Source organism: Hyalella azteca, unplaced genomic scaffold, assembly GCF_000764305.2.
Source record: "Hyalella azteca isolate HAZT.00-mixed unplaced genomic scaffold, Hazt_2.0.2 contig15116, whole genome shotgun sequence".
Taxonomy (NCBI): domain Eukaryota; kingdom Metazoa; phylum Arthropoda; class Malacostraca; order Amphipoda; family Hyalellidae; genus Hyalella; species Hyalella azteca.
In genome coordinates this window covers 148,502-220,590 of record NW_025944978.1, presented here as the reverse complement: position 1 = coordinate 220,590, position 72,089 = coordinate 148,502, and the positions used below count along the sequence as shown (strand labels likewise).

Genomic DNA, 72,089 nt, shown 5'->3' with positions numbered 1-72,089 from the left:
GAATCCACCTCGTTGCCAGGCTCTCTATCTCTGTCGAATGGCGAGAGCGACTGGGCGGCCAATGTGTCTTCCGGGGCCACGGGGTCTGCAGATCAAGATGAGAATGCGCCTCTGCCTTGAGGGGGTAACAAAAAACCCCAGTTGAACGTGCTATGGAAAGGCGCACTTTTTACTTGAAAATTTTCATATCTGTAATTGATTTTAATATTTTTAAAACGTCTTGTTGCAATTTTTTTGTTGAAATGAGTAAAAAATAAGTATTATGAGTTTTATGGTGGAAAACGTTCTCCTCCGTGGTTCCATTTAAATTTCGATTGAGCCTGTGTTCTCCCCGAGGTAATCAAAATATCTCTTGTTTTCATAGTATTAACGTTTTGGTTAGTCACTGCAAGTTCACCACCTTACATTAATTCTTGAAATTTCTTTCCATTTGGAGCATTAAAAAAAAAGACTAACGATTTGTTTTAACTGAAGTATCTGCAAAGTATTTGCATTACTTTTCTATTGTGATTCCGGGGAGAGTAGTCTTATGATTATATTTGCATGTTTGAGATGTGTTGGTTTTGTGTGGATCATATTGGCATTGAGTTATGTTTGAGGTGTTCTATATAGTGATGTAAGTTTCTTCCTGAGCGAAATTGTATCGCTACTCCCTGTCACTAATGTATAATAAGTTTTATTTTATCATGATATTTCATAAGCCTAACTGGTATTAATGTTTTTAACTTGAATAATTGATTCTTAAATTAATTGATGCGTCAGTACTTCATGAGTTTCGATTGGCAAAAAAAAACTATACAAAAGTATACAAAAACTGTTTTTAATACCGATATTCAGGCAGGATAAGTTGCCTATGTTTGTCTTATACTTGTTATGGCATTATTCGTGCATTTGAGTTTGGAGAACCATTGTTTGTGGCGTTCTTAGCTCGTGCTGAGCGTACTTGATTATCTTGAATCAGCGACAGCTGGATGTTGGTCATTATACATTTTGAGGCTGTTTCTTGGAACCAAGTACATCTGCTACAAATATTTTGTCAGTTTCATTTCGCCGCAATTGAATTATAATATATCGATGCCCACAATAACGAAGATTGCAAAACGTTCATCATTAGCTACGAAAAATTTACTTGAAAAAATAGATTGCAAAAAATGTATTGTATTCACTGTGAGGACTAATCTCCGCAATGAGCAATTTTTTCTAGCTTTAAATACTACTGCTAACCGGACGCTATTAGCTGTTATCTTGGTATCTAGTCATAATGGGGTTGGAAATGAAACAATTTCTTTCTGTAAAAATTTTATACATCGATATCGAGGCTCACCAAGTTGGGGAGAGGATTTTCATTTACAGGGACAACCTAGACGCGACTGGAATGGTTTGAACAGCAATGAAGTCGAGCTAAAAAACGTCTTGAGAAGTATCGCGTGGTATAGACGAACAGTAAAATTCTTACATTGGGAAGGGCCACCCGCCCTGACTCACTTTTTCATGTCCAGCAACTTATTTACGAGCAGATGACAACGTCGGTCATCAAATGCGTACAGACTACGTGGGGCTAAACTTAGTCCACAAAGAAGCGCGTCCATACTGCTTTATTCCAACTTACGAGCTAAGCTAACTACAAGAAAGATGATGCAACTTACATTCGTCAAGGTAATTTATCCAAAGATCTCAAATTCGTCATTTCACACAACAGGTCAAGCAATGCATGACATTCAAGACTACGGAGTGAAATTGTTTTCCTATCATAACTGCAGCATTGAGTCCTCCAATCGTTATCATTCGCCGCCTATTTAAACCTTATCTATTAAGTGGTCAATGTACATAGAGAACATCTGTCTGTTCCTATAGATAGAAGGATAGCCTTGCATTATCGTTCACACACAGTAAAGCTCTATCGATCGATTCCTTTTCGGATTTAAAAATTTGCCCAGTCCAAAGATTTTCTTATAGGCAAGTGCTAATTATTAAGCATAAAATTTTGACTAGTAATGTTTAGGTTTAATCCTTAAAGTAAACTACGCCCAACCATTTAAAACTTAAGAGTTTATTCAACTTCACGAAACCTCTGGGTATTCAAAAGTTTAGTAAGATGAATAATTAGGAAAGTTCCAACTTTAAAACATAAATAACATGATCATAGAGAGAGCACGACGCTGCACCGACCTCGTAATGCAGTAAAAAAGAACACATCTTGCCTCGCTAATTTTTTTTGTTCTGACAGAAATCCCCAGGACAAAATCGAACAGAAAAGCTGGATAAGAAGGTGCTACTCGACTAACCTGCCTGCTCGAACCGAAGTGTATTTAATGATGCTCAATCTTGACTGATGGAGAGCTAGGAATTTGATGGAAAAAATTAATCCTTCTTGCAGTCGATGGTAGATTTATGAGTCTCAAGCTCCTGCTTCGTTTTGAATAATTGTAAACATTTCCGCGGACAACGAAACAAGCGTTTGTGAGCTTTGATTTGATGAATGAGGATCCGCATGGTTTGCGTAGAAGAAAAATTACATTCGGAACATTTCTTCAACTTTCGATGCGTCTTCATGTGGGCAGCGTACATGGTGTATTTGTGGAACTTCTTTTGAGGACCGCAAACTCGACAGAAGTAAGGAATAAATTGTCGAACATGAGTATTCAAATTCAGACCAGGGCGATTACGATTCGGGTCGATGCCTTTCTCTGGCTGGGAAATTTTAGCTTCAGTTTGCAGAGTATTCGAAGCTAAGTCCCCATCCTGTGCCATCCTGCGGCGAGCGTCGTACTCCAGGAAGCCGTGAATGGTCACTACGTGTAGGAACAGAGACATGGGACTAGGCAAGTCAATAACGCAATCGCTGCACCGGTAGAGAGCATTTTCGCTAGCTGGCTTAATACGGGCTAGAACGTTCACTTCAGGATCATTCAAGTGCTCCCTATAAGATTCAGGACCATTCAAGTGCTCCCTATAAGATTCATCCATAACATTCTCCATTCGAGGATGTTTGCGATGAGGAGGACTATCTTCCACGTATTCATTGCTTCTCTTGAGAGGTCGCGACGGCAGCGTGTACTCCACCTTGCCGTCCTGAGAATCTTCACCGAAGTCGTCTTCAGTTCGCTGTTTAGCAGCTAAGGGATCTTCCGTTCTTATTGGTTCTAGAACATCTGACAGTTGGTTGGGGTCGACATTGAAATGCTGTGCGACATGAATCCGGAGAAGAGCTCTGGAGCGACACTTTTTGTAGCACGTACCACATATATTTTGTTCTTCTTGATTCTCATCATCCTGGCATTCACTAAGAGCATATCCGTCTTTCTTCCTCTTTATTTGAATGCTGTGCTCGGCCAGCATATGTTCATTGCGCTCCTCAAACGATGAAGATTGATGACCACATTGAGGACAGTAAAAAATTCCGTGTTGGCGACCCATGTGAGCGCGCAGCTGGCTAGACAGGACAAATTTCATTGGACACAAGTCACAAATGAACTGAGGATTGTCCTTCAAGTGACGGGCTTCGTGGGTTGCGTATTGTTTCTTGCTTCGACACTTGAAAGAGCAGTATTGACACTCCAGCAAAGGACGGTGAGTCTTCATGTGCTTCTGGAACTGTTGACGTTTGCTAAACCCCTTTTTGCACACGGGGCACATGCGGGGAGGTACACGTATAAGCTCGCTTCTTCGTTGCTCAAGCGAAAATTTGTGTTGCTCGTACTGCCTCTCCTTTTCTTCCATTTCCGAAACAAAGAACTGCTTGCTATGATCCTCCACGGATACGCCAGCTTCAAAATCTTCATCATGGTAAGTGATCTCGTGAAGATCATGGACTACTTCCTCATCGTTTTGAAGAGCGCGATCAGCCGAAGGCTCAACAGATGGAGTACCCGAGCCTACAACAACAATAGACAATGAGCATCGAGCTTCTGCCACCTTTTAAATATGGAGACAACGCACAGAAACAAGCAGCAATGCCGGAATGTATGACGTCAAACGCTAAGCAGAGTCCAAGCTCCTAATTTAGAAAATTTAATCAATAGGGAGACGATGGGTCATGTTCTGAGCGTTCAGCCAGTCTGTTGACGCGACTTCGGTCGCAACGGGGAGTTAACTGCGAACACCGCTGCTTATGAGAAGTAATTCCTTTAGGCGAACAAAATAAATGAGGAGCCACTAGTAAATGAGAGTAACCGAAAAGATATGATGTGAAAAACCCTCCTGACCAGAAAACGACCAGGTGAGGAAATAGAAACTGAGGCATTGATTATTTAAGCACGTACACGTGGCGAGCAGTCGGATTGAGCAAAAATACGGCCCTCCTCCCATTAGGTGCTAAGGTAAGAATAATTTATTACAGGCGACGAAATCTAAAATTAAACGAATGACGTCTACGAACGTATGGCTAAAAAATTGTACATAATAAATACATCAAACACAGAATAATAGATGCTGGCAACACTCGACCACACAGTGCATTAATACGTAGAAATAAATAGATCCGAGAAGAAACTGAGAAGTAGATTCGCTACCAAGACTGAAAAAAGTCAAATGAAGATGAAAATAAAATAAATCAAATCGCAATAATTTTCTAACTCAAATTTAACCTGCGTTACCTATTTTTGTAACCCAGCAAAGATGCAACACACGAGGAAACTATTTACTGAATCCCCATTTTTCATATAACTTGAGCCAGTTAGAGCTCCTTCAATTTCCAACAAACGAGTTCATTTAGAGAGTACAAAACATTCAAATATCATAAAAGCCATCACGGAACACACGCGACAATCATTTCATCATTTGATCTACACTAGAAATAATTTATCGCTAGTATGCACATTATGTACATAGAATCATTGTTGTCGATATAATTCGACATCCCAATATACGAGAAATAAGATTAATGAGCTTTAATCATGACGTTGCCACGAGACGACGGATTTGCTCGCACGTCATCACTGAGAGAGCGACGATGAAATTATATTAGGTCGACCACGGGAGAATAGATGTCTCATCGCTAGTGAGGTGATGTTCATAAACAATGACACGTCATTGTCAATACATGTGGAATACGATCCAACATAAGATTTTTGTACGGGTACAGCGCAACACACAAGAGAATGTCAAGCGTAAATAATACACCAAATCTTCTCCAAGATTACGGCAACTAAAACTAGAAACATTTTGATTATTCAGAAGTAGAAGATGAACGTCAACTTTTTGAAGCTAATAAATGGCAATGAACATGGCAGTGAACGATGTTTAAGCGTAACAATAAATAGAAGCACGACCTAAAAAACAAAAATTTTTAAAATCGGTAATTTTTATTGTAGTCAGAATGGATGAGTTCGCATGAAACCAAAAAATATTTGAACTACAAAGGTATAGAAAACATTCAAGACACTTTCATGTAAAACACGCACCCATGACTCTCGAGACTCGTGTCACAACCATTAAACCAATGCGTGTTGCATTGGTTTGAGACCTTTAGCAGAAATGAGTAGACAAGAACCATTGAATGAAATAATTAGTTAGCATGTAAAGAATTTCAACATTCTCATACACCGTTTTGATGTCACAGTGATGACTTCTCTTAAGATAATCCAGGTTTGCGTTAGGTATCCTCTACACAACTTTCAGCGATTGCAAACAAGGGAAGAAGTACCTTGACCAATATAAAAGCAAACGATCCCATAAGATATCTGTATTATTGAAAATTTCTTCATTCTTTTATAAAAACGATTCAAAACATTGAGATAGAAATACGAATAAACACACGGTCGTATACCATTTTTAATTGAACGATATTTAATGCGTTGATGTTCAGCCTCAGAATTCACACAATACCTTTCGATGGATTAGAGTCTATAATTCTTCGATAAGTTTACATCCAAATTACAAACACCGATATCACAAAAATTTCATGAAATGTAGAAGGAAATGTCATTTCAGTTTTATCCGACCACAAGGCGGATTCACCAACACAAAATCAATTTGGAACAAGAAATTCATATTGTCAACCACTAAAATCTATCATTAATTTTAAATAAACGCTTAAATTATACCGAATTGTCATGCACGACACCGGGTTTTCAAGAATATGCAGAGCATCTTCGGTTAGTAACCAGAATAAATTAGAGGTAGACACGTTTCTCTCAATAAAAAGACTACGGAACTCGAGCGATACTGATATACTGAAAGACAGGAACTGAGTCGCTCGAGCGAGGAACTGATACTGAGCGATGGGAACTAGTAAGTGGTCGCGTTCTTTTAACGTCACATAAAAAAAACATCCGAAAGTGCTTGAACCAACATAGCAAGACATCGAAATGTTATCGTATATCAATTGGAGTAAAGTTTTGCAGCAAGTTCAGTACGAGTCGATAGACTAGCGTGCTTGTAGATTCTTTCATTAGAAGTTGTCGAAACGCAAGACTTTATTGGGCGAGTCAGGTCGGTCCGTGGAGTTGCTTGAGTTCTCCTGGTGAGTGTCGAGACTGCTACACGAGTCTTCGGAGCCTGCGTAGGGTGGGTGATAAGGTGCATGCTGAAAATGAGGGTGAGGACTGTGGAATGGAGGGAACGAATGATGATACATCGGAGGAGGGAGATGAGGTGGAAGATGAGGAGGATACCCGTAGTAATGGTGCGGGAAAGCGTACGGTGTGGGGTAGGCTGCGTAATGCGGCGGCATTGAAGGAGGCGTAGGAACTGATGGCGGAGGCGTAGGTGGCGGCGGTGGCGCTGAGGAGGCGGGAGATGGTGTGGTGGGAGTGTAGGGCTCGGCCGTAGGGACCTTGAGGTCAGCCATCTCCTGCGACGCCAGCGTCTCCGCCACGCGACGTACGACAAGTGCCGCCAGATTCTCGCTTGCCACGATTTCGCTGGGGGACGGAGGAACTTTAGCTGATTCAGCAGCAGCGAAGGCTGGAGATTTCGGAGGTTTGACCCCAGGAGGAGATTTTGGTGACTTGGCGTTACCAGCAAGCTTATGTGACTTATTGCCTGAGGTGGATTTAGGTGACTTGACAGCAGAGGGAGACTTGGGCGTCTTAGGACGATTAACTTTAGGACCTGAAGCCTGCAGCGGTTTGCCGGAAGCCTCAGCACGCGCTTCAGCCTTAATTCTAGCCTTTAGTGCGGCAGTCCAACTCATCGAGATCTTCTTTTTATTGATAACCTTCTTAGGTTCCACAACAGTAATGATTTCATTACCGATAGATTCCTCACTGCTCTTGCGTCGAGAACCTCGATCCAATTCATCGTTTCGTTTAAAAATATCAAAGTCTGTTTTCTTCAATTTTTCCACTTCGTTTAAAATCTTTTTGCTACGACAATTTTCAACGCCTGCGGAAACTTTCGAGGCTGCCTGGCTTAGTCCGGTTTTAAGTTTAAATGGCGATTTCTTTGAGAGTGACGCAGGCTTCTTACGCTTTAGTAACAAGTCATCTTCTTCATCTTCCTTGTAAGATAACTCAGTTCGAGTACGCCGCTTATTGGGTAAATTTTCAATTTCAATTTTGTCAATCAACGACAAGCGCGGTTTCTCTTCTGTTACCTCCACTTCGGTGTCGTGCTGTTGCTCTTCTTTTGCGTCGTCATCGTCTTGCTGTTGTTCGCCTTCGCTTGCATCTTCCTCGTCATCGTCTTGTGTTTCAAGTTTAACGTGCGCCGTTTTTGCGTGCTCTTCCAATTCATCCTGAGTTTTGTACAACATGTCGCAACTTGAGCAACGGTGGGGATAATCTTCGTGAGATGTTTTCTGGTGCTGTTTCATCTTTCTGAAAATACGGTAACGTGCTTTGCATCCCTCTACTGGACAACGACGTACCAAGTGAAGTCTTAAATGTTTGTTGTACGGACCACAACTTCTGAATATTCGACCGCAGTGAGGGCATGCTTTAAATGGATACAATGTCTCGTGTATTTTCTTCATGTGGTATGTTACGCTGCTTTCCCTCTTGAATGTTAAACTGCATTTAGTGCAGACAAACAAGTTTCTTTTCTTTATGATATGTGATGGCAATTGATTTAAGCTCGAATTACTTTTGGGCTCAGATGAAGATGAAACAGAAGAAGTGATATCATTCAACGCCGGAGTTTCTACCGACGATGAAAGTTTAGCTTCTTGCATTTCGGCCGCTTGTCGAGCCAAAAGTTCGAGAGCAGCATTTCTGAGCATGAGCTTCGTTTTATCTTTGGGAGGCCTTCCCAGAGGCTTCCTGCCTGGAGCTTTCACCAACTTTATTACATTGTTTGAATGAATACGGGAGTGAAGGCGGAGCTGATACTTGTTGCGGAACTGTTTGTCGCACTCGGTACAGGTAAGAGCCGCAGGCTCAGCTTCATTTATAACTCCCTTTACAGATGATGGTAGAGCAGACCCGCCTCCTCCTTCATGCACTTCTCGCCGATGATGCCTCAATTTAAATGCGTGACTAAAGCCAGCGTCACAACTGGTACAGAAAAATCTTTTCTTTTCTTCAATTTCAGACTCGGAAGAACTACCGTCCGAATCAGAATTTGACCTGGATGTACGACCGTCGTCAATCTTTAGTCTCTTTAATACAGATTGCACTTTGGCATTTGTTGTCTCTATTACCATATCCGGACTTTTCATTCTCCTTGAAGATCTAGAAGGAGATGATCTCATTCTGCTGTGGCGTCTAGACAAGGAACTTTCAGCCCGTTTAACCATTTTTTCTCCGTCAGAAGCTGACGCAGGTTTAGAAGAATCTACCACAGACGGGCGGCTGACCAGACTTTTTGAAGATTGATCTTTGCTCTGGTTGCCATAACTATCAGATTCTTCAGAGGCAACACTAGCAACTTCGGTGAGTTGCACTTTCTTGCACTTGAATTGATTTTCAACATCAGAGTTTGCACTTTTCGAGTCATTCGCAAGCCTTTTGTCCAATTCTCCCTCAGACTCTAGAGGCCCGTCATTTGTTTCAGAATTAGTACGCGACATCGGGAGAACGGTTCTTGGCTCACTTCTCTCGCCATGGTCCGACTCATCCGACGAGTCGGCTTGTACGGGAGGTTTTAATTTGGGTTTTCTGCCTCTCTTCCGCAATACTTTGGCTGGCTTAGGTTTGGAGCTAGCAGAGTCACTCTCTTCGGCCGTCGTTTCTGCTCGTTCTCGGTCCGATTCGCCTTTAGAACACGGAGCGTGTTTCCCATCACATTTATCTTCACCAAGTTTCATCTTTTCGCTTTGTGTTGCTGTACTGTGGCGAGGCGAAGTAGTCTCACTCTCATCTTGGTTTGGTTCGGACCCTTTATCTGTAGTTGGAACTTTAGCGACTCTCGTTTCAGAATGAGCTTCTTTGCTTGAATTTCCCACTTTGTTCATCCCAGCTAGATTATCAGAAGACAAATCAACTCTCAGTCTTTTACTAGCAGGCTTTGATATACCTGGCTCTATTCTTTGGGTCTTAGACTTAGAACTCTCTTCTTTGGTTTTGTCATCAACGTCAGATCCGCTCTCACTCTGACGACTCCTCTTACGTTTGTTGGTGGACGCACCAGGTCTGTCATCGAAACCATCACCGTTTTGAAGATGCTCCCGAGCAGGAGGCACTTCTTGGTCCTGATCAGCAACTACGTCGGAGCCCAACAACTCGAGTTCCTTATCGTTCTGAAGGTCTTCAGCAGGCGGAACCTGAATATCGGCCTTCGAGAGACTAGGGTCACAGTTTACAGTGGCTTCAGCAGTGTTAGACTGGAGCTCTGAAGGATCGCAGCCAAGTCTCACGTGATTCTTGAGATGATGCTGCAGCTTGAAAACTGCACCGCAATCACCACACGCAAAACTGTTAACTTCCTTATGTTCCTTTAACATATGGAATTTCATGTTGTACTTTCCGGTTACCTTAATCCCAACATTACAAATAGGGCATTTTTTCATAAATTTGTGTTTGTGTTTCACATGAGCAATCATTGCTGCTCTTTTTCTAAATCGGGATGGACAAAAATCACAATAAAATTTTTGATTCTTTACAACAGGAGAAGCCTTCTTCTTTTTAGCCATGCCCAGGAATCTTCCACCTTGTGGTTTGACGCAAATCGGGAAGTCTTCGTCGTCCTCTTCCTTGTGTAGAAGCTTCATTTGTTGGCTTAGTATAGATCCCGGAGCAGGCCGCCGCACCGATAGCAACGACGAACACCTCCTCAAAGGTCCCGATAATACGACGCCAGCTCCAGAGTTTTCTGTGAGCAACGGAGGCGTTGGTGGACGGAACATGATGCCAGTCGACTTCACTTCTGCTTTGGTATCGGTTTTAGAGCCTACAGAAGCTTTCGTTTTCGATCCTGTATTGACGGTAGCGGTCGAGGGGGAGGGAAGCGTGTGACCGGCAGATGAGACGTACGGAGCAGGCAAGCTGTAGTAGTGATGTTGAGGATAGCTAAGCGCGACGGTCGCTCCTAGTGCGGGCCTTTGTGGAGAAACAGGCCCAGCAGCAGCAGGCGCGGGCGCCGGAGCTATCATGTGATAGACGCCCCTGACATGCACCGGAGGTCGTCCTCTCATGCCATGTTTACGCTTGCCCCTCATGAAAGGAGGGGAAAGAGGAGGAGGTCCTCCTCCAGGGGTTGGCATGTAGTATCCTCCAGAAGTGAGTGGGGGAGGAGGAGGCATAAACTGATGTGAACCGTATGCAGCTGAAGCCTTTTTTCCTGTTCGGGAACGGGGCGCTCATTACTGGAGGGCACCGCTTCACTAATAACTTTCAAGACATTGAATATTTTCCATAGCTGAATGAAAATAAACAGCACGGCCAGAGGAGAAAGTGAGCCATAACGATTTCGTACACTACTGCCAAGACACACCAATAATAGACAACAAGATATTCAAGGAAATTACGAAAGAATGTTTTACCAGTGAGTGGGATAAAGGAATCGAATGAAGAACACATTAATTTTACATGAAACTCTGCTCTAGCTGATGTGGAGTTCAAGGAAGTAAGCCAAAAAATTATAGTTGCTCAATAAATATTTTATCCATATTGCTGCTTGTTCCAGTTCGTTGTAAATTCATAAGTAAAAAATTAAAATTAGCACAGGCTAGTCAGCTGATATTCGAAACAACTTACCGCACTATAAAGGGAGGAGAATAGGAGAATTAATTAATGGTTAATTGTAAATACTGTTTATCAGACATGGTATCGAGGCAAGCAGCTCTGCTTCAAAGAGATTCAATTACTACTGTTTTGAAGTGTATGTATATACTATATATAAACGTAACCACAAATTAGAAAAAAATATGCTTGCAGCAAGGATAAAACAATTAAAATTTGGAATGTGATCAAAATATCTGGATGAAATTCTAATCAGAACAGCTGTTATAATTTAATTAAGCAAGTTATTGCAGCAGTTGAGCTTTTAGCTAGAACAGCAAAAGAGAGTAGATAAAAAAATAGAGCATAAACTGCACTGCATATAGAATGAACAACGTGTGTAATAATCATTAAATATGGAGCCTTACCTTGCCACTCCAAGGTCTGGTTGGCGCCGTCATAGTCGAGGGATTCTTCCATTTCTTCGGTTGATTCGAAGTCTTCCTCGGCCTACACACAGAAAGAGAAGTATAGCAACACGAGCATAGTCAAAAATTCGTTCTACATATTTCAAAATGATCATGTAACATTAGAAATACGCCACACAAATTCACAACTACCACCTTATGTAACGGATTTGGACCGTGGATGCATGTATGTTAGAGACACTCACAGCTCCAGGATTCCTGACGTGCTGGTATGCGTAGGAAGGATACACGCCAGGGTGGTAGCCTCCTTCAGGTCCAAACGAGTACACGTCCAGACCACCGTTCCTGTGCCCAGCAGAACCACCGTACATTGTCTCTTCAGAGCAGTCCAACATGACTCCGATGAAGTCGGCAGAAATTTCAAAATCTTCAGTTGGTTCAGCTGTACACAATCTCAAGAGAACAGTTCCTTTCTCTTCTAAAGCAGCACGAAGCTTTGGAGAGTCCCAAAAGGAGTTGGCAATACCTTTTACGGGCTTCACTTTGAAAATAACCGGGCGTTGTATTTCAGCTTCAGAGTTCTCCAGCTGAGGTCGTTTAGACTGCATCTCATCATTACACTCCTCAGCAAAAGTAGGTTTGCTCATATTCAGATAAGGGGAACTGATGTCAGCAAATTCTTTGCTCCTTCCGTCACATTCAGTTGTGGAATCACCATCAGCCGATTCCTCAACTGCCTCACCAAAAGCACCAACAACACTATTGATGACTAAACCACCAATACCATCCGTCTCTTCAGCATCGTTTTCCAGTACATGCATTGCAGTAGTGCATGATAGGACGTTGCCCGAGTCTTGCAGTTCCTCGTCTATACCCACAAAGAGTTTCCTATTATCAGATTCTTCCTCTTCCTTTTTGCGAGCCTCTAGAGCCGCCACGTCCAATGCTTGTAGCACACCACCAACCACGGTCTGCAACACACCGTTGCTATTCTCACAAGCAAGGGACTCAGCAAGATCGTTATTGTCATGCATTCTGTCCTGACTATGAGACGTTTCTTCAGGCATTAATTCATTTGATGCAGACTGATCCTCATCAAGTGATTTGCAGGCACCAAGCTCTGCACTGCTCTCAGAAGAATCTTCATTGCTCATGATTTCAGATAAATTGGAAACAGTCTTCAGAGCAGGAGATATTTCAGGAAATATACACTTCTCAATGACATTTTTATCTGTGCTTGATTCAGGGGTACTGAGCTCAATGTTTGCTTCATCCACCTCATTACTGGAGGTTTCAGCTTTGAGAGGTTTTTCTGCAGTAACAGCCATAAATTCCGTATTCATTGCTGGCTTGAGCTGCACAGCATCTTTTCTATCAGTAGCAGCTGCTGAGCATACCGAATTTGACTCGACAGGAAGCTCTTCAAAAGTTTCAGCACCAGCACAACTAGTTTTGATTATGTCAGTCACGATTGGTATATCAGTTGGCACAGCAATTATTTTAGTTGTAGAATGCAATGAAATCGCAGGTACATCTTTTTCACTTGTGCTCTTACATTTTCCATCAGCCAGAGAATTGATTTGAACTGATTCATCAACTACATCAGTATCCATCTTACAAAAATCAGCATCTTCCCCTATGTTACCCTGAATAACCTGATTAGTTGACACTTCATTACATCCACTTGGTGCTTCATCACAAGCTGTTGATAGTTCAATTACCGGTTCAGTTTCCATGACATCCGCTTCAGCCTCTTCTGTAACTTCAGCCGATGCCTGGCACTTGTCAGTGTGTGATTCCTCACTCAATTGGTCATTGTCTTCTTGCTGCAAAATAATTTTAGGTACAGTAACTGCTTTTACATTATCGTTTTCCAAATCATTCGCAGGGTTCAATGTGCATTTAGTTTGCTCATAGACATCGGAAGAATTTTCTGACTTGTTCCTGGTAGCTGATGCACATAATTCTGACTGACTGAAATTTTCAGGGCACTCCACTGGCCCACTATCAATGCATCTAGGCAGTTCTAATGCACATTCTAACTGTATTTCCTCAGAAGAAGAGGTTTTATCAGCATTCGATAAATTATTTTCTACAGGAAGATTTGGGGAACTATTTGCAGTAACTGGATTAATTGTTTCATTTTGTCCTGTTGCTGGATGTGCATTTGCTTCAGATCCATCCTCACACTTTGTATCAACCTCATTTACTGCATGCACAGTGGATGCTTCAATAGTATCAGCTTGTGCTGCTGATTCAGGGGTTGAACCCGATAATTCTACAATTAAACTATTTGAGCTAAATGATGGATTATCAGAAGCACTGGTGACTAGCAGGGGCTCCAGCTTTGCAACATTATCTTGGGTTACATGTTCTTGACAGGGATTGGTGCAGTTCAATGCATCAGATGGCTGGCATGATGAATTTGCTTCTGTTTCAGTATTCACAGGCAACTTTTTATTGGGTAACTCTGGTGTAGACATCTTCATTTTTATTTCTACATGCTCTGAACACGAACTAACAGGACCAGAAGGCTCCTCAAAATTATTTAAGCACATTCCATCATTTGGAAGCTGATCAGCTTCAGGAGAAGAACTCATTGACTTGGATTCAGTGGATGTTAGTAGAGAATCCTTGCTGCTGGTTTCATCCAAACTCAAACTACTGCCACTCTTGGTAAAAGCCAAACTGTCAATAGAATTAACAGATAATGAATCTTCTTTGGTGTCCATCACAACAGGATGACTGAGTTGTTCTAGAAGAGGAACGCGATTGTCTATGTTATTGATTTTGACTGCTGACTGACAAGGCAATGAAGCATTGTGGGTAGGAAGCACAGACGAAGGTAAATGATTGAGTTCTGCAGAAGAAACACTTAAACTATTCTTTGACTCTTCTTCTAGAACATTGGCACTATCAGCTTTATTTGAACACAAATTAAAATGAGAATGTATATTGGTTTTTGTCAATTGCAGGTGACTTGTGTCATTGGATTGACTCCCATCAGTATTGGGATTATTCATGAGAGAAATATCATCATTAGGCCCAGATATAGAAATATTTTTTCCATCAGATATACTTTCAATGTGGCCTATTTTGGAGCAAATGGCTGGTGACTGATGAACATCGATGTTGTTCAAAATTCTGTCGACAGGTTTTGAAGTTGAAGCTTCAATGACATCAGAATTGACATCATTCAACAACTTCTCATCAGGACCACCACTACATGGCACCCTGAGCTCAGTGCTGTTGCTGTCTGCTTCAACTCCACAGTCAACGCCAGGCAGCACAGGCACAAGGTCTGATGGTGGTGGTGGTGATAAACTTGATAGGGTGGAATCTGCCATCCTTGCTGGTCCTTACCTAGAGACAAATGACATGAAATCAACATTACATTAAATCAATCAACTAATGGAGCATATGACATTTTACAATTATTAAGGGGATTTGTATAGCTATAGCTATAGTTGTTCAATAATCCTGAGTTTCTTTAAAGAAAAACCAAACACAAAAGGAAACGTAATCACAGGCAATGCTTGGTTTCAGACAGAGCTTAACATGAATATATATTTTATGAAATTCTTTGAAACTCCATGAATGTTTGGCTACTACTGTTAAGAAGCCAATAAAGAAAAATAAATAAGAATTTCATTAGGTTAAAACTACACAAGAATTACATTTCATTACATCACATTTTACCAATCAGAGCCTCATTGTTTCAATAGAAAGACAACAGTACATAAGATGGTTAAATGGTTTCTCCTACCATACTTAATGCTTCACATCATACTTAAAGTGAATTATGGTACAATTATTAATTAAAATATTAATTATACTTTAGTTAAATTAAATTAAATTAATTTTAGCATATCCTGGATGGAAATTGTTAATGGAATAAATAGATTACACATCAGAATCAGCAGTTTAGTAAATATTCAACTTTCATGTACATTAGAATTTCATGGCTTACTCTCTAAATTGTTCATTACATGACATATGTTCTTATTTAACAGCATAATAGATGCAATGAAATGCATCCTTAGCTTTCACAAAAATGACAACAAGCTGTCCTCAGTATAGGAAGTTGTTTACTCAATTCATCAACACAATGAATGTGAACGCAATGCAGTAGCTTGAACATCATAGGAGGAGATAGGTCTGCAATCAGAAAATTTCAAGTGTTCAGGAGAGCAAAAACTGTAATTTGTGATCACTGAAGGCATAGGTTTTGCATGTGCTTTGATGCCAATTGATGGATGTTGTGAATGAACAAACATGGCTTTGGTGTTGTTGGATTTGCAATTTTTAGACCTTTAAAATGATACTAAAAACTGAAAAAGCCAAAATTGCCAATTTTTTTTACCCTTTAAACTTGCATTTTTTAATATTGAACTTCTGATAAGTAATTATGAAAATGACTAAATAAGTCACCCAAAAAATTTGATGAACCATCACAAATCACAATATGAAAGTAGGCATGAAGGAGACATTTGGTGGTCACTTTTTTTATTTCACATAATAGTGATGATATTAATAAAAGAGTGCCTTTTTAAGACACAAATTGAAGTTTTTTTTTCAATGGACAGCACTACAAATACTTATTAAATATTGATTAACTTGATCAAATCTCCCAGGAAATTGGGTTCCTAAGGATGTTATAGGGTATTTCATTTCATCTCTTATATCCCAAATCCCAATCCATGGAATGAACAAAAATATGTGCAGGTCTGCAATTTGTTTCTTGTAAGTTACCACTTATTATTACATACATGGATGGCTTTAAATTGATAAAACTGTACTTTGACTATAGAAAGCTACAATATTCAGAATGTCATTTTTGAAACAATTATAAGGGGAAATATTTCTATTCAAGAAACAGCCCAAAATTCTACTTAAGAGGAGCATGTCAATGCTCCCCTTCTACTTAGGGGAAATATGTACTTAAGCATGTTATTAATAATAATATAAGACATTAATCAAAAATACAATCTTATTGAAATAGGTATTAATTTATTACCACATAGCATAATACTATTCAAGGCTTATCTAATGATAGGAATATAAAAGCAAGATTTTCACACAATCATTGAATAGCATAAATAATTTATTTCAGTTAGGCAAGCATAAAAAAACGCAATATTTGTGCCAGATACTGAAAATTTATGTAATGCTTAATCTATACCGTAAAATGGGGTAACTTAGACCGGCGGGGTAACTTAGACCACTTTTTGTTTTTTTAACATAAACCCCCACAACTCAAAAAATATTTGACATAGAAAAATTTTGTCAATGGGCATTAGAGGCCTTATACTGAGGCTACATTACACAATAGAAAGATTTGAAAAGTTTGCATATCTAATAGGTTAAAAAATTTAAAATGTGACCCACAAAAAAAAAAGCTATTATTTAAAGCCTGTCAGAGTACCCCCTACAATTTTTTTATTTTTTGGTTAAATAACTCCAGGTTTTGATGCATTGTAGTAGAACTCTTCTAGTTACATATGCAAATGACAAAGTTTAGGAAAGTGTCATAGTTTGCAAATGGGGGGCGCTGCCCCCAAATGGGGTAACTTAGACCACCTAATGTCAGCCCTGACGGGGTAACATAGACCGGCTTGGAAGTTAATATAAAATTACCATATATAACATATTTTATGTTTGACAGCCTATTTACGTTTTTTCTTTATGTTTCAGACTCTACAGAGTCTTATATATGGTAATTTTAACTTAATTTCCAAGCCAGTCAATATTACCCCATCAGGGCTGCCATTTAACTTTGCTATTTTTGAGGATTCATTATAATTATTCCCATATATTCTTAAGTTTGATTAGCGCTGTTTTGCTTAACACGGTAAAACTCGGGGATTTATTAACCGCGTTAATCAAGGGATTGCTGTATATATTCCACCCCTGTGCACAATTAAGCTGCCAAATAAATAATAAAGCTCCAAAAATTCAATCACCATTTTGATTGGATGCAGTCAAAACTCTCAACTTAGTAATTTTTTTTTTTTGAATAATCAAGAGGATGAGTTAAATAGATTTTTAATGCATGAACGATCTGCTAGAGACTGCTACCATTTCATCACATAAGTCAGGACACAAAACAGCATGTGGATAACAAAATGATATAATAAAAATTCATGCTGGAAAACTTTGTCTTGAATAAGGTAGGCTATTTCTGATTATCTACATAGGATACAACAAACTGATATTTTAATTATGTTAACTCGTGTTTGGAATAGGATCGGAATTTTTCTACTTGTTTCTGAAATCTCATGGCTCCAAGCCTCCAACATGACAAATTTTTAATACAATTGGAATCTCACGGCCTGCTTGTGCACTTTTGTTAACAATTAGTTAGGAGGTAATTCATAATAATATAATAATAGCAGTTTCAGCGTTATTAGGCCGTAGCTAGGCCTGTTGCCGATTCTTAACATTGCAGAACATTCACAGCATTTTGCGGTCTCGAACCCGCAACTCACTGCTACAGTTCTGCTATGCTTAACCGCCCGGCCTCCTTGCCGATTCTGACCAGAAACTGGCGCACATAGCTGGGATCGAACCCACGCCTCTTTGCGCCAATCTTGGTACTCTGAACTTTAACCACTGGGCCACCATCATCCATCTGGGCCACCATCTGGAACCGCAGAAATGGCAGGAAAGTTCTAGTCGTTGGCTTAAAGTAAAGGTAGGCTAGATGTTTTCCATAGAGTAAACGCGGTATATTCCGACATCGTGGGTAATTCCGTCACCTCTCTAGTTTTTCCTTTATATTAAGCTTTGTTTTAGTTCCATGCGTTCGTTGATGGTTGAAATGGTGACGTCATACATTTGCGCGTCAAACTACTGCCAAAACACTAGGTCTTGGCCATCTAGCGGAAAAATATTGAGATCCAGAGACAATGCATGCTACCCAGTGAGATCATCGAAAAATGTGTCAAATTTGACAGTTGACCTTGCTCTACCAAATAGTGAATAACTGTTTGTATAGGAAGAATATTATAGTTTGAGACTTTTAAATACATCTGTGAATATATTAGGAATCCTTTAAGTATACTTGTATTTGCTGATTTCAAGTGGTAAATAAATTAATAGATGATTAAGTTGAGAAATGGATTTAGACACATGAAAACTAATTCCATCATAACTTGAATTGGACACACACAGATCATTCCAAGCTGTGTACAAAAATTAAAATTTGCTTAATTAAAAGCTTAATAGTTGTTAATTAAAAGTGTAATTAAGTAGTGTTCAATATTCATTAGTGTTCTAATTCAAAGCCGTGTTGTATTCCAATACAGCTCACACAGCAAACGGAATTTATTTTGCATGTTTCAATTCAAGTTTAATTTAGCTAGAAAAAAATGGCATCATTTATAAAAATAAAAGTGGTCTAAGTTACCCCATTTTACGGTACACTACTTAAAATGTATTCATGCATTAAATTTCAATATTTTATAACATAAGGTGCTTGGCACAACCAGAATTTTATTTTCTGGTTCTTGAGTGTCTTTTCTATAAGCTCAAAATATCACAGTCCAATCAGGCACTTTTGTTTAAAAATAAGACACAGAGTAATTCATCCAGTGATAATCTTGTGGCTCCAAAATTTACAGGAAAGATCTGGTTGCCAGTTGCCACCTCAAAGGAATACAGCAATCCCTTGATTAGCACGGTTTTGAATACCGCGGTTTTGATCAACGCGGAAAAAAAATTTGCGACCTACCCTTAATCTACGCGGTGCCAGTTTTGATTAGCGCGACTTTTTTTTCACAACGCATCATTTTCCCGCCTCTAGCCAGAGGTGTTACGTTCGTAACAAAAGTGTTACTTTTTGCTTATTAGATCTTATGTTGTTACTTTTGTTACGACTTTTGGAAAAATTCGCCAAATGTTGTTACTTTATGAATTTCAGCCAATAATTCTTTAAATAAGGTCCCGTTCCGTAGGCACCTGTCTCTTATACACATCTAGATGTGTATAAGAGACAGTTCCAATACAGCTCACACAGCAAACGGAATTTGAACACGTGGATGACGGCATTACGTATCAGTAGAATTTGAAGCGCGGACGGAATACGCCTCACCACGTGCCTAATATAGCCACACACAGTGACGGAATATAGGGATTTGGTAGGTTTGCATTCTAAAGGCTTTTAAATAAATATGGCAACATTTTGTGACGTTTCGTTGTTGCTGACGTGTTGTACGGTGTTTTGAGAGTCACATAAAGCAAACAGAACTTGAGTAACGCATACGGTTATTTTTTTATAGTTTTTCATTTCTCGATGAGTCCTTAATGTGACGGAATATACCGCGTTCACCCTACTTGTTTGCATAGTGGCAAAGCAGAGTTTTTTTAGACTCTCCTTCAAGTTCATTTTTGAGTCCTATAAGTAGACCTGAAAAGTATCATGGATACCAGCATTATCATATTCAATAAATTGGTTGAAATCTTGAGTGAATTAGGAAATTTAAAATGAACTGATTCTAAAAAATCTCTGGTTTGTCACTATGCTTGTTTGGAATCAAACATGAGAATCCCAAATTATGACTTAGGCTTCACTTAGTTAGCTATCTTGCACAATGCACAGCAACAATATTTTTCTTAGGTACCGTAAACTGGGGTTACTTTGACCGGCGGGGTAACTTTGACCACTTTTCGTTTTTTCAACAAAAACCCCCAAAACTCAAAAACGATTTGACATAGAAAAATTTTGTCAATGGCCATCAAAGGCCTAATACCTGTCTCTTATACACATCTAGATGTGTATAAGAGACAGATGTTACCCCATCACAGCTGCCATTAGGAGGTCACATTTTGCCCATTGCCCCCCATTTGCAAACTATGACACTTTCCTAAAATTTGTCTTTTGCATATGTAACTAGAAGAGTTCTACTACAATGCACCACAACCTGGAGTTATTTGGAGTTATTTTACCAAAAAAATAAAATTGATTTTACCACCCAGTCAAAGAAACCCCAAGAGCTAGGGTAACAAAGACCATCACTTTTTTTGAAATGACATCAAAACTATGAGAGGCAGGAGCCAGCAATTTATGGTGAGTAAAGCTAGAGTATAGACCTGTATTTTGCATGTTTCAATTTAAGTTTAACTTATCTAGTAAAAAAATGGCATCATTAAAAAAAAAAAAAGTGGTCAAAGTTACCCCATTTTATGGTACCTACTTGCCATGCTATATTTTTTCTAGTGTAGCCACAAAGTTTTTGTATTATTATTTTTCTGTTAATGAAGTCTAAAAAATGTTAGGCAATAAATTCTTGTGCTGAGTTGTGCATTCTCTAGTATCTTGATTTCTAGATATTTTTAGCATAGCTAGGTAATCCAAGACTATTCTAAGTCTCAAAGTTCCCTATTAATTTATGAAAACAATAAATTTGTGACCATAAAGGTATACCCGCTATGTTGAAATAGTAATTGAATGATAACTGATAAGTCATGACTCTGTCACTCTGTTAAGTCTGTACTCTGTACACGTGTACAGTGAACACTCAGAGTCAGTGGAGTGAGTAGGCTACCTAAACTCACGACTGACGAGTTGAATAACCTCCCTCACAGCAACGGTCAAATAGGTTCATTTATTTAAGAGAGCAACTCGTTTTTCAGTGGTCCTTATAAGCAAAAAATAACAACACATTTACCACAATCCTAAAAATATGAGAGTAAAATTATTTGCTATGAAACGAGAAAAACAAAAACGACGTAGAGTCTTTGTGTTTTGGAAATCATGAAATTTCTCTTTTTGACACTCGGACGGCCTCAGAAAAAATTCACTCTTAAAGAATAGCATACATATGCCCGGACAATAGGTTTCTGTAAATAAAATTCACAAATCTTACCTCCTACATTTATTATTGGTGTCAATAAGTAATTTCTATGCTCATAATGATGCGTCGTTACAATAATAACAAGCAATAAACGCCATTTTGCACAACAAAAGCCATAGAGGCGTCATCTTGCCATTTCTCTTCCGGGATTCCCTTGATCAGTCCGTGAAAATTGAAATGATGTTTATTGTGACCAATTACCTATGTTGAAGCAGCTGCTCAATATTTAACACAAAATTTAAGAATGTTAAAAACGTTCCAATTGCATTATTATTAAAAAATTGATAAAACTACATTCTAAATCATCTAAGAAAGCTACTGGATTAGTGACCGAATTCTAAAATATTTGAACCCAATTACATACTCCACTTATGAGTGACTGAAAAATTCTCTGATAACATCATGATTTCATTTCATTTAAGGTAAAATGTTCTCTAAAACTAGATTTTTTCATCTAGCGGGTTACTCAAAAGTTTTGCATCCAGAATTACCCTATTCGAAATAAAAATTACTGCGATCCTATGACATTTCTACCGTAGTCTACGTTAACTATCTTAATATTAAATAATTTCATTGAACTCGAGATGTATCTAAAATTGCATAGAATACTTAAATTATGTGAAATAATATCTTTGATCAAACTGTGAATGATGATTTATTTTTAGAGCAGACAATGTGTATATTCTTTATTCAATGATACAGGTTATTTACTGTTTACGACATTCTATCAGGTCAGCCTGGCATTTACCCTGCTTGATAATATAATCTAATCCTTTTTCAAACCCGTTTTCTCAAATCCTGGCAATACCGTGAGCTCTTATCCCATTAATAACAATAATCAATTTAGCGCGTTCCTATTAAATTATGACTGATTCAAAGCCACATATTACATAGAAGATAATTTTAATTATCGTTTCAGAACGCACAAAAAACTATTTTTCTCATTGAACCTAATTTTTAATCAACGATTGCAAAACAAAACCAAACAGTTTCTTTCTGATGCGGCGCCAGGCTTTGAGCACAAAAACCGGCTCATTTTGTCCGGCAAAAAACAAAATATTATTCGCATTCAGGAATCTCATGACTCTTAACTCAGAGTTCATCAATAACAATAGCTGACCACTGGTGGAGTAAAATATTTGAGTTGTTCGAAGCTACAAGTATTCTTCATGTTTTTTTTGTGGTTAATAATATAGATCGTCATATTGTAGATCGATGACATTTGTATCGTAGCGAAAAGTGCAGATTGTTACTTAGGGACAACTGTAAACGCTTTATAATTTGTCACACACTACGACTCATATTTGGATATAAAAAATTTCATTTGATTCGTAACATATTTTGGTAAACACGATGAATAAATGAAATAGCTTACTCTATAATTAATTGGTTGCATTTAAAATATTTAGATCACAGTGCGTGGCAGCAAAAAAAAAAACAACAGATTGATGTTAGAACTCTTGAAACAGATGATGTTAGAATGGTTTTAACATGGAAACGAGCAATATTCAATTCCAATAGATGTGCCTTGGTGTGCTTTGTTTTAGACCGAGACGCTACTAACAACGCAACATGTCATCATACATCGATTGCATGCCTCTGTCTCTGGATGAGCGACTGTGGCGACCGATGATGAATTTAGAGCTATCAGCGAAATTCAAGGGCATCAACGTACAGTAAATACCTCAGATCAAGTGTACATTGCACGGTGGTTTTAAGGCCAGTATAATAAATGTCTACGAATGTGCAATATTTCAATAGACTTATTCGTGTGAATAATTGATGAAAGCGAAAGAGTTAACTGATTTTCATATTAAAGTGAAAATAAAATGCCATGCCCGTCTTCTAAGTAGTCACGAATGCTGTCTTCTGTTCTACGAAAGTGAAGACGCGAGAAAAAAAAAATCGAAGAGATTTTGCTCCTGTTTGCGCCGCAGCATAAAAAAAGTAAAAATTGCCAACAAAAACATTGATTTTTATGACCCTTGTAGCACAAAGCTTTCAGAATACTGTCCTGATAAGTGAAAATGAATAATTACGCTATATATAGGCCAAACCAGCCTGTATATTGCGTCATATTCTATATTTCCCCATCTGAATTTGCATAATAATTTCATTTTTTTCGCCTACAAAAGCGGGAGAGGCGAACAAATTCCAACTCCACCTCACTTCAGCCCTCCGAATTAATTCAACATAGTAACTTTTTATTGCATTATCTCATTTATGGAAGAAGGTGCTGTTGTGCTCGCCATGTCCGCCTGTCCGTCCGTCCGTCCGTCTGTCCGTCCGAGACTTCACGTTTTCGTCTACGAGAAAATGCGCTCTCTATCACTCATGGCAGTGAGTAATGAGTTATATTTTTTCAATATAAGCTTTTCATATCTGTCAATATCTCAAAGAATTTCATGACAGGAATAATTCTAAGGAATCGCAGATTCATTTATATGCGATGATTGAAAGCCTGAGCGTGCAGAGTTGATGAAAAAGTCTATGCAATCTTCAAGACAACGCACTCTATAGACGAAGTCTATTATTACAAATAATGTGCTATAAAAATTGATCGTCGTAATTTTTTAGAGAGTTTTTGTAAACATTTATATTCAGTCTTACAGATCTGGATATTTCCGGTTACTTCTATGTCGTGTTCGGAGTGCACTTCACTATTGGTAAAATGCAAGCCAGCGGAGCTGCGGTCCAATGTTCAATATATAATTTGAGGCATGTTCAATTTGTTTTCAAACTTTGGAGCGTTAGTAGAAGCTTTTTTAATCGAGAACCAATTATCCTTTAGGTAGTAGTTTGGTCGGCGACATTCATGTTTGACAATGAAATGACTGAGATTAAAATTCCAGTCGATGCAGGGCACGAAACTGCTGTTACAACAGTCCATAGCTATTCATCAAAGTGAACTGTACCGACTACCGAGTTCATCTGTGCGCTTAAAGTGCAAAATGAATTCTAGAAAATATCATCAACGAACAGTTTAATGAACTTATTGTGTGGTGATTGTTCGTTGTATAGGTCCACAGTAATAACAAAATACATTGAGAATAAAAGCCGCCCTGTCAGCTAATTTGCTGCTAGCGCCCTAACGTTATGTTATGATGCAGCCAAGCGTTTCTTCACTCAAATGGCGTGACTTTTTGACGATGTTCATACATTGTTCATATTGCTTCAGATTTCCGTGCAGTTAATATGAGGTTCTAGTATGGTTCAACCTTAGTTCATTATTCTTATTCGATTTTACGACAATTTTAATACAAAAATTTGATGAATATGGCTCCTTGCAACATGTCACTGAAGAAGAAATTAGTCTGTTATTCGGAATGAAATTTATTTGACTCTTATACTATCGATTAGAACATTTCCCGTGTACAAGCACTTTCAAATTTTCTTGCATTTCGGGCAACAATAGACAAATGATAATCAGTTAAGATATTTATTTTGCAATAGTATCACTATGAGGATTATTTATAAAATAGAGAAATAGTAAAAAGAGATGCTGTAAAATTTATGTGATTCCGTCGCAAATACGGCGTATGGCCAGACATTCATTGGCCCCACTATAAAATATAGACATATTGAAGATTTAACTTTGAAAAGTGCATTCGAAGTGACACAAATTTTCGGAGCTCAAATGAAAGGAAAATACGAAACATTTATTATGATGAATTATACGAAAAAATGGGATTGGTTTCAATATAAGTTCAACGGTGGGAGCATCGCACTATGGGGTTTAATTTATATATAATTAAGTGCAGCTAAATAGTGTCCATCGCGTCGACTAAAGGCAGTCAATATCTTGATTAAAGTTAGGTCGGTCCTGATGACGAAATTCATGCTCATGCGGTCTCGGCTCCCTTTTTTCAGAGTAAAGTTAGCAAAGTGGTAAATCAGAGCGATTATTTCTCCCGCTTAGATGGCCTATTATTAAATTGAGCCAATAATTTAGTATTTTTTTTTTACTTTTGACACGTGGTGATTATTAAGTTAACTTTTGCACTTCAAGTATAGGGTATTAATAGTATAGTACTTACGGACCACATCAGCGCAGAGTGTTTGTAACTACCGGTATATCTGATCAGTCATGCCACGAACATGACGCTGACAAGTTGACTCGCATCATTGACTCTTATTTATTAAGACTGACTGTGGGTACAACGTTGAGTTTGTAGTGGGCAAGGCTTCCGAGGTCAGTTGCCGCCGAGTGACCGAGGCGAAAGGGTGTCTTCGTTTGTTCGTCTCGGTTACAGTTTAGTGGAATCTGCGAGGTGTTGAAATTTACTGTAAAGTTGGACATTGTTTGTATCATTTACGAATTTTGCTTGTTGCAGCGTAGTACTTTTTACTTCATTGACGAGTTTGTGCATATAATAAATAATTGTGCAGTGCACGAAAAAGAAAGTTTAGAGTATTTTAATGCTCATAAAGTGAACGGCTGATTTGATGCAGAATAAAATCTTGTTTGAATATAAGACCTTCCAAAAACTTTGTCTCCAGTCAAGAAGTTTAATTTGACTAATTTCCTTGCGTGCGGACTAAAATGCCGTTATAATAGTGGATGCATTATAAAGAAATTGATCGAATAATAAATTATCTGGCAAAGGTGAAGACCATGATGAGTTTGTCTTGATAACAAAAACCACAATAATTTCAACTAAAAGCGATGTTTTCAAATTGTTTCCTGAACAATGACAATAATCATCGTAATAATAATCTAATAATAATCAATCTCGCATAGGAAACCTTCTATATAACATTTAATGCTGTAATGCCTGCTCTTGATTATAATTGAAACTTTATTTTATCTCTCCGCTCTATCTTGTAGTTATTTATTATCTAACTTCATATTTCTTCTCAAATTTAAGTGAGATGAAATAAACTGACAAAATTAACTTAAATTAACTTAATTAGTTTGTTTATCTCAAACGAAACGATTGATTATTGCAGAATATCGTGTAAGCTTGTGTGCATTTACATAGATTTAATCACTTATTAATTGAACGTTTAGGAGGTTTCAATAGTTTTCAATTATCTACCAGTGAGTGTGCAGATTGGCTATCGTGCCGCATATGTGGTGACTGAACTTGGATTGACGAACTATAAGGAAGAATGTTGACAAATTTGCGGTTCTCTACATTTTAATAAAGAAACTGTTTGTGGAAACAATGAAATTGATGGAAGCTAACTGCACTTGTGATGAAGTGAGAACCGAATAGAAAACTGCGCAGGCTCAACAAAAGAGCGTGCAGAAACGAGCAAATTGTGTGCATTTGTTGCCCACGGTGCGTGGGTGTTCTCTTTCTCTGTGATAAATGACGAGCAAGGCAAGTTCGTATTAATATTTTACTACGTAAAATATTAATGGTTGCAGCGCTGGTAGTGTTTAATTAAGCGATGCGATGAGCCCTGTCACCGCCTTACCTCAATATATAGCGTGAGTCGCGTTGCAGTTTGTGTTTACCACTTCCATTTTATGACTAATTTCAGTTGCAGGAATTACTTCCTTACTTTAGTTCAATGCATCAATTAAATTCCTTATTCCCTCTCTTTGGCGACTGAAAATTTTATGGAATCTAAGCATCTGCGTTTCGATAACTTTTTACACCGACCCGAATTTGTTTACGACATTGGAAAGAGTACAAAAATTGAACGGTCTTCGGATTCTTTGTGTTCCAAAAATGATAAGATATGCGAGAAAGGCTTTTCCCTTTGTTACATATTTTAGATTTATTATCTTGTCTCGTTGGTTAATTTGAGAAAACGATCAAGTCTCAGTTTCGCTCGATGACTCAATTTAACTCTCACTTCAGTTAAATTGATCACTTCAGATATAGTATCCTTTCATTTCAATTAATCACTCAAGGTCAATTAAACACTCCAGTTCAGTGCATCACTTCATTCAATTGATCAGTTCAGTTCAATTATTAATCCAATTAATCACTGTCATTCAATGATACCTTTTCATTTTCGTTCAATGTCACATCAGTTCAAAGATACAATTGAGTTCCACGAACATTGCTGGAGGACTTCACGAATACTAAGCCTCTATAAAGAAACCGTTAAAACAACAATTAACCTGAAAGAATCTTCCTAAAGGACACATTTCATAGCAGAAAGCATGCGATGAAAACAACATTCCGCTTAATTAGAGTGGTTGCTTCTTTATCTGCAGAGCAGTTACGCATGCATATTAGAGACCGACGCGACATCGATTTTGACTGTAATGTTCTTAGCCGCCATATTGACTCTGCAGCTCCCAAGGCCTGTCTCTTTCACTCTATTTCTGTGAATGTAAAGAATTTCTGTATTTCAGAAATAACTTCATATTTCAACCTTTTTAATGAATAGATTTTTATTATATGGGGATAATTTAGTTATCAATTCTCACAAATTGTTCAACTGGCTTCTTACACAAATACATATAAATGAACGTTTCATTCACTTTCTTGAGTTATGTTTTGTGGTTCAAAACGACGTTGAATTCTAAGATAGTGATAAGGTTGACTGCATCTGAGAGCCAGGGGCTGCTTCACGACGATAACTCAACGTTCCCTGAATTTCAAGTTGCGACATCCAACACGTTCGTGTCATTAATTATTGTTGTGGTCGATTGCGCTGCAAGTGCACTTGTCATCACCGAACCACGATACCTTCAGGTCATAAATTGTTCAATAATTAATAGAAAATAATAATAATTCATCCATAATTTGCAGCCCTCGTGTTTTTTTACCAGGAGTTACTTATTTTCCTTTAAAACGTATATAAGTACTTATATCATTAGTCTGCTTATATCGCAAGTTCACAAGGAATTTAAAAGCAAAGAAAACGCCAAGAAAATTCACCATATCGATATTGAAAACGTTTCGGAGTCCAGCTCCATCATCAGTTCGACTAAACTAAAAATGAATAAAATCACTTTAAAAGTCAAAATTAAAATTTACTTTTAATTTTGACTTTTAAAGCGATTTTATTCATTTTTAGTTTAGTCGAACTGATGATGGAGCTGGACTCCGAAACGTTTTCAATATCGATATGGTGAATTTTCTTGGCGTTTTCTTTGCTTTTAAATTCCTTTAAAACGTGTTGTGACGATGTGAAATAATACTTTAAATTGCATTATCAAATAATGCATTCAAGCGAAGTTAACATATTCCATTCTTCATGTTCGAGCGCAGTTATAATTCGTCTCAAAACACAGACGAGTAAAATTTTCTTGCTAATTGAAATATTTTGTAACAATGGTTCGGCCAAACGGAAAAATAATTATTTCACTAGATGGAGTAAGTTGCAAGCTATTGTAAAATGTAATGCGAATACTATGTTTTAAAAATGGTGCCGGTATTTTTCCTCGTTATTTATGGATTTTTCAATTCGGTTACTAATAAGAATTATTTTTATTTATCGTGCCTTTTTTTGTTACGCTAATCAACAGATTAATCTGATCCAGTTTGTATGCATGCTGATTATTGATATTATTATTTTATTATTATTTTAGCATTATTTTAGTATTATTTTTTCTTAGAATACTAATAATAAAAAAGTAATAATCATCATTAATTTTGTTAAAATCGAAACATTGAAACGGTGCTCATTCGTGATACACTCTTTTATGAGTCATTTATGTGTTGAATGATGATGCACCAACAAAAAAATTTCAACATAGGGCCAGACTATTAGTTCACTAATAGTCTGGCCCTATGTCCGATTTCTCGCAGACGAGAAATCGGCCGCTGTATCGGCATTGTTTATTTAAGCCGTCACGTGCGCACCTAAGCCGCCACGTGCGCGCCTAAGCCGCCACGTGCGCGCCTAAGCCGTCACGTGCGCACCTAAGCCGTCACGTGTGCGCCTAAACCGCCACGCGCGCCTAAGCCGCCACGTGTGCGCCTAAACCATCACGTGCGCGCCTAAACCGTCACGTGTGCGCCTAAACCATCACGTGCGCGCCTAAACCGTCACGTGTGCGCCTAAGCCGTCACGTGTGCGCCTAAGCCGTCACGTGCGCACCTAAGCCGCCACGTGCGCCTAAGTCACCACGTGCACCTATATATAAGCCTCTACGTGCGCCTAAGCCGCCACGTGCGCCTAAGTCGCCACGTGCGCCTATATATAAGCCACCACGTGCGCCTAAGCCGCCACGCGCGCCTAAGCCGCCACGTGCGCGCCTAAGCCGCCACGTGCTCCTAAGCCGCCACGTGCGCGCCTAAGCCGTCACGTGCGCGCCTAAGCCGCCACGTGCGCGCCTAAGCCGCCACGTGCTCGTGCGCACCTAAGCCGCCACGTGCTCCTAAGCCGCCACGTGCGCGCCTAAGCCGTCACGTGCGCGCCTAAGCCGTCACGTGCGCGCCTAAGCCGTCACGCGCACTGAAGCAAGTTTTGATAGCACCGCTAATCGTGCGTTTACGTATAATGATTATATGACTTTTTTGTTCAGCGTAGACTTATGAGTTTTAATTAGCCAATTACAAAGAATGAACGAGGTGTAGTGTGGTGCAGTTATTATGAAAATGGAGCGACTATCATAGGAATACCTGCTGCCAAGACGATATCAAGCTGGTTATTAAACATGATATAATGGACTCGCGAAAGGCAATTGGAGATTCGCTGTAACGATGACTGCAGTGCAACAAAGTTTAGGAGCACTACTCTAAATTATTACGTATTTATAGTGAATAGGTCAATTAAAATTTAAGATTCAGTGCACGAATCTGTTTTTTATGCAAGTTGTAGATAATATATATTGAATTCGGTCTGTACTCAAAAAACTCTTTTAATTTTTTATAGCCTCTTTTTCCTCGCTCGTGAGCAAATAAACTATTGCTTTGTCAAATTGAGCGCCATTGTTTTTAATTCTAAACTCCTCCATGTGAGTCACAAAGAACAACAAATTATGCACATTAATTTAGTCTTATATGCTTTGAAATGAAAATATCTCGCAGTATGGATTAAAACTTTACAAAATTATAGACGCGAAAATCAATAATTTTTTATATCATACACACTGTCTTTTCGATATTGAATTTTCGAAAATATTTCAAGAATGAAGACCTTTTCATTAAAGAGTAAAGTTATGATAGTTTTTTGCTGAGCGTGCGTGACTGAGAGCATCGGGTTACACCTAGAACGGCTGCTAAAATATCAGCTTATCTAAGTAATGTTCATAATTAGTCTTTTTGGCAGCGGCAAAATTCATTTTATTCAAAAGCAGAATTAAGAAACATTTTAAAAACATTATCTTTCAGTTTCTTTGGCCATAAACGGAATATGTGACTGTAGATTAGCTAGCACATTGTACTAACATGCATTTAACTTAATTGCGACGATGCAAAAAATTCTCGTATTGTTAAATGGTGCTGGAACCACTACGATTTTATTGTTATTATATAAAAAACACAACAGACCAAAACGCATCGTATCTGCCATTTTTCTGGGCTCGGCTCCCTCCGCTACGTAGAGCCTACGAATTAATTTGAACCCTCTTTGAAATATCTCTTTTTTTCGAGCAAATTCTGCACGAGTTACTCCACTCAAAGACTAGATTGTTCATTTCGTAGTTGTTTACTAAAAAAATTTCGATGGTTTTTCGATCATGCACTCTCTGTATTGTTTGTTCTCGACATGGTTTCAATAGATATTTGTACACTGTACAAGCTATTACTTGAGAAGAGCGTATGAGGCAGAGGCAGTAAAATCTTGATGTACATATCCTCACTGCATGAGCACTGCAATGCAGATACACTGCGTCAGAAATTCATCATTTTTGCGTAGCCTTCAAAAAAATAACCTGGCTAAGATTGTGTTAATATACGAATCGGTGCTGAAATATTCAGTCAAAAAGCGTTAATTTTCTTTGTCAGAGAAGTAAATATTTCTGAAGGAAGGAGAGCGTTACATCAGTTATATCGCACCGCCACGTCTGTCTTGACCTAGGCAGTGCCACTGGCTACTCTGCGGTCCATATTTGATAAGTATTGGTTCGATGATCCTACGGTCGATGGCATCAGGAATCGCTGGCGATATGAGGAATCCTTCTAGGATGCCTTGTTTGTACAATTCATATGCGACAGGATGAGTTTAGACTCATCTTCATGCGACAATAATTATACGAGAAACCTAGTAACTCAGCGCGCATACATTTACTTTGTATAATGAGCTTGCAGAAATTTGAATAATACTAATGCTACTTGATCACCTAACATTTGTTAACAAGATCAATTTTCAAAATGTGAGCTGTTTGAATTTGAGATGACCAAGTTTACGCGTATTTCTGCAAATTGGTTCGCTTGTATGACTTGAATTCTTCCTAAATTGCCCTAACGTGTCTCTTCATGCTGTCTAATGTCATTCCAGTTATTAAGAGTTCAAATAAAATCTGTGATACGTGAGTTAGCAATAATATGATAAAATACTTTACAGAAGTACGTATATAGAGAAAGTTATTGTGGAAAAATACTATCACTATAATTGGTTGTTAATGCTATTTATTTTTGATCAGGTATCAGCATGGCCGGGGCGACGACACTCGTCTATCAGGCTAATAATTGTTCATCGCCGCACTTCCTTCAGCGCCGACTACTCCCATCTGGCTGGCGTACGACATCTTGGGATAATTTTTGCTAAAAACATTTTTTGGCTCTTCTTAAATATTTGCAACAGTCAATAAAGACAGTGCCATAATGGGCTAGAAAAAACGCAGAAAATTATAAGGACGAGCTTTCAAATTAAATAATTCATCTGAATTTTCAGTAGAGGACTTAAAGAGATTTAAACATTACTGCAGAAAGAGATAATCAGAGAAAAACTTCCGCTACAAATTTTAAGTGTAGTGAATTCTTTTCAGGAGCAGGAAAACAGACAAATAACCGAAGTACGATTTAACAGTGAAAAAATTCCCCTCAAGGATTCATTGCAAAACCTAGGTCGACTGTCTGAGTGGACTTCAAATTGCGAAGCGAAAAGATCGTAGGCTGTCATCAAAGGCTTATTACCTTACGTTCAGGATTCGATGTCGGAGGGAAGAGTCCCGCGAAAAAAGTTGGGGATGATTTCACTATTTTTGTCTTCCTCATTCCTCACTGTCTTCCTCAATATATCAAGGTTTCACCGTCGAATATGTACTGAATTATTTTGGTTTACATTGCTCGCAACTAAATCATAGGACGACTATTGAAAATGCTGCAAAAAATTCCCTAAATGAGATTTTGTTGATTCAAATCAGAATATCCGGAGTGCTTCGGCATCTGCAGCACTTTGTGAACACGAAGAGTTTGTAAACGACGATTTGATCAAAACTGGAACGCAACACGTGGAGGCTCAGACTACTGACGTACCTACTACTGAATCGTTCCAGTACGATTGCATCTACCAGAAAAAGGAGTTGGGCTTGGGCAGCTCGAGAAACCTTTCATACCTTAAAACCGACAGTTCTCTCTTGTGCCTCGCAAAGATAATAAGTTTTCAATGGGTATTCGGATTTCTCATCCTCAAACGTCTGGGTGCGCCACAATTGTCGTCCCGGAATTTAGGAAGTCCAACGAAGAACTCAATGACTCTGACTACCAGGATGATGGCGAGGTTCTTATGCCAGAAAAGGTTCTGCAATCTTCGTGGATCAACAGAAAAAAGAAAGTGAGTGTCGCTGACAAATATAGGTTTTCTTAGTTTTTGTTTAGTGGAATTTAGTTCAGCTACAGCTAACTCTCCCTTGCACGCAGGTCTTTCACGGATGACCTGCTCATGACGGAGTTGGATTAGGTTTAGGGTTAGGGTTAGGTTTAGGGTAGGTTTAGGGTTAGGTTTAGAGTTAGGTTTAGGGTTAGTTTTATGTTTTGGTTTAGGGTTTGGATAGGATTTGATTTAGGGTCTGGTTTAGTGTTAGGTTAGGTGTTATTTTAGGCATACAAGAGCCTTGAGAATTGGCCTGTATGGATGGCACATCAAATAAGCTAAACAAAGAGCCTCTCCATGTGCAAGACACATTTACAAATGGTACCCAGCATGTCTCGCGAATCATTATCAGATATACGCTTGACACCGGGGCGTAAACCTCTTCATGAAACATGCGGTACGAGGCATCACTGCAAAAGCTGAAAGTTTGGCAAGTATTGATCTCTATCGTTAGGTTCGACTATCGACTACTGAGTTCTGCCGGCAGTTGCACCTCAGGCGTAGAATCATATCATGCATGCGTGTGATTGCAATGCGCTGATGGTGATGAACGAGACCATAAAAGAACTTCCAATCAGAAATTTGACTTAGTTTATAACGAAGAGGTCATGATTAAGGAACTGTACCTGTGTCACTGTCAAATGGCTGAATAGTGTCAGGGTTTTATACATGATGATTTTACAAATACATACTGTACCAACTTGTTTAAAAATGGATTTTTATTTTATTACAACACTTCTCTTTAACTTCACTTCTTGTTGTTTGTTTGTCTGCTATATCAATATTTAACAAACTTTTACCTGTCCAATCGATCTGAAATTTTGCACACTTGCGTAAAGCTGGAGAACATGCATGATTCAATTGCCAGAATAAATAATTTTGAAAATTAAAAAAAATCCTTAAAAAATTTTAAAAATAATTTTGTCTGCTACAGATCTTATAATCCATATTTAACATACTTCTACCTGTCCAATCGATGTGAAAACTTGCACGCTTGCATAAAGTTGAAGATAATGCATAAATCAATTGAGAGAATAAAAAATTTTACAATGTAATTTTTTTAAATATTAAAAAATTGAAAAAATATATTTTTCTAAATACATAAGAAATAAAAAAAAACATTCTACAGGTGTAACATCAGAGACATTGGCATCTCTAGAAGTGTTGTCTTTTTAGCCTATCAATAGTTCTCTGATAAGGAATCTTTTGCTCACGTAATATAAATCTTTCAAAACAGTCTGAAAATTTAACGGGAATTATGACCGATAATAATTTAACAGAATTTTCTTGAGGGCCATTTCTGTCTCGTAATACATTTTAAAGTTTCACAGCAATTCAAACGATTCAGTGTGCAATTGCGGTTTCCTGGAAATACATACTTAATTTATAATGATAAACAAACAATGGTTTCATTTCATACCGGTTGGAAAAAATTTGCGTATTCTTTCTGAGAAACTTGTTCACAAAACTGAAATTGTTCCTCGCAAAAAACGTTCGCACTTGATTGCAAAGTTAGACCATGAGACTCGACAACGATCGGTAGCACGAAAGGCGACATGCGATGGTATCAAGTCTCAGACAATTTTATCACGCGACAAACGTGAAAAAAATGTCTTCACTATGATTTGCAGCAAAACATTAACTTTAAACTATTATCGTATTTTGTCCATTGTTTATAATTTCGGTTCTTTTGTTGAAGTTAATATTTATAAACCACTGTACATTGAGTAAAAAAACAATTAGATTTGTTCTGAATGTTGTTGTCCACCATTCGATCGATTTCAATCTATCCATATTAGAATAAGCTAGGTTGTGCCGTGCTAGAACAACGAAATTAAAATGTCTTATGACTGAATATTCCGAAGGAATATCACGTGGAACTGAGTTCAGATAAACTGTCACAAATGACCTTCTGAATTACATTTGGTCTCTATTCCTTACTTGATAATAATTTAGATATATATTAGTATATGAGAAAAACATACCTAATAAAAAAATTATGTACAGATAAAAATTCGTATTTGCACATGCATTTTAGCTGCTGCCGTGATATAGTTGGGCCATATGTGGCCGAGGGCCGGGCAAGCGAGGGTTGCTAAGCAGACGGTAGGTAGGGCGACATTGCCCTGGCAACATGAAGCTTGGGAGGCGATGTAAAATATACGAACTCAAAGCTACTGGTCGATGAAATGCAGTGCAGCTTCTGATGTACCGTCAAATGATGAATTCAACGAAGCTCATTTAGGTGCTGATAAATGTTGGGTGCATCTAACGAGCATGATAAAGTATTTAGTCCTCGTGATGAGCGTTGAAAGACGTAAAAAGTTATAAATTGTTTACTGTTCCACAAATTAGGGTTATTCAGATATATGATCCTCGTATGGATACTAAGGTACTAATATTTTTCGTGACAAAACCTAACTACAACACTTCTCTTTAACTTCACTTCTTGTCGTTTGTGGGTCTGCTACAAATCTTATAATCGATATTCAACACACTTCTACCTGTCCAATCGATCCGAAATTTGGCACACTTGCATAGAGTTAGAGACAATGCATGAATCAATTAACAGAATAAATGATTTTAAAAATTAATTTTTTTTAATATTAAAAAAATAAAAAAAAAATAATTTTGTCAACAACAAATATTTTTATCGATATTTGACACACTTCTACCTGTCCAATCGATCTGAAATTTTGCACACTTTTGTAAAGTTGGAGACAATGTGTGAATCAATTGACATAATAAATAATTTTATAAATTATTTTTTTTCTTAAAAAAAATTAAAAATAATTTCGTCTGCTACAAATCTTATAATCCATATATGACACGATTTGACCTGTCCAATCGATCTGAAATTTTGCATCATTGCATAAAGTCAGAGACAATGCATGATTCAGTTGACAGAATAAATAATATTGAAAATTTACAAAATTTTGATATCTTAAAAAAATTTTGAAAAATAATTTATTTTAATATTTGAAAATAAAATTAGAAATTCATTGTACATGTGTAACATCCAAGACACTGGATTCTTCAGAAGTGTTGTCTTTAAAAAGTAATTTTTAAAAGCATATTATTTTAAACTTGTAACTTTAATTCAATAGTTTACACATACTTACAAGTTAATTAAAAATTATAGTATCAGCAATGCTTGAAGCGTGAATTTATTTTTCATAAGAATGCAATTCATTAACACGTTATTTGAATTTTTAATGTAAGTTTAATTCAGATTATGTTATTTGCATGAGGTTTCATCGATAGTGAGAAAATACATTCTCCTTAATCATTAACAAGTAGAAACCTAGTAATACCACACCTACGTATTAATGCTCAGGTGAAAGATATTGAAATGTTTACTGTAACATCCGTGTAGTTATGACACACATTTTAGTGCGTTAAATCTTCTTCCTAAATTATAGATTAAAGATGCAATTAAGAGCTGTACTGCCATGGCGGTAATATTCATGATTTATTTGTCAGCCTCCCAGCGCGCAAGGTAATGAAATAATGATCAGGCAATGTATATATAATATATATTTATGCAGCTATCAAGGACTACTACACACAGGACATGCATAGCCTATGTCCAGCCTCTGCTAGCAGAGGCGATCGCCTACACTATGAAAATGCTGTTGTTTTAGTGGCATCAACAAATGATATGCCCATAATTGTTTCATACAATAGTATTACAATGTGTGTAGTAGTCCTTGGTCAGAACCTGTCTCTTATACACATCTAGATGTGTATAAGAGACAGGTGTAGGCGATCGCCTCTGCTAGCAGAGGCTGGACATAGGCTATGCATGTCCTGTGTGTAGTAGTCCTTGGCAGCTATATAATATATATTTTCACTCACATACTTCTAGTATTTAACACGGAATCTAAGTAAGGTTTCTTCAAATGCAAAAGGTTTGTCTACGTCCGACTTAATTAATAATTATAGCCCCAGTTAAATTGTACACCATTCAGAGTTCATGCATGGGACAGCGTTCAAATTAGATGGGTTTTCCTTGACTTATGTGTTTGGTGAATGGATTGAACATTCCTCTGTGCTATTCGTGTAGTGATCGATACCAGGAAGTAAGTTTCGTTACGGAGCACCTCGAGCTGCTGCCGAGTGAATGATTTCGTAGTCTTACGTGCATTACCGCGATGAATAGCCAGCAAGGTTAGCACATCGTCCCGACGCTTGCACATCCGAGGAAAAGATTCTCGTAATAAGTTTCCTGAAGAATTGTTTATAATTGGTACATTGGGAGATCTAAGAGTCCAGGGATAGCATGCTGTTATGCAATACGTTATTGAATAAAATAGGTATAGGAAAGCATTCAAGTTGAATATCATGAAGAAATACTTACCGGTTGAAATACAGTGTAATATGAAGCCAATTTCAGCGGAGGCGCAACACGACGCAGACGGTTGAGGTGCAAACAGACGAGGTGCAGGAGGACGAACTCGACTGGGACCTTACAGACCTGCAGGACAGGGAGACCCAAACCCTTCCTGACAACCCAACGCCCTTCCGTGAGTTGAACCCTGAAAACCCAACGCCCTTCCGTGAGTTGAACCCTGACAACCCAACGCCCTTCCGTGAGTTGAACCCTGACAACCCAACGCCCTTCCGTGAGTTGAACCCTGAAAACCCAACGCCCTTCCGTGAGTTGAACCCTTGGGTGGGGCGAGTTCAACTCTTGGACTGCGTGAACTGTGAGCGCGTGACACTATTATTGCTAGTTCAGTTGTGTTGCTTAAATGTGTTCAAATATCAAATATATCATGCTGTTATTACACTACTCTGATCTCGGTGCTTAATATATTAACTCTGTTGTTTCAATTCACTATATCTTAAACATTACGCGTTATCAACAATAATTTTCAATATTCATGATGCACGTGGTGGTCAGAGTTGAACAGAACAGACGCGATGGTGCAGACAGACTACCGCTACTTCCCTCTCGCCGCGTCAGAAGCCAATGTCAACCCTGCCCAGCCCGAGCCTAAGAAAACGGTGAGGAATTTTCTCTCATAAATCAAAATGTAGTAGCCAAGTCACTTGTCTCAATGTCGATAAGACCGGTGCGTTGCTGATATTTTTATATGACGAAAAGCTGTCGCAAGTTATTAAAGGCACTTTCCGTAGCAACTAATGAGATTCTGCACGGTGTTATAATTAGCAGATCAATTCTTGCGAATCCAGTGATTTGATAAAGTTTTGGGTGAGCGCCTAACCATTCGTGATGGGGAGTGATTTCAATCATGCTTTACTTCTTCAATTTGATCGTAATTATTGCAAACCTTAGAATAGAGATTTTTATTTTTTGATTCCACACGTACAAACACCCTATTTTTTTCTATATAACACCTCGTCAGTTCCGGGATGCTGAATCGCAGACGGAACGCACGACGGCATCAGTCTCTACTCAGACGGAAGAGGAATTTTTGTTGCCGACAAGAGCAGCTTCCAAGCCTCCAGACCAGCCCCCTTCTGCTGTGCCGGAGTTAGGGGAGCTCAACGACTCAGCAGCGATTGCGTCGTCGGCAGCTGCGACGAATGCTGCCATCACACGCAACGTTAACAACATTATCCACATCACGCCTTATAATGTGTATGTTCCAGACTTAAAGGATTTTATCATACAGGGGCCAAAAATATGTATATTTTTAGCGCATTTTCTCATTTATGGAAAAAATGCACTATTGTGCTCGCCATGTCCGTCCGTCCGTCTGTATGTCCATCTGTCCGTCCGTCTGTCCGTGACCTCAAGTTTTCGTCGACGAGAAAATGCGCTCTCTGTCACTCACTGCAGTGAGTACTGCAGAGTTATATTTTTTTAGTCATATGGAGGCACTAATTGTAGATACTATTATTAGGTAATAAAAATTTTCAATGTGAATCATTTAAATGGTAGACAGCTCCAAGTTATTTGATGACTAAATTAGTAGTTTTTATTGTTAAATTTTTGGAATTTAATTCTTCAGAATCAAATTTAATTCAATTCCTGTTTATTAGACGGGAAAGCTCAGCTTCAAGTTCTTCTAAAAATTTCTCCAAAATGGACCGAAGGAGTTCTTCGATGGAGTCTTCAGCGCCATCAGTAGCTGTTTCTTACTCGCCCACTTCCTTACCATCACTGATGAAGCAAGGGTCCTTCTTGGCCTCCTCCAGCCCTTCACTCAGCGTTTCCTCCGACGTGGTCACTGCTCCTCTCAGAGCTCCCAAGGAGAACGCAGCTATCGCACAACGTCCTCGAAAAGATTCTATGGCGCTCTGGGAGACGCTTGGTCCATTCTATCTTAATGATCTTCTGCCAGTGGTGAAAGCCAGTCAAAAGTTCTACAGGAAGAAACGGAAGATGGTAAAAAAATTAAAGAGCAATATTGACTATAAGAAAACCACTTTACTTGGTATTTGCCGGTAGATTTCTCGCTACTAACATAAGGTCACCGTTATTTAGGTGCTTGACATAATGTCTGTTGTCTTTGTCACACAATTTTCGAAGCAACTTCTCACAAAACGTACTTGGCTGTGTTCTGGCTTTAAAGTTCGACTTTCTAGTTTCTGTCCAGACTCCTATGAAATTAATTATCATTGCAAGACCTTATTTCACAGGACTGGATAACATTTTCACCATATGCGATATCCCAGATTGACGTGAGCGTCCAAACCGAAACGAAGGGAGACGAAGAGTCTCCGGAATTCGCGGCGCGGCCACCGCCCAGCCGGAAAGAGGAACTCTTGCGAAATTTTAACCTCGCGGCACTGGACAACCGAGCGCTGGCAGCGTCCAGTGAGGTGTGTGCCAATTATTTATCCTTATGAATATCAAATCATTGTATTTAAAGTTCATCATGTCACAAGCTTCAAAGAACAATGCCTTTGTATTAATCTACTTAAAGTTCAATGGTAACACTCGCATTTATGGCTGCCACTCCGAGCTACATGAATGCCTCTGGCCGAATAATGTACCTCTGTAATAAATGTGCCAATAATGAATACAGAGATTTATGAGTACTATGTTCCTTTTATCCTTAATAAAATTATTTTATAATTCGATGATGTTTGCTGATGGTAGCAGACCAAGAATGTGGAAAGAGGATAAATTCTAATTGATTCGCAACAGAAATGAGTGAAAGTTTGAAATGTCTGCGACTTTTACACGACTGCTTATTTTCAGATCTCAAGAAGCATCGACCAACTCGTTGGATTTTTGTGCCCTCCAAGTTACAATGATCTGCAGAAGGTGCGGGTTATATTCAGATGGATCACAAAAAATATCAGGTAAGTTTTTCTTTATCTGAAATTTTATGGGATCAATTTCAGGAAATTGGATGTTACCAACCGAAGATATTAATCTTGTTTGAATATGACCGAAAGAATCATAAATTCAAGGTTATTATCGAGAGCACATTTACATAAAACATGTAACACGTAAGAAACATCTAAAAATACCTACAATTATTATGTATTCTGAAGGAGATTAGCTTTCACTGCGATTTACGTAACGTTTACGTAAACGTGCTTATGTAAACGTGTAGAGCACGTTTACGTAAGACATGAAACACATAACAGCATCTAACAATATCTACAATTATTATTTAATCTGAAGTAGATTTGCCTATACTACGATATTGCAGGTATGACTGGAAGTTCGTAGAGCGAGCACAGACCGCAGAGCAGGTGCTGCAGACCAGGGCTGGCGTCAGCAAAGACTTCGTAGCGCTGTTCCAGGCGCTGAGCGACAGAGCTGCGGTCAGGACCAGACGTATCCAGGGATTTGCCAGGAACAGAGAGTTCCGGTGAGAAATGGGATGAATTTGTGATAAAATATTCGGTGTATTGGTCAATTCAAAATTGGAATTGAACAGTTATATAAGGAGGACAAGGAAATCAATTGAGCGTCTTATTCAGTAGACGAAATTATTGAATTCTGAATGGTCTTAATTACAAGTATATGCGAAAAAATTCTAATTGCAACAATTGCTTTTGACCGGAAACAGTCCTATGTTACTATGTAATATGCATTCAAACTAGTATCCTGGATTACAATTAAATAATTAATTTAATTGTATTAATGAATTTAATTGTATTAATTTCATTTTTAATATTTACATATTCTGATTTAAATAATTAAATCAGAATATGTAAATATGTGATTAATAATGAATATGTGAATATGACCGATAAATCCGTCATAACTTGTAGGGTGGGACGTCGCTTCGACCCGTCCCGAGACGTGTTGCACTTCTGGCTCGTGGTCTTCATCTTCGATACATGGCGCTTTGTAGACCCAACTTACGGAGCAGGTATCTTACGATAATTCATTAATAAAATTAAAGTACATAATTTACAGTAAGTAATAAATCGGTTGTTGCTCGAATATTCTCTCCATCTTTGCACGTGTTGTAGAATTACAATTATCAATGATTATGTTACAAATTGGCAGTGCTTTTATGTTGCTTTTTGGCAGTGTCATCGAAGAAAACACCTTCATTATGCTCCTGTTTTCATATTCTTTAGTTAAGATATACAACTAGAATGGATACCTTGACATGACATGTATAATTTTACAATGGAGGGCCTGGATAAAAAGCTTATATATATTATCAAAAAAACGTTTTAAATTTAAAAAAAGTCCAACATCATGATAGTGAAATCTTCCATTTTAACCGCGGGGAAATAACGTTCGGTAAATGTAATTGAGTAATTTTTGTGTACAACTATAGGGTATTTATTGCGCAGGTTACACTGACGCACAGGGCAGGTTTCATGCCGTCCTGCAGGATCACTTCTTCCTCCCAGACCCCGACGTCTTCATCTACACACATTATCCTTACCATCCCGAGGACATCGGAAACTATTACAGGTCAGGGAAAACTTTCAAAAGATCATTCATTTAACAATTTAATAATATTTGAATTTTTCCTACAATGTAGAAAAGTTGAATGATGTGAATAAAATAAAAGAGGTTGAATATTTTTGGTTTTCATTTTTGCCGTCATAACTCCTGTTTTAGTTCAATTTACATTTAAATTAAGTGGCATGTCATTGTGAATTGTAATATTTTTTTCAGGTGGCAACTGATGGACGTTCCAATTTCACTAGATTTATTCAATAGTTTTCCGATGATCACTCCTCATTTCTGGAAATGTGGTCTGCGGTTCAGAAAACAAAGGACAAGTCCCTTCATATTTTCTCAACATGGAGACCTGCAGCTCGCATCGTCGGTTTACATGAGATATAAATATTCCTTCTATCCCGCGGACGAGGTTAGCTTGAAAGACTAATGTAAAATTTTGATCCTACATTAATTTTTGTTATTGAATTGGGTTCTTAAAATTTTAATTTTCACAGATGTTTCCAAAAGGTTAAGAGTGCTTGTTGTCGGTAGCAGAGTTGACCAATTTTTAAGCACGACTGTTCACATGCAGAAACCTTGGCTTATTTTTATAACATCTCTTACTACATTTTAGTGTATTAGATTACTTCAACGGACGCTTGTCGAGAGAAAAATTCTCTAATTTAAAAGACAAAACATGAAACCTGAAAGGTATCTTCATAGGATGCAGGTAATTTATGTTAATTAAAATTAGTCGATTAACAAACGCCTACGTACATTTAAAGGCCGAGAGTGATGTGATGAACCGCTGGGTGTTTGCTTCGTTGAAGGAAGGCGGCGCCGTGGTAACTTTCTCAATGACTCCTAACACCACAGCGCCTCTCGTCTTGAGGTTAGAATGCCTCACTCTTGCTCATTCTTTTTAGCGCATTTTCTCATTTATGGAAAAAATGCACTATTGTGCTTGCCATGTCCGTCCGTCCGTCCGTCTGTCTGTCCATCCGTCCGTCTGTCCGTCCGTGACTTCACGTTTTCGTCGACGAGAAAATGCGCTCTCTGTCACTCACAGCAGTGAGTGCTGAGTTATATTTGTTGACACCTTCTTTCAAGTTAAGTTCTTGTGAAAACACGTACAACTTGCGGACAATTACCTACGAAATTTCTTAGGCCTTCTAGTCTTAAAGTTTTCAACATATTTTCTTGAGAGTTGGCAAATAATCACTTGAATATTCATTGTTAAAAACAACCAGGTTAAATATGGCTTAGTAGCAAATATATGCCTCGCGACAAGATATATTTTTGTTTGACAGATTCTTACTGTAGCTGGTCTTGAACTAAAGTAAGTTTTGAAAGTGAGTTCTCTGTTCATGCTGCCCAAACAACAATTTTGAGCGATAATTAAGCATAAGGCTTCTCTGTCAGAATTTTAGCTCAACCTGAAGACGATATCGAGACGGACGATACTCCTTTAGGACACGTGGTCTCCTTCCTCGTCATTTGCACGAAGGTAAGGCGACAAATTAGTTGGCAACCGGGTTAGAAATTAATATTCTGTACGAACAGTATTGACGGATGAACCTCTAGCATATAATTATTTAATAATAATATCGGCAATATTATTTTTTATTAGATGTTTATGACGCGAGAAGTTCCAGAAAATGTAGAAATTCCTATTAGCACCTTTTTTTGTATTGCTTAAACTAATGTTTAATCTTGAACGAAACTTGGCTCATTCCTGGGCGATTGTTGTGAGTTTAGTATTAATCATAATAAAAAAAACGACCATGATCGTTTATATTATTAAAAATTCCTTTAGTATTGCGGGAAAACAATTCTTATTGCGACGTTCCGACCCCTTGAACATAATTAACTTTCTTAAATTGGGGCAGTGAAATTGACTGTTGGGTTCGTGACATCGTCTCGAACATTCATTTCCTTCTCTTATTAACTGGAGTCGAATTGTTTGTAATTTCGTACGTTTTCCATTACCAGAATAACTGAAATTTGTTTTTTTTTCTTGTTGGGTTCGTGACATCGTCTCGAACATTCATTTCCTTCTCTTGTTAACTTCAGCCGAATTGTTTGTTATTTCGTACGTTTTCCATTACCAGAGTCACTGAAAAATTTTGTTCTTGTCTTCTAATCAGCCTCGGAAATACTTCATCCCCTATCCCCCTCACGATGGGGTTTGGGGCGCCAACCCCCGGCTGTACCAGTGCGGTCTGGACCTTGTGAGTGAACCTGGCCCCTTGCTGGTGAGCTGGGGGGGCCGCAAGCACCTCACCTTCGAGAAAGCCTTCGATGTCCTCCTCATGTTCCAGTTATGCGATAAGGATGGCAATAACGTAGAGCTCAAGGTAAATGCCATTTAAAGTAGGGTTTGTATCATTCGTCACACTTAATATTGAACTCAAGCTAAACAAGTCAAGTTTTATCAAAACACAATTGATCGATATTAATTTTGGTGGTTTAAGCATGGAGAAACGGCTGAATGAGCTAGGAAGTTTTGTTTAAATTGCACAAAATAAGATAAGGCAAACAAAATAATAAAATGATTTTCTGTTTATGAGAAACTAACGCAAAAAAACGAGACATCCAGGACAATTATGTTGGTCAAATACACTTGGTTTAAAAATATGGCTTACATTTTTCCTTTGAAAATCGTTAACGACTTGAGACAATCTAATGATTTAAATATAAACAGAACAATTTTTATCCAGGGAATTCTGAAGAAGGATGAATCGGCAGATGAAATCCACGTGACCATCATACCCCCCAGCGTTGGCTACTACAAACTCCTGCTCTACGGCATTCCCAGGCCCGAGGTGTGGCACTCTTCTTCTCAGATCCTATTCATTTTGGTTTCCAGTCATGATTTATAATGAATTATTTACTATAATACGTTAATATCTCGAAGTGCGATACGAGTTTTCTCTGCTCACAATAGCAAATGAAAGATTAAAACGAAGGGATAACCATTAAGTACATTTAGGGCCAGGAGTTCATTGAAGTATAACAAGTAACCAAGTATCTAATCGATAAAATAATTAACGGTTTTACTTAACTTGGGAGTCATTTGAATTTAAAATTCGTTTGACAGGTTCGCGGTCGCTGGCGTTTGCCGCTGCTGGCCGTGTATTTGCTGGAAAGTAAGATGCTTGGACTGCCAGAAGAAGAGAAGAAACGAAGGGAACAAAAGAAGACGGAGAAATTGAGACTCAAAGTGAGAGCAAGATAATGAAGGGCGGACTGAAAACGCAGTACGATAATTCGCACAAGCATACGCAAATGAATATTGCGATGTTATTACTCAGTTGAATTTTAAGGAAGAAAATGTAAGATTTGTTGCCTAATTGTGCTCTAGCGGAAATTGATGTTGATTATTAATGATTCCCTGGAAGTTATAGTTTCGGAAATTTTGTTTAGGTAAGAAAAATTGTTCAAATTTTATAGGTCATGTAATAAGCTAAGTCATTATTGAGAAATGCTAATATATTCCAAGAATAAAGTGAGATTAAGTAATTGAGTGAATGAAATTAAATTTTATTAGGATATCGTGCAGTACATTGTCACAATAGCATTCAGAGGGGCATTGCTTGAAGCTTAGTGCGAAGTAGAAATATATTAGGAAGGAAAATAATTAAGTATGTATAAAATGTATAATTTCCTCTAGAATAAAAGCAAGAAGAGTTGAAACAGTAATGTTTACGCGAGAGACACAGAAGCTATGAGCATAAATTGATTCGTAAGTAAACTAATACTTTGAAGGATTGGATTTGCCTTTGTTTTATTTCATAATTGTTACAGCTAAATAATACGTGAAAATTTCCAAATTGATGTCTTCTTCTAAGAGGAATCAGAAAAATCCTGGAGACCGCAAGTTGGCTGGGCATTTGTTATTGTATAGTTTTAATGTACAGTATATTTTGTACTTACATTCATGAACTTTATGTACAAAATTGACTTTTAATGCAATTATATACTCAATGTTCAAGATCAGCTTCGAATTTGTTATTATATACAGGGAATTAATGCGCACTTTTTTCTTAAAAACACAAGTTGGCGTTAGGGGACTCAGGTCAGGGACTCTAATATAAAAAATCCTAGCCAATCCTACGTTCTCTTAATCTGGTACAGGGTAATTAGTTCGTTTTTCAATCGAGTGATATAATTATTTGGCATTTCATCAAACGAATAACATATAATAAATTGTTACAAATAATAATAAAAATAATAATATATAAATATTATTATTTAATAATAATAATATAAATAATATTGTAATAATTTGTAATTATATTTATATTAATATAAATAATTACTAATTGTTTGGAAGCGCTGCCAGACGCATCGTAAGCCTTTTGGCCAATTTCAGTTCGAGCTTTGAAGCCTAATTTCGTTTGTACCTTACATTAAAAAACAAAAACCTATGAGCAAACATTGTTTACGGTATAAATGACACGTTATTTGACTTCGTTTACATAACAGACAGAAACTGGTGTCACTGTTTTATGAACTGTGTTTCTTTCGACAGAATATTTGACCGAGATTGTGACATTGATCCACATCGACACTAGACAGCATGTCACTTTGTCTCTATCGTCACAACCTGCACATCATTTCCACTCTGACGTTGCCTTTTTCGTGATTTCTATGCTACACGTTTGCGTTAATTTCTATTTAATGAGGTAAATTAATTATTTCTTATAAATATACTCTAAAATTTGCAGGCAATGCGGGATATGCAAATGTATAACATGGAAGCTATAGGTATATTTATCGAAAATGACTACGACCACATATATGGTCGGCGGTAGAAACATTTCATTTTATAGCCTTTAAGCTTCTAATCAATGTACAGGCTTTGGAGATAATTTATAACCAATTTATGGTTATCTGTCAATGCTACGAGATATCTTGGGATGAATGATTTCGTGGAAGCTCAAATAAAATGTTGACTACTTCTCAGAAATAAATGTTATGAATAAAACATTTTTAAATTACATGGTGCGTAAATTTTGCGTCTTAGTTATAACCTAATTTTCTATCGGATATACAGTATAATTTTTCAAATGTAAATCACGTGATAGCCCCAAGAAGTGAGTTTATTTATTTGAATTATTCACACATGACAGTAGAATATCATCATCCTGTTCCTGAATTGAGACAACTTGCTTGAGTTGGCCTGTCGTGATTATATGAGAATTCGACTCGAATACGTGACACGAATTTTCTCGGTAACCTGCACAGCTAAAATAAACAAAGAGAAAACCGGTCTGGAGGAACCACAGATTTGGATTCAACAGTTTGTATTTGATGACCTTGTTTAACAGGCCAAGAAAAACAAACAGAGGAAAATTTTTAGAAGAAAATTGTCGTTTCCTCATAGAGAATTGACCTAATTAACATTAAGAGCTCTTATTATCGTCACTGGAAATAAAGATTGATGACAACGAACATGTTTACAAAAATTTGCCGTGAATTATTTTTAGAAACAAAAATGTTTAGGGTTGATCAAAATAAATACATCTTTTAATTAAACAGTATCAAATTCAGTAGAGAAAGTTTAAATGTTTAGGGCTTACGATAGGAACGACTTACTCGTGTTATTTTTTTGAAAAGTGCGTGATGCCGAAGTATTAACTGTGTTAAATCAAGTACATGTATACTAGTGTAGTTAGGCAGAAGTTCTTCATTTATGCACGTTTCATTGAAGACCAGAGTATGCTTTTTACTAACAATTTCCTTTTTGTTTTTTTTTTTTTCAATAAGCCGAACAAAATTTCTCGCTGGTTTTAGGAGATCGAAAAGCAAGTTACCAAATGACATTTTATTGACGTTTTGAATACGTCACCAAATGACGACGTTTTGAATATTCAATATTCATTCTCAAGTAGGTGAAGAGTTTCACAACACTAGAAATTTGCGAATGACATAAGTACATACAAAAGGTATCGTAGATACGTTCAAAATCAAAACTAAAAATTATTTCGAGAAAAATTTCGACGTCCTCAAAAATCCTGTGATTTGCAAATTGATAGCTGGAAACTCATATTTGATGATGGTATCGCCAGTCTTGTATATATCGGAGCACCGCATGATGATGCTGGTGTAGGTCTCATCCTAGATGATGAGAGCCTCTGCTATCACCTGTCTTGTAGTATCGGGGCACCGCATGATGATGCTGGTGCAGGTCTCCAACGTCGAGCAGGTGATGGTCTCGATGTGGGCCTCCCGCACGTGGTTCTTTGGTCCTCCAGTTTATATGTGGCATGTGAGTCGGCGGCTCAGGGTAGATCGTGCTGGTCAAACCGATGCAATTTAGATTTTGGAGAAGCCTATAGCCTTCTTTCGTGCAGGAGAATTTGTAAATGACACTAGCTTCATACAGTGGTCCTTACTTTTTACATGTGTTATTTTTAATGATTAAATTCTTGATATTCTTGTTTTTGTAGTAAATCAGGATTTTATTGGGTCACTTATTGTTTTGCAGCTGATTTTGCAAAATTGAGTTGAGGACTCTTTCATCTGCCCTATAACCGCTCTTCATCTGTTTTTGATTGTAAATTCTGGGTAAAATCTTTTGATGTGGATTCATATGTTCGGTTTCGACGTGCACGAAAATTTGAAAATTCTGTGTCAATAGTATTTTTCGCATAACCGTTGTTGACAAGAATTTGCTTGCAGGTCCGAGTTCAGTTTTCAAGTCACGGGTCGATGTACAGGTCTTGAACGCTTGATGTATGAAGGCGCGTATGGTGCTGATTTTGTAGCGTTGGGAACATTTGTTTTCTTCGTTCAGGACCTTTACGACGTCTGTAGGTTTCCGGTAAGTTTTAGTGACGAAGTAATTATCATCTTATTGCACCAGTTTGACTTGCTGAATATCAAGAAGCGTTATTTTCCGGAAAATAAGATTTATGGCTTTAATTGACAAAGTGAAACATTTCACACATTAGGCAGTGGCAAAAAAAAAAACAAGTGAACTGTAAACATGCATGAATAGTAAAATAGTAATGAAAAAATTCAACTGATAAAAGTATGTTTAAATTCGTGAAAAATTTCATTGACGTCTTAACTTCTTAGACTTTTCTTGTTTCGACCTTAAATTTTTTTTTGCTTGCATAATATATAATAATATTTTAGTCCCTTGCCTGAAATCAACAGCGTTGGAAGTGTAAGAACCACATAATAGAATCAATAGATTAAAAGTTATTACCTCGTCACCAGACACAAGAAAATAACAACCAAGCGCAAGTGCTTAAATATTTCATTAAAATGCCAAATCGTCTTGTGGGTATTGCTAAAATATGATCGCAATTGATTAATTTTTCTGTTTCTATTTTGATTGAATCTTCGTCATTGCAGTTTTTCTTTATCCTAGAATCCTACACATCCATACATGTCCGCAGCTAGTATAGCGCACATACACTATACAGGTATACCCCTCAAAAATGAATTGGTTGACTAATTAGTTTCGGGATGCAATGCGTATATCGTAGTAAAATTCTAGTACCCCGTACATGAAAATAATGCATTAGTTGAACATCAACTCTACTGTATTTCATGAGCTACTGTTAATGCTCATAACACTGATGCAATGTTAATTACTTAATGTCAACTATTGTTTCATTTACACTGAAGTCTTTGTTGACAATTTGGCAATTCTATGGAAATGGCGGACTCACAAAATGAATGGGTGGTTATATTCAAATAGTGACAAGTTTATTATACGCGTGAACTGTTACCCCGTTATACAGGGACAAACTGACTCAGACTGACATGGGCGTTTAAGTGCATCAGAGTTTGGACAAAGTCTCATTCATTTATTTGAGTGACATTAAGGCCACAGTCTCATTCATTTATTTGACCGCCAACAAAGTCCATAGGCTAAAATCACAGGAAAGACGGTATCGCTCACGTGTGGTTTGCTGAACGAACGAAGGAAGGAAGACGATAATAATTAAACAAGGCAAATAAATCTTTTATTATTCCTACAAGCACTCCGCACAATTTAATGCTGACAAATTTCATTAGTTTTTCCGAATTGCGGATTGCAATGTTAGAAAATTTAGATTTAATTTAAACAGTTTGACTAAATTGTTCCAATTATAGCTAATTGAATGAGATTAATGAATGATTAGATGAGAAAAACAAGTAAATTTATCTTACGTGGTCGAAAAATTAAGTTGAAAGACCCGAGGGAGAGTAAAATAAATTATCTACAGTTATGAGATTTGTGAAAATTCTAGCCGCGTTTTATGAGGTTGACATGAATACAATTGGTTAGGACGATGTCTATAGGAAGTTTTGGCCAATAAGTTAGACAGATAATCTGTAAAGCTTCCTTCTTAATCTCTACAGCTACAGTCTCAAAAATTGCCATCTATAACAATATAATTTTAATGACCCCATTTACTAGTAAATAAGTTACGTCTGATGTATTGCTAGGCAGCCGAAAATAGCTGAATTATATTCGCGATGACGCCACGAACAAACTTTTAATGAAGGAATTCTTGCGGCTATTCCTTCAGGAAAATGTGGCAATGATTCCCACTAATATATACAATAGGCAGAGCATCTAAAATATTAATATAACAATTATTAGTTAAACAGCGATTTTTTCAATTTTCTCGTTAATTCATACGCGATAAAATTTCGGTCGTCATGATATTTAATTATCGTCTGATACATGGAAGGAAGAGCCCAAATTCCAGTCAAATTCTAAAATTCTACATTGACTATAAAACACCTTTACATTAGAAGAATGATTTTAGAAAGAAGCATTCGAAGGATCATAAATTCCAATGCCAGCTTGGAACAACGCTACCAAGTCTCTTCACTAGTTCAATATCAATGAAAATAGTTAAATTTTTCCTTAAATGTTGTAAATATTTTAAATTCCAGGCAAGGGTTCTCTGTGATAGCTATATGGTCTTCTTTTACAATGGAGTTCACTTAGCGGCGTCAGAGGACATAAACTGATTTTAAATATTTATATTGCGGTGAGAGTGTCAAGATAAACCTATTTAGGTACAAAAACTGCCAATATTGAGTACTTAATCTGAGCGTTCGAAACATTTTTCTAATTTTCAAATGTAATAAAGAACATTGGAGAAAAGACAATAAAGTTCCATATGTTATTGCTTATGTTCCTTGCTGCTCCTAGTAATGATCTTCTTGGTGTCATCTATTTTCTATACTTGAAGAATTAAGCTACTACCAATTGTTCTGTAAAGTTTGATCAAAAATGCTAATCAAGTTCGATAACATTTTGAAATTACAGCAATTTAAGTAACGGGCAATTTTTTACAGTTTGCTGGGCAAATTGCAACACTGGCTTGGAATTTGTTCAGGAACTACAAATAGTTTTATTAACATTAAATTTTTAATCTGACTAAATTTAAATTCGATTCGATAATCTTTACCATCGAAATGGTTACGTGACTATTTTTACGATTATCATAAATTCGTTGAAGAATTTTACTTCTATAGTTTAACTTTTGCGATTGTTGAAGGGTGTTTAGTTTTAAAATATAAATTACCCTCGCTATGTTTGACAATACGAATCTTATATTATGCACACTTCAGTAAATTATTTACTGCTAAATCTTTATTATTTGCCGCCACCGAATTATCACTATCATTATATCGAAAATTTTTCAACTGTTGAGCGGTTATTAATACGATATCCAAAGTCAACAAAAGCGACACGTGCTAATGTAGCACGAATATTAAATTCCAAGCTGTTTCTTAAATATTATTTAAGGAATATAGTTCTTCCTTAACAATGTTTAGCATCAGTTAAACAAATAACTTTCTAGTACTTAATGTACTGCTAGTTCTCTACGGCAGCTATGCATGCAATGGCAAAAACAGAGTTTACGCAGAAAATACGAACTTTTTATCCTAAAACTATTATTGTCAATGAGCTTATGGTATTTTCATAACAAGGGAAGATTTATGCTGCTATCTACATAAAATTATTTTTATACTAAAGCCTGCTGCGAGAGAGGTTATAATATGCGATTGAGATTATATTATCGCAAACCCAAATTTGAGCATCTCAGTAATTGGTTGCTCTGATCTCACAAAGATCTGCACAAGACTCGCCAACTGAGAAATTTGTTGTGCGAAGAATGTTTTTCAGAGAAATAATTTTTCTCTGCTGTGACGGAAGGCATAAAATGAATATATTCCAAAGCAAGTCTTATTTCTTGCTACCGAGACCGAAATTATGAAATTAAAGCATTCCAGAGTACTTTTTCGGCACCAATGACGGAAGATATAAGATGACTGTATTCAAATGTACTTATTCTTTCCAACGAAGTGGAATTTTGAATTCATCATCGTCAGGCTACGATAAAGCTTACGGAATCTGCTGAGTGAAGATTTCATATGCTTCATTTGAAATGACTGCATTTTATTATTGATCAGGGGTCATACTTTCAAAACACGCCAAGTGAACGTAAGTAAGTACCTACGCTCTATTTTCTTGTCTATGATTGGTGGATTTTGCTGGAATGGCCGTCACTGATTGACTGATGAACTTACGATCTCTAAACTTTTTTTGAAAGTATAGGCCCAGGCATTGGCTAATGGCTACTATATGCCTCTTAAACGGTGAGCTTTGGAATATGCGGGTGCACAGCAAGCGGTCAATGTCGTTCCCTGGAAGCACGCCAGTTTATTTATACTGATAATTATTTGTCTCGGAGAAAATCTAATCTAATACTAAATTCACGGTTTTCCGCGATCTCTTTTCTGAACAAGAATCGATTGAAGTAAATGTTGCTAGGAACTTTGAAAATCTGTAGTAAATGAACATTTCTTTTCCATTTAAACTTGACTTATTTCAACAAGAGCTGTCCCATCCTATGCATATTTATTGTACATTAATAATCATTTTATTTATTCTTCAGTAATGATTAAATAAATGGACAATGGTGAAGCATTCAGCATTAAAAGAGACCACTATACGAACAGTTTTTATCTCCCTTCAGTTGCTTAAAAATGCCATCTGACAGCAGCAAAACTAATCGGCGGAAAAAGCTGTACTTCTTATTTAAATGATCTCATTTTCCCTCCCGCACCTCAGCTCAGGACTAAAAGCTTCGACAAACTTCAAACATTCACCTCAACAATAACAAGTTCCTTCGCGGATAAATCGCCTTCAGTTTTCTCAACCGTATAAAATTTCAAAAACCATTTCTTCACTTTCAAAGCACTTTAAAATGCCACTTTTTCAGAAAAAAATTCGCTGGGCAATTAAATATATACAAGGTTAACATTTCATCCTTCAAAAACTCCTCTTCAACAGTTGATCACATCAACCAGCAGGAGAGCTAGAAAATTTCCCGTTCTGTACATAAGAATATCGAAGAGCAAGTAAGACCTCAAGTACTTCTAACGTACTCTGCTCTCTTGACGAGGGGCAAGACGAGCAGGAATACGACCGAGCTCACGGTGGTGACCACGAAGAAGACCCAGAAGAGGATTCTGTCCACTGCGATGGCCACTGTCCTCCACTCGTTGAGACGCTTCAGGTCCGTGTCCTGACGCAGCTGTCGGCTCAGCAACGCCCTTAGCGCCATGAGGATCTCCTCCTGTAGGCGACAACCTCCCGCCACGACGGGGCTGTGGCTGCGAATCGTGAATGTCATTACTTTGAGTTGATAAGGACCTACTATCATCACTAGGTGCTGATTTTGGTATGCCATTGTTGGAAATGCTTTGGAAATGGCATGTCGTCGTTGGCTAGCATATATAATGATTATAATGATATTTCATCGTTGGCTAGCGGTGATAATATTAATGGCGTAATGTACGACCTTTAATAATGATATAATAGTCGCTATTAATTTATTAATTACGTGTTATTATTACCTACATATGGACGTCATCATTAATCTTTATTTGAAGATAACACGAAATATTTTTAGTCGTTTACATGCTTTCATTCATGGCGGCTCAATTGCCACATTCTTAGGCACTCGATTATAAGTTAACTTTAATCTCACAGTTCCCGGTACTAACTTTTTAGTCAGAGAAATTTAATCGGCAAACATGATAATTGTATATAATATATAGATAATTCTAGGAATAACATATATTTAGATATTAACAATGACCATATCAGCACATAATTTACTACCCTGGTGTGATCAAATGTTTGCGTTGCTAGGGCAGACGTTAGACCTGAAGCGAGATTGGATATTAGTTGTTTCCAAAGCCGTGCAACGAAGCCTGGATAAAGATCAGGCTTCGATCTTTGTTTAATTCTTTGTTCAGGCTTCGATTCAAAGATCAGAAATGATCCACAAATTAGTGTCAACATTTTATGCCCATAAACTTATACGTTTTGATGAATGCCCCTTGAATGCGGGTGACCACGGCGGAAATTAGAACGCTTTTTAGGGTTATTAATTCTCTAACATTCGATGTCAAAAGATGCCTAATACCAGAAATAATGATCGAGTAGGTTCTACAAAAGGACAATCACCCGGTAGAGATAATTCTGCGGAAAGTAAATCATCTGATGGAGTTGATTCTGCGGAAAGAAAATCCCCTGATAGAGTTTGTTCTGCGGAAAGAAAATCACCTGATGGAGTTGGTTCAGCGGGAAGAAAATCATGTGATGAAGTTGGTTCTGCGGAAAGAAAATCACCTTATAGAGTTGGTTCTGCGGAAGGTAAATCAACTGATGGAGTTGGTTCTGCGGAAGGTAAATCACCTGCTGGAGTTGGTTCAGCGGGAAGAAAATCACCTGATGGAGTTGGTTCTGCGGAAGGAAAATCACCTGATGGAGTTGGTTCTGCGGAAGGAGTTGGAATCGTTGTACTCGCGCCATCCATAGTTTAGGTCTTCCACACTAGACGCGTCAACCGCCACGAAGCCGTCGGTGCGTCCGTCTTCGTGGACGCCTTCCACCGTCAGGTGGATTGTGTCGGCCTGCTGTGGGCTCAGAGTAATCAGTGATTACTTGATAATAATATGATTTTCGTGGTAATGATATTGTGAGCAGATTACAGACTTATATGATAATGATACTAGTGTGCTGATTACAGACTTCGATAACATTGATATATCGTTCATCTTCAGACAAAAATATAAAGCTATGATTAGTGTCCTAAAAAAGAAACATTAACAATGTATTTGTATGTCTCATATCCAATTAACAATGATCATTATGAAATATATGAAATGAAAAACATTGTTTTTAAGATTTTCTGGATTTTTCCTAAATTTTAGTTACGCCAAAAGATGTTACTTTTATTTTAGGATAAATTTTCTCGTCAATTAATAATTTTTTTATGTTTTGAAGTTTGAACTAATTGAACGTCTTATATTTCCTATCTCAATGCATTAATATAGCTCTAATAATAAACTCATTATAACAATCATTGTACCAATATATTATAAAATTATTAAACAATTATTATAAATTATACCAATATATTTCTGTTCTGTAACATTTCTTCACTTTCGGAAAAAGTGATCACTTGTGGGATCTTCGGACTTCTATATTATATATAAGTAAACACTAATAATTCCTAACTCCCATTACGTGTATATGGCCACTACGTATCAAACATATTACTTACTACAATTCAATGCCACTACGTATTAAACAAGAACCCACTTTGAGAGTATGGTCTTTAGCGATGTTGTTGGTGAAGTCTCCCAGGAAGGAAGAAGTCATTACTTTAGGCGGAGCCACGTTGTTCGAGTTGCTGTGTCGGCCGCTCGCATTATTCTCATCGGGTTCTTTGGGTTTGGCCAAGGACCTGTTCCTCCACTTCAAGCCGAAGAAAGAGTGAGAGTCGTTGGGTGACGTCAGAGTCTCTTTAGTGGAGCTCTGGTTGTTGTTGGAGCTGGTATGGCTGTTTCTGGTAAAGCTGCGGCACTTCTCGACCAGGCCAGAATCCAGGAATATTCTGAAAGTGACATTGCAGTTAAAAATTTTCAAAATGTTAATAAATATGTTGGTGATAAAATGCCTTTCATTCTGTTGGTGAATTTCCAAATACACAAAAACTGTGAAGAAAATACCTGGAAAATATTACTATATACTAGGACTTTTCAGTGTGTTTGCATCTATTGAATAAGATGTGCTTTTTGCTAAATCTATCGATTTCAATAAAAATGATCGGTTGAAATCAAAACGTACCTCCTCATCCAGGGCGAGACTTCCTTCTGAATGGGGCCACGGTAGTGGCAGTTCAACACAATCACCGTCATGATGATGGAGATGGAAGTGATGGTCATAACGGCAGTCAGGTAGATCCCTAAAAACACAATGACATTTCAAACAAGTAAGACAGAAATTTAGTGAATTTACTCTTTGTAATAATCAACGAGTAAATTATTAATATGGGTATGACACTAGGTAGTGGAGCCAAATTTGTGTTCTGGATCTTATAATGAGGCGGCAAGAACCATGAATGCTTCAGAGCAGTAATTTCTTCGTGATACTTTTTAACCGCACGTAAATCCAATTCGCGAGAACACTCCAAAAACTGAAGAAAATAACGCTGAAAATGTTAATTTAAACCAGAAAACAGCAAATTATACCTAGGTTTGCTTGAAAATTTCACTCAGACAGGCATCGGTAGGATAATGGTGCAAATTTCCTTCTGAATTAGGCGATCGCAGGGCAAAGCAAGGCTAACAAATAAACTGAAACTATCACGAGCCTGTGAGTCTGTTCTGCCATGAAGCTGTCAGCGGCGTAATCATTCAGAAGGATGATATAGGATCCTTGAGGGGATTTAAACGTCAGCTAGGATAGCTGCCTCATCCAGAGTGTGCCAGAGAAGGATCAGTCAATTGATCGAGGAGCGCAAACACGGTAGTATTCATGATACTTAAGAGCTATCTAAAATATATCGTTAAGCCTTTGAAGTATCGGCACAGCCAATGTTTCCCAGACTTTGACTGTCATTCATAAATGAAAAGATGATTCATGTAATCGTTACAGGGATCTGTGATCCATGTACTTTGATGCTTAAAAATACGCATACATGGCCTTTTCAGTAGAAAAGAATTTCTGAATAACTCTTACGTTTTAAACAGAATTAAATTGATTGTCCTGACATTAGCGCAAACTTACTCCTCACGATGGTCATGTGATTTTAACAATTTTACTTCTCTTGCAATTCCATCAAAACTCGAGTTACCGGGAGCGTCGTTTCGGAAGCATCAACCATCGGGGAAGCGATTTTTTGGGAAGTGGTGTCAGCGACCGCAGGACCAGCGATACGGATCCTATCTTTTCTTCTGCAGTATCAAAAAACTCCGTAATATTTCTGACAAATTACACTCGCACGACGCATGTTCGTGCCGTGTTTCCTGCCGCTCTCAAGGCTCCCAACTTTTCATTACAGTTTCGCTGGTGCAAGAAAAACTCGCCTCATATTTGTCAAGTTTCGATGAGGTATTTATCCTTCCTGTTATTCCGCCAATATATTGTATGTGATTTCTGGCTGAAAATATTTTCTTTATCCAGGGATTGCCGTAGTTGAATCTTACAAAATGATCAGTTGAGGAAATTTTTGCGAAGCGGAGGAATAAAATGAAAATTATTGAAAAAATTTTGAAATAGCTTTAAAGTGTCTAAAATACTAGAATTTAGGTATAAAATGTATTTTGAAGATCAAGTAAAACAATAGTTAAAGAAAATATGCTTGTCATACGCTTTATATTTTTGGATCATAAAAAAATTATGCCACTGCCTTATCTTTTCGTCCCCAGCGTATAGTTTAGTGCAAATGGGATATCTAAGAAGCGCTCGTTGATTATTGTTTGTGTGAAGTTTACTGGCAACATCTCCTATAAAATATTGAAGTGAACGAACTCTAATATCCCGAAACAACAGCCGGCGGAACGACCAATCTGCGGCCTTTATTGTGCAGCGTCGAGTTAAGAGTTAGGGCAGAAATTGACCAACAATTTATTCGATTTATCGAAATCGGTGCGGCGTAACACTACGTTGCAAGGTACACCGAAAAAATTAAAGTTACATTTCAAGGTACACCGAAAAAAGTTTTTTAAAATCAAATTATAAAATTAGTCTACGGCTGATAGCTGATGAGATTGGCAGATGTGGTTAAAAATCAGACCATAGAAATAATGATAAATAAATATTATCAGTATTACTAGGAATTCACATGGCCTTGCATGGATGTTGGATTTTTACTTTACAGAATTTGTGCTGGAATTTGATGTTTTCATATTTTGGAATATTCATCTAACGTGCATAAAACACATTAATTTATGTAACAATCTTGTTCGGCAAACTAATGACCACTCGACAAAGATGGGAGTCACAGGCTTGCCTTGACTAACTTAATAACCAACTAATAACTTCTCCAAATAATTCTATTATAATGCATCAGTCTTTAACACGAAGCGAAAAATATAACAAAACGAGACAGAAGTCTGAAAATACAAGGAATTTATATATGATCAAATTTATTTAAATGTTCACCTTCTTAAATATTAAAACTTGCACTTATGAATGGTAAATTACTATCTTCATTGACACTGAGGAAAAATTTGTAAATATTCATTAAATCCTATGTAATTTAAAGAAAGGTACATTTAACATTTAAGTTAACATTTGAGTTAATGAAAAAATATCACATCTTGCGATTCTAATCGCGTATATGCCTGAAAAATGGCAATCTATGGAATATTCAGTGAAATATTGAAATATTAATTTTTTCCAAACTATTAGTATTCGTTTTAGTGGCATTCGTGATACGCATCAGTTGAAATTCGTATAAAAAACCCCGATCGTGAGAGTCCAATGCAAAAAAGCTAAGTAAAGCTTGAAGTCCAGTCGGACGTGGCCAGGGTGCTAACTCGTACCCAGGAAACCGTGTCGCTTCCTGACAGTTTTATAAGCGCCTTCTCTTCCGCTAAGTTTCTGGCACTAGTTTTTTCTTTCTGTTTTTCCTTTAAAAGTGCCGTCAGAAGACCAAATGTTCCCACGTGGGCCATCAGCCTAATTTTTCGCAGCGATAGCTAATTAAAAATTGCCTTATGCATCGGTAAATCGTATGTTTATAATCGGTTTACTCTAAGAAAATTCACATATTTTATATCCACTAGTATTCAAAAAACTTCTCACTAAAGTCGGATGTAGGTGTGTAGTCTGGGAAATGCTTTGAAAATATTATGCAATAATATCAGATCATAAATTGTCTTTTCGTATGGAAATTAAAACCTTACACGAAGCATCCCTTCATGTATGCCACATCTTCCAGTAATATTTTATACGAAACTTGCGATACGTGAACCTTTTTGGAAACCACTTCCTTAACACTTCAATAAAATTCTTTAAGAGACATGACAGTTAATGCAAGAGATCTTTCAGGCATTCATACGAATTTAATTGCACTGAAAATGCCAAGTGATAAATTTTTTTAATTGTTTGATTACTTGCTTTCAGTAAGCATTTTTGGCGGTTGGATAGCTCTAGTTGTCGGTGGATTAGCTTAGTGACTCTGTTATGGATCACATATATTCAAAATATTTATAGACTGGCCCCCAAAAAATTGGATTTGAAGCCAAATAAATGTTCATGCTTAAAAAAATAAAGTGCAAATAAAGCGTTTATCTTCATGTAGATAGCGAGCAACTGCATATCAATATCAATCGGAAATACATTTCTATACGAAATGCAAACCGAAGAATTACGCATGGAATTTTTTAAGTATGTTAAAATGGTTTAAATTAAGATTTAGCTGTTAATTAAAAGTTTATATGCGATTGAAACATTTCCGCATAATTTTCTTCAATGAGGTTCAGATCAATAGTAGAAATTTCTCAGTTTTACTTATTAATTCTATTGCTTTATCCTATTATTTCGAGTTTATCTATTAGTGTAGACTCAACGGAGTCACTCAAATTCAAAACTTTAGGCCACAAATTCAGAAATTCATAATTTGTTACTAATTACAGCAGTAAGTAGGATATATCAAGTAACACACTCGAAATTATATACCCACTAATTACTTTGAAATTCACCTATTGGTGAGTGAGCCTTTCATTTCTCCAAGAGCCTTTTCCCCTTTTGTAGCCAAGTATGCCCTTATGCAGTACAAACTTCAGAGAGATTAACAATCAAATTCAACTGTTTATAGGCTTCTGAATTTTTTTTAACAAACTTCAGAAAGAATAACAATTCAATTTAACTGTAAATATGCCAAACTATTACCAATTCTCGGTAATAGTTTGGCCAGAAGACTCACCAATGAGTGGGATAGACTCTGAGGTCTCTGGCATTTTTTCGGCAATGGCGAGCATGAAGACGCTGAAGGCGAGCAGCACCGTGACGCCCAAGGCAATCTTCTCGCCAGAGTCCGGGGGCAGGCAGAACACCAGCAGCGTCAGCACCGACATCATCATGCACGGCAGCACAACGTTGTACATGTAGTACAGCGTCTTGCGTCTGCCATATTATATTATTAGAAACTATATTGTTTAATAAATTCAGTACACATTTTCATTCTCACATTCTTTTTATTAATTTCATTCCTACAACGTAAAAATGTATTACAAATTTATATGTATACGATATAGTTTAACTTGAAAAATGTTAATGATTCAGAAAACATTTCTGATTTTAATCTATACGGAAAAGTTCATTATCAGCGGTGGTAGTCAAGCTCGCCTTTTAATCTGATTTTTCTTGACTCTGCAATGAGTTTTATATTTTAGTCTGAAGGTAATAAATAAAATTTATTGGGAAATTATTGGTCATCATGGACGCCATGCTGCATCAGTCGCATATGGAGCTGGATTTGGTCGAACGCAGAATCCAGCTCAATTGAAGCGATTTATGATTGCATTCGGACTGCCAAAGGTGCGGCAAATTAGACCAATAACATCAAGCAAGACGAAAAAGTGAGCACAACCAGAATTGTTGAATCATAGGAGGAATTACTGACGAGATTCAGCGATGTCCCTCGACAGATTATTGGTTGAACGCACTGCTCATTTTATATAACAAACAAGTCGTTAGCGTCCATGTTCAGATATTGTTGCGTTCGAATTGGTGCATAGTTTGTTCCTAGAATGCATCAATCTGGGCAATAGTTATTCATTTTTGTAACGCAAATTATTAATGAGAAACTGTCCCTGCGATTTGAAGCGTGAATTACAGCTAAAAACACCAGGTATTAATGTCCACATGCGGCAGCCGTGCTTGGGGTAACCCCTTTCGCTAGTTTTAATCGGCGATTAGAGCCGTTTTAGAGCAGCCCGATGGTCGGCCACCCTCGAATCCCCCTTGTTTTTTGAACAAAATGCCTAGATTGTTCCCAAGGCACAAAAGATAAAACTTGAGCTTTCCACTCGCTACATTAACTAATTTGATGCAATTCTTAGGATTCCTGGCCACCATCCTGGGGACTCTTGGGGCAAAGGAATGCGTTCATCCCCTGCATGACATCGCTTAGCCTGAGTGTCTTGGTGGTTCTGGTAGTGATAAATGTGGCTAAATATCAAGATCATTACATAATATTACGTTAATTATTAATATTACATTAGATAATATTACCTATAATGTTGAGCAGTAATACGAATTATTTTCTGTATCAAAACTTGATTTGTCGAAATGCTATACGAGTTATTTCAATTTATATTATAATTTTTGTCGAGTAATAAATAGTACAGTGATGATCTGGACTTTTTTTTATTCCGTTTCAGGTTCTAGAGGCGCTTCAACCACAGAAACTGTCAAATTCTGAATTAAATGGCTATTGAGGGCGCAAATTCTCAAAAGACCTGAAAAAGTTCAAATACCAGCTGAATAATCCATGAGACCTACGCTAACTAACGGTGGACAAACAACTTGCGATCTGCAAAACTCGCCTGAAACGCAAAAACTTTATAATTTTCGTCAGCTTTTGAGTCCCGACTTTGCTGACATCTTGCGATTGCTTCCTATTGAGTCGATTGCCATACGACCGACTTCCAAAGTTCCACTTTTTAAGATTTGATCGATGGAATATGTCACCTTTGTTCGAAGATCACATTGGAAAATCGTGTTTTTAAGATTAATTTGCAACCTGTACGAATATTTCTATTAACCCATTCAGTAATTGTACTTTGATTAAATCTTCCATATTTAAATTAGATCAAAATTTGTATGGTATCCGGAATTATTGTTTTCGATAAAAAAAGACTGTTGAAGAACATACAGGGATTAAAATCTGTATTCCTTAGATTTCCACGATTAGTGAAACGTAATCAATATTTTCCACTAAGGGCGACGTCGAAAACAAAGTCGAACTAAAGTAATATCGCAGAGCGGCTGTGCGTTGACCGTCCAGAAGAAGACTAACGACTTCTGGCGGCAACCCGAGGCCGAGGTTCTGATTAAGAAACCCATCACCGAGAGCCTTCAGCTCTCAAAAAAATTGAGCCATTGTTTTGACGCAGTCAAGGGACGATATTAGACCAAGCGCGACGCCTTCCACTTGAGAAAAATACACTGGCGCTCAACTCCAACTTGAGATAAAAGAAGAAATTTTTTCATGTGGTATATAATTGTGAATAGGATCTCAGGTATTACAAAAAATCTGAATGACTGTAGTTGCATAATAATACCGTTGAGATAAGATAAGAGTTACATATTTGTTGATGTACAATTACAGTTCGTAATTTTAAAATCGTAGGTAATATAAATTTTTTGCTCGCAGGGTGTAGGCATAATTCCTCTATCGAAAAATGCATTAAAACTAGTGTTTCATGCGGGTTAAAACGTCCAAACCTTTCTTGTGGAATCAAATATAATTTTGAAAATTTTAGACAAGTCATTCAGTCCTAATCAGTCTAATGTTTAATAATTTAATGTAAAGACAAAGAAACAAATAACGTCGTATGTTCATTTCATTAAGATTCCCCAACTTAAAATGACTAGAACTTTGCTGAAATTTTTAACGAAAAAAGACCCTCCAAAAAAAAAACGAGATGTCCTTCAGTCGTCTGCTAAGCGCAGCAAACAACTATAACTAAAAACCTAAACATCTTGTAATGAGACAAGAATTATTACAAGCAGTCACAGTTGCGCCCGTCTTCAGATTCTATTTCCTCAGCTCCACGAAAAGCTTTCTGTTTTACTCGAGACGAAAATCACAAAAATTTTGTCAAGACAAGAGTTTTAATTTAATTGTAAATGATGTCCGATGGCTGGATAAATGTTTAAATATTTTAAAAAGTTTCAAGAACTCGACTTTCAAGTTATGTTGTCTACGATCTTATAGAAATGAGTCAATTTCATGCAAAATAATCGATTATGTAATAATCATTACAATAGTGTAACGATTTAGGACGGCACATTTAATTTATTTAATGGTGTCGTGACAGGGTTATAAAAATCGAAAAAAAGTATTTTATTTATCATTATTTTATCTATTAATTTTATATATTAAATTCAAATTAAGGAATATGGAAAAATTTATAACAATTAATCCGTGTCTACAATTAATTGAATTTTTTTTATCCCGTGCATATTTTAAATGCATAAGCCGAGGATTTTGCACAAGTAGTCACGGGAGACAAATTTTTCGCCTGAAAAAAAAATGGAAAAAATTAACTAAAATGAGTCCAAATATGCGAGCTGGTGACATCAAAATCTAATGAATTTGGTGAAGGTTACATGATCTCATAGCCACCCTGATGGAATTGGCGTTAGGTAATTCATCATCTAGTCAACCTGATGCAGCTGGTATTTTTGATGTTATCACATAACTAAACTAATGAAGATTGTGAAGTGAGAGCGCCACTTAAAACGAACCTGATGGAGCTGGAGACATTGAAATAGCATTTCAAACTGTTGGTAATTGTGATAGTGACGTCATCACCCAACTAGCCTGATGGTAATGATTATGGTTATATTATGGTAATATAATTATGTCAATGGTAATAATTTGATGTAGGTGATCGTGACGGCATGAACTAACCTGTCATGCTGATGGCAGTGATGATGTCATTACATAACAGACATAATATCAGTAAAGAATGTAATGCAACCACCCAACCGACCTGATGGTGATGGTGATGGTGACATCAGGGAAGGGTTCAGGACAGCAGGAGTAGTAGATAACATTTCTGATGATCCTAGCCTCGAGCAGCTCCCACTCGCCGTTAGAGATGTAGTTTGTGAGGTCGACGTCAGCGGTGCGGTTGGTGACATCAACCTACATTAAAGGTACAAATCTACGTACAGAATTTTAGTGAAATATGAAAGCTACCAAAGTCTCTGCGTGCTTAGTACATCAAAATAACATCGCGTGCATCAAGTTGATTACATGGAGCGACATTCGAGTGCAGCGTGGACTCATCTTCTATTAAGATCTTCTATCAACCGGGCATTACGCACCTTACCACACCTTGTTATCATATAAGGATCTAATTATCACACACGACGATGGTTAGTTATTATTGTATGTGCCATCAAACCTTGCACCAACATTGGCTTGAACGAGACTCGAAGCTATATATGGAGCCGTCATCTTCATGAAAAAAGTTTCGTGCATCATAAAATGCAAGGAAAGGCCAGCCTTGGCCGCTCAAATGGTTCGGTATTGATGCGACGAACTCCAAGGCTGACGCGAGAATATCATCGCTTGCCTTGAATGTAGATGCTCATATATTATCTATCTATACCGTCGCTTACAAGTCAATGTACTTCCTTCTTTAGTTTTGAAGATTAAATGGAGCCTTGCATTGATAGTTGCAGATAACTTGAGATGCTCTTATTATGAAATTTTTGTTGAAAATTCACGGAAATTTATCACGGCCTATCGACGCAAAGTCAGTTTTTTGAAGAAGATAACACGTTTTTTCATTCAATATAGCGATTTTTATCAAAATTATTTGCAAACTTGAAACAATGAAAAATTTAATAAGGAAGTTAAGGCATTAGCCGGTCGTTAAGCAGGTATATTAACTTGGAGTCAAAATACAACTTGCCTGGGAGCTTTAAGGTAGCGAGAAGAACTAAAATATTCATAAAATATAAAAAAAGGCGACCCCTAAAACCGGACGAATATTTGTACGGACGAATATTTGTAATACGTCAGTAAAGCTAAAATTTAATTCCTTAGACTCTATTGTGTACTTATCAAAATAATAAATTCAAATTTAAAATTTCTTTCATGTAAACGAATTTAATGTGAATGCACGGACCGCAAATCTTAAAAGAAAACATCACCCAATTCTCGTCATAACTGCTATTTATTTTCGATTAAGTGAAAAAAAATCAGATCGAAAAGTGTCAATTTTTACATTCCCTTTTTACTCGTGCCCGCTAAAAAGTAAAAGAATTCTCCTCAGGAGAGTTTCGTTGGTTCGTCGATCGATGTTTCTTTGAACGGCAGATCCCAGTAACTTGTCAGGCCTTCCTTATATGGGCATCGTGAGCCGCTGTCCACGGGGACTCGCGGCATTCAGGAGTTCCGGGGCCTTAGCTCCCCAGCCTATAGCTTATCTAGGGACGAGCTGGTGTTGTGTGCAACGCTTGGCCTGCGCAACACCCTCACATGCAGCACACACGCAACACTTGGCCTGCGCAACACCCTCACATGCAACATGCACGCAACCCTTGGCCTGCGCAACACCCTCACATGCAGCACACACGCAGCACTTGGCCTGCGCAACGCCCTCACATGCAGCACACACGCAACACTTGGCCTGCGCAACACCCACGCTTGCAACACCTGGCCTGCGCAAAACTCTCACGCGCATCACACATAAACGCAACACATGTCTTGTGCAACACCATCGCTCGCAACACCTATCCTGCACATCTCGTCGTACACTAAACACGAAGCCTGCACAACATTTGATTTTTGCAATACCATAAATGTGTTGTTAACGCATCACGTTTGTGTATAATCTTCCAACATGATAAATGGCCAGTGAAACACTCATGTAGTGAACGCTTAGTTGAACTATACATACATATACAATATTTTCCCACCATACAACTGGCCTGGTAATATTAACTTTGCATAAATCTCAAGTCGAGACTAGACTCATACCACGAGAACAATACCCAAATGATTATTAGTATAAATACTAAAAATTCAATTACTCATTCAACTCAAAACGAACAAACTTCAATTTAGCCTTGTAGTTTACTCCCTGGTCCAAATATTGACAATCCTAATCCATTAAAATAAAATAATTACCTGGAATCCATCGTAGATCCATGACCCGAGCTTGAGAATGCAGGTCTGATCATCGAAGGGGAAGTACGTGACGTCGACAGGGCAGGTGGAGCGGAACTTGGTGGGTGGAGGCCAGAAGACCTTACCGTTGTGACTCACCATCGCCTTGCTGTTCATGTAGCCGCGCGTGTAGTCGTCCGCGCTGCCGGTATTGAACATCATTATTAAATTAGAGATAACGTAGCGGAATATTTATGTACTTTATAAAATGAATATAATATTTAATTCATATAATTACATCACCATTAAATAATAGATAATGTAGCGGAATATTTATATACTTTATAAAATGGATATAATATTTAATTCATATAATTACATCATCATTAAATAATAGATAATGTAGCGGAATATTTATATACTTTATAAAATGAATATAATATTTACTCCCTATAATTATAGGCCTTGTGTGGTATCCCATTAAATAAGGAATTCCTGAGTAGGTTTCCCTGTTTCGATTTTAAATTAATGAATTATATATTTAGGCCAATCTAATCTCCATCAACGACGAGCCGCAATAAATACGATACCAGATTTTTCATGACTTCCTGTATTGAGATAATGTGGTTATTTTATTGACGAAGCAACATCCTGAACTTCAGCCCGGTACGGTTAACCCTTTCTTCACGGATAAAATAAGCCTTCTATTTTATTCGTATATAAATTTATGGTATATATAAAGTTACCAGCAAGCGTTAGTAGAAGTAAGGTTAAGATTTGTGTGCGCTTTCATACATGAGAAACCCGGTTAGCATGTCAACCAACCATGACGCAAAAATTTAATCCAAGAAATGCGAAATAAGTGAGAAGGTAAGTCTCAAAATAGTTGCGAATGTGAAACAACAATAAGAATGAGCACTAGCTTGCCATCTTACATAAAGATGTTGATAAGAATTGAATGTTGAAATAGAAAAATCACCACTTTAATCGTGGGCGATAAAAAATAGATACGTATGATGTGAACGCCTACATTACCAACATATATATTCCATAAACTATTGTTAGCGCTCCAAGAAAACATTATATGTACAATTACGCACAATTATTAGAGTTCTCCATTTATTTCGTTTTTAAAGGACCATGCAGATATTTTCTAGGGACAATAGTTAGAGATCGGTGCAAAAATAAACAAATTACTTTGTCAATGAAAGTAGAATAAAAATCCTTTCAATATGGCAATAAAAAAATCACAGATCGCCTGAAAACAATCCAGCCTCTGAAATTTTGTCAGGCAAGACAGAGAGCGTCAAGGTCAGCCTTGACATTAACACTGAAAATCTCCGCTAAATCGCTAACGTGGAAAGTTTTCGTTCGCTTAGCACTTATACAGAAAGTTTATGTGTCGAACGCAACGCCTTTAAAATTCTTTTTAAAACAACTTAGAGAGCTATAATTAGATTTTCAGCCTTGAGTTGAGTGCTTCGTTTATTATGAAGGTTATATTTAACTGCTACATTATCAAGCGATAATTTAATGGAGATTCAGCTCTATCCAGCACATTAAAATAATATGAACAAGGGCGACCGGGCTGAAAATTTTTTAGTTGAGAATTGAAGTCCTTGAATAAGAAGAAATTGTGAAAGATATTTAATCGTTGTGATCAAATTAATATTCTAGAGGGATGAAATGCAAGAGTTCCTTTACTATATTTACCTGAAAAAAATTTACTCGATTCTTTGCCAAGGAGAAAGATTCAGGATAAAAAGTTGAACCAAATCATATACTAAGGTTAATCTCCTATTGAGAAAAGTACTCGGGCGGCATTAACTAATTACACAAATAACTCATACTACGATAAATCTAGCTATTTTTCTTCTTTATTGGCGCAGGACCAAGTTTGAAATATATTGAATCCTCTGCACGATACTCCACAATTCGGACAATTTTTTTAGTGCTAAACTCACTTGTTGTAGAGAACGATATCTGGTAGCCAAATCCGCTCGCACGGAAGACGGACGGTCTCCAGCCCGTTGTAGTCCGCAGGATCCCAGGACAGCAGTTGGTCAACCCATTCCTGCGTGGGCAGGGATTATTGCTCCAAAGATCGCTTAACTACACTTCATTGCTATGAATTAAGTTAAGACCTAAACAAAAAAATATAACTCAGTACTCACTGCAGTGAGTGACAGAGAGCGCATTTTCTCGTCGACGAAAACTTGAAGTCACGGACGGACAGACGGATGGACTGACAGACGGACGGACATGGCGAGCACAATAGTGCATTTTTTTCATAAATGTGAAAATGCGCTAAAAAGAAGGAAAGATCATAAGGTAATTAGACCCAAATGAAAAAGTTCATGATTTTATGACATCATCAATTCACGAAATGAATGGAATTCATTTTTAAAAGACCTTAAATAATCCATAAATTGAAAACCGAGTTTATGGCAATAATATTATTTTTTTTTTAATCCAAAGAGCATCACATGTGTGTTTGATATTTCGTGTCTTCATGCTGATCGGAGATAAAAAACAAGCGCAAGACTTCCTTCTTAATATTCCGTGGGAGTGCCACCTAATGCAATGAACAGGCAATGAAGTCCCAACTGAGGCTTCGTTCATGGCTGTTATTAAACTAACTACTGCCAATGCGCACCATTCGCTGCCTCTAGCGCCAGTTCAGCTTGTATAATGAATATCACGGAGCGGGCATGAGCCAGAGACGGGGTAACATTACGCAGGAAATGATAGACGTTGCTCAGCACAACATGAATTTAGGAATCACGTGTATTTTGAAATATACATTTGTGTTTTGAAAATATACAAATATGTTTAAAATATACAAGTGTGTTTCAAAATAATTAATGGTGTTATGAAGGTAGGTGAAATTCAAGAATACTTTGAATTGCGGTGATCGGTGGACAGACATGTGAGAAAAGCTCTCTATATACACGGCAAATATATCGGAAAACTTTTCAAGTTGAAGAAAAATATATCTTTGTGACCGACATTACATTTTGATGCAAATATCAAGAGGCTGATATGAGACATATTGTGACGTTGATTTGTGGAAATTTGATGCGAAGAATCTAGGTCGACGGGAATGTGACCCCGGGCGATAACTGAAAGCTGTCATTGTGGGGAAATCAAAACTTCCGAAAATGCGTTGACGGACGTCAAATACTGCGGAGGCGGAGCAGAATAGTGAACTCTCAGTGAAATAGAGTGATTTATGTGACAGGTTAATCGATTCTCAGTCTGGGCGAGACATAAAATCATATTGAGTTATGAAATAATGTTGAAAAATGCTTAAATATATTCTTCTCACGACCTGCTGTTCCTCACCTGGTCGAGCCAGACGTTGGTGGTGAGTACTTGGTTCTTTTCATCCTGCAAGGAGAATAAGATTTACTCTATCATAAGTAATAAAAATAGAATATAAAATTCAGTATGAAATGAATTTACTCACATATATCCTAAAAATAAAGTCTTAAGATGCCCTTTCTGATATTGTTGACAATGAAAAAAGGGGAGAAGTATATAATACTTTATTGAGGTCACTCTCTGCTGAGCTTATCGAACAGGGAGTGGAAAGAAGACCACTTTGACATGAAATCTCAATAAAGCATTCAACAACACAGCAATGTAAGCATAATAATTATTATTAGTACACCAAACATGTTCACAGTCTGCCCCATTCCAATAGCTTTAATTTAAACATTAAAGATTTTATATCACTAACCATATCAAAGATCTGAGTGAGTGTGATGCCGAGCTGTATGACCACGGCGTGCGAGGCGTTCAGCACAGGTCTAACATTACGATCGTAGCCCCACATCAGTTCATCCAAGAGTCGTTTTTCATCGTTTTCAGTTAACTTAAGCTTCCTTTTGAAGTATTTATTCTTCGCAAGAACGCTCTTCTTATCGGTGGTGCTCTTTTCCGTGTTAGAAGAAATAAAATTACTTGAGTCGAAATGTGGCAGCATGTCCCCGTAGACTTCAGTCACAGGTTGGGGCTCTGGTTTTTCTTCGTCGCGATGGCCACTGTTTATGTCATCTGAGGTTACGCTTTCATCCGAGTTTATTTCACTGAAAATCGGCTTGCCGCTCTCTGACCCCGGTATCTTAGCGTTTTTTATGTTTTTGATGTTGGGGAAGTTGCTGGCGTACAGCTGATAAGGATGCGCAGGGTCATACGGTACGTTGGAATCACCGTCGTCATTGTGGCTTGGTTGATAGAGTTCTTCATAGGGATTGTAGTTGTCGTACCCACCGTCTGGTGCTGTTGTTGTCAAGTCGTTTGTGCTGCCCATCACTCGGCTCACCACACTGCTTACGACAGTACCGCCTGAAATTGAATAAAAATTGGATCATGAACATGTCATTGTTTTACAGGGCATTCTCCAAATATATATCATGGTACGTCATTCATAATGAATTTCTTTCTTTCTTAGAAAACATGCATTACAATGTTGCGGTGTGGTGACTGAAAGGTTAAAGTTAAGAGCACCAAAATTGGCACAGTGAATTACGAGTTCGATCCCATCTGGCTGTAAATATAATGGTCGATATTGACGTGGTGCTTGGCGGGATAATATAGCAGTGAATAGTGAGTTGCGGGTTCAAAGGTTTACAACCAAGTTGTATAAATTCAGCAATGGCTCAAATCGGCAGCATGCCGGACTTGGTTTTGTCAACTCCGACAGCACTATTGCCATTTCTAAATAACGTTGGGAATTAAGTTTCGGAACAAATTAGGACTATTAACCTCTATGGAACGTACACCTTGAATTTCCTGCTCTATCATCTTGTATATTATTTGAAGGAAACTCTTTCCCTTTAACAATAATAATTTGAAAAATAAAAATCAGATAACAAATTTTGGACTAAAAAAACAAGAAAGAGGTGATGTTACACGTACCAAGTCGCCTATAAGCTTTGTGCTAAATATTAAAATTTCCCAAATAAGTTTCACATCTCACCTATATAAGTTATAAGCATCTCGAGTATTTATAAATGAGTTTAGTTTCCCCGTGAAAATTCTACAGCCTATTCAATTCATGTATAAATAACTGTGTGGCTGATGACTTGGTACCAATGCACGTATGCATGTCAGGTACGTTCAAAGCTCATGTAATGTATGCCGCGTGCCACGACAAATGGCAAGATCGTGAGGCAATTCCAGCTGGGACAAGCATGGGACAGTCTTCGTGTTCCTATATATTCCAGGAACTGGTGTGCGGCAGCTGCGAGCGTGTCTCATCTGCCCGATAATATCAACGCTTTGTCAAAATAACCAATAGCTTGCAGAAAAAAATATTTAAGAATATGAATGTTCTGCTAATTGAAGCGATGGTAAAAATATACGCGTGCCTACGACTGTTGTTCAATGAGAGGAAGTTTAATATATTTAGGCTCATATTGTAGTCAGTTTGTTTTCTGATTGGTTAGTGTATTCCTTTATTTCAGCCCATACAAATTTAATATTTTATGTAAAAAAGGCCTCATTTAGATTTCAGCCATGTGCGGATTTTATCAGCTTTCTGGCAGTGAATTTATTTTAAATAAAATAAATCATGCATTTCTAAGATTGAAAAACTTTCGAAAAATGGGAGAATAATTTTAACTTTTCTAGATTGAAGATAAAGAGTCTAGATTGGCCGAGTTCACTACGGAGTTTGCGTGGGAGGACCACCTCTGGCCGACGCTGTTGTTGAGGCGACCACTTCACGGAGTTGTAAAACCACAAGACAATGCGTAAACTTCCGTCGTATTCCGCATTAAAGGATAAGGAGAGCTGAAATGCTGCAGGAAAGACTCGCAAATTATAGCATTTACTCGAAATGAGCGTCTCAAGTACATGATCTTAGTTGTAAAGATGCCTCAACCTCGGACTAAAATCGAGAAACTTGTACCCTTACATGTGCACCAAATTTAATTGAGCCAAGAATCGTGGCTTGTATTGCACAACTAAAAACCATTAGTAACATATTTTATCTGTTTCTATAATTTTTAATTAATAAATATGGTAATGAAAATGTTGTCGCATAGCAATAATTTCTAATCGGAATC

General features: G+C 37.5%; 5 protein-coding genes across 5 annotated transcripts in view; 2 read left to right on the top strand and 3 right to left on the bottom strand.

The window, feature by feature from the left end:
* Positions 1-219, top strand: part of LOC108673324 (retinoblastoma-like protein 2) — an 18,958-nt gene extending 18,739 nt beyond the window's left edge. The window contains exon 18 of the mRNA XM_018161128.2: positions 1-219. This exon is cut by the window's left edge and continues 186 nt beyond it. Within this exon, the coding sequence (XP_018016617.1) occupies positions 1-120 (120 nt within the window). The 3' untranslated portion in view covers positions 121-219.
* A 1,069-nt stretch (positions 220-1,288) lies between these two features.
* Positions 1,289-3,918, bottom strand: LOC108673325 (zinc finger protein 624-like). The gene has a single exon (XM_018161129.2). It carries the CDS (start codon positions 3,718-3,720, stop codon positions 2,362-2,364), a length of 1,359 nt encoding a protein of 452 aa, XP_018016618.1. The 5' UTR covers positions 3,721-3,918; the 3' UTR covers positions 1,289-2,361.
* Positions 3,919-5,054: 1,136 nt separating this feature from the next.
* LOC108673323 lies at positions 5,055-21,442 on the bottom strand. Its single transcript, XM_018161127.2, has 4 exons — positions 21,334-21,442; positions 11,713-14,830; positions 11,468-11,549; positions 5,055-10,659 (listed from the first exon to the last, which is right to left on the bottom strand). Exons 2-4 carry the CDS (start codon positions 14,812-14,814, stop codon positions 6,392-6,394), a joined length of 7,452 nt encoding a protein of 2,483 aa, XP_018016616.1. The 5' UTR covers positions 14,815-14,830; positions 21,334-21,442; the 3' UTR covers positions 5,055-6,391.
* Positions 21,443-32,743: 11,301 nt separating this feature from the next.
* On the top strand, positions 32,744-46,071 carry LOC108673319 (hillarin). Its single transcript, XM_018161124.2, has 16 exons — positions 32,744-32,952; positions 37,388-37,517; positions 37,898-38,001; positions 38,364-38,599; positions 39,004-39,349; positions 39,640-39,786; positions 40,169-40,272; positions 40,629-40,790; positions 41,197-41,297; positions 41,734-41,857; positions 42,065-42,260; positions 42,616-42,722; positions 43,253-43,337; positions 43,978-44,187; positions 44,551-44,655; positions 44,931-46,071. The coding sequence occupies exons 1-16, from the start codon at positions 32,785-32,787 to the stop codon at positions 45,066-45,068; spliced, it is 2,463 nt and encodes an 820-aa protein (XP_018016613.1). The 5' UTR covers positions 32,744-32,784; the 3' UTR covers positions 45,069-46,071.
* Positions 46,072-52,444: 6,373 nt separating this feature from the next.
* On the bottom strand, positions 52,445-70,351 carry LOC108673315 (neuronal acetylcholine receptor subunit alpha-5-like). Its single transcript, XM_018161120.2, has 10 exons — positions 69,758-70,351; positions 69,361-69,405; positions 67,980-68,089; positions 66,037-66,217; positions 63,887-64,041; positions 60,088-60,287; positions 56,001-56,118; positions 55,473-55,767; positions 54,630-54,781; positions 52,445-53,473 (listed from the first exon to the last, which is right to left on the bottom strand). The coding sequence occupies exons 1-10, from the start codon at positions 70,328-70,330 to the stop codon at positions 53,227-53,229; spliced, it is 2,076 nt and encodes a 691-aa protein (XP_018016609.2). The 5' UTR covers positions 70,331-70,351; the 3' UTR covers positions 52,445-53,226.
* Positions 70,352-72,089: the final 1,738 nt, after the last annotated feature.

Coding starts and splice junctions, on each gene's coding strand:
- LOC108673319 (XM_018161124.2), top strand. CDS start 32,785: ATGGGTATTCGGATTTCTCATCCTCAAACGTCTGGGTGCGCCACAATT. Junction 39,787..40,168: donor CGCTGGCAGCGTCCAGTGAG/GTGTGTGCCAAT, acceptor GCTTATTTTCAG/ATCTCAAGAAGCATCGACCA. Junction 44,656..44,930: donor ACGGCATTCCCAGGCCCGAG/GTGTGGCACTCT, acceptor TTCGTTTGACAG/GTTCGCGGTCGCTGGCGTTT.
- LOC108673325 (XM_018161129.2), bottom strand. CDS start 3,720: ATGGAAGAAAAGGAGAGGCAGTACGAGCAACACAAATTTTCGCTTGAG.
- LOC108673315 (XM_018161120.2), bottom strand. CDS start 70,330: ATGGGCAGCACAAACGACTTGACAACAACAGCACCAGACGGTGGGTAC. Junction 55,768..56,000: donor GTCTCGCCCTGGATGAGGAG/GTACGTTTTGAT, acceptor TGTCACTTTCAG/AATATTCCTGGATTCTGGCC. Junction 53,474..54,629: donor CGCAGAACCAACTCCATCAG/GTGATTTTCCTT, acceptor CACGATTCGCAG/CCACAGCCCCGTCGTGGCGG.
- LOC108673323 (XM_018161127.2), bottom strand. CDS start 14,814: ATGGCAGATTCCACCCTATCAAGTTTATCACCACCACCACCATCAGAC. Junction 11,550..11,712: donor ACGTCAGGAATCCTGGAGCT/GTGAGTGTCTCT, acceptor TTCTGTGTGTAG/GCCGAGGAAGACTTCGAATC. Junction 10,660..11,467: donor CCAGACCTTGGAGTGGCAAG/GTAAGGCTCCAT, acceptor GTTCCCGAACAG/GAAAAAAGGCTTCAGCTGCA.